The sequence below is a fragment of the Mesocricetus auratus genome, unplaced genomic scaffold, assembly GCF_017639785.1.
Source record: "Mesocricetus auratus isolate SY011 unplaced genomic scaffold, BCM_Maur_2.0 contig_6584_pilon_obj, whole genome shotgun sequence".
Lineage (NCBI taxonomy): Eukaryota > Metazoa > Chordata > Mammalia > Rodentia > Cricetidae > Mesocricetus > Mesocricetus auratus.
Genome location: NW_024433464.1, coordinates 21,629 through 93,717, shown reverse-complemented (window position 1 = coordinate 93,717; position 72,089 = coordinate 21,629). Strand labels below are relative to the sequence as shown.

At 41.1% G+C, this 72,089-nt stretch overlaps 1 protein-coding gene and 1 non-coding gene across 8 annotated transcripts; one reads left to right on the top strand and one right to left on the bottom strand.

Annotated features, from left to right (window-relative positions):
* Nucleotides 1–14,134: 14,134 nt before the first annotated feature.
* LOC121138481 lies at nt 14,135–14,239 on the top strand. The gene has a single exon (XR_005875463.1). It is a non-coding gene; the product is annotated as a U6 spliceosomal RNA (small nuclear RNA).
* Nucleotides 14,240–28,033: 13,794 nt separating this feature from the next.
* LOC121138480 (spindlin-2-like) lies at nt 28,034–58,228 on the bottom strand. 7 transcript variants are annotated; one of them, XM_040741161.1, is made up of 6 exons: nt 58,117–58,228; nt 57,457–57,488; nt 57,069–57,100; nt 44,851–44,981; nt 42,884–42,948; nt 28,034–28,838 (listed from the first exon to the last, which is right to left on the bottom strand). In XM_040741161.1, exons 4-6 carry the CDS (start codon nt 44,889–44,891, stop codon nt 28,087–28,089), a joined length of 858 nt encoding a protein of 285 aa, XP_040597095.1. In that variant the 5' UTR covers nt 44,892–44,981; nt 57,069–57,100; nt 57,457–57,488; nt 58,117–58,228; the 3' UTR covers nt 28,034–28,086. The 7 variants fall into 7 exon arrangements, with proteins under 7 accessions (XP_040597095.1, XP_040597096.1, XP_040597094.1 ...); XM_040741162.1 differs by lacking the exons at nt 57,457–57,488; nt 58,117–58,228 and adding an exon at nt 57,264–57,279; XM_040741160.1 differs by lacking the exons at nt 42,884–42,948; nt 44,851–44,981; nt 58,117–58,228 and adding an exon at nt 57,954–58,034.
* Between the last annotated feature and the right edge of the window lie 13,861 nt (nt 58,229–72,089).

Genomic DNA, 72,089 nt, shown 5'->3' with positions numbered 1-72,089 from the left:
GATGTGCTAATGCTTTTGGTTAAAGTCAAATAAATCCAAAGTTTGTTTTTGGGTTCGTAGTCTCTTCAACAACATCTGGTCCTGGCCAGATGAGTGATAGGAAGAGTTGGCTTAACTCTGAAGAGAGGGGACAATAGTGTGTAATGTTCTCATCTTTGGAGCATGTTAGAATGTTGTTTCCCCCTTGATCCAGAGCTATTCTACTCTTTTGACAAGATGTGATAAAGCTTGTTTGCCTTCTAGTGATACAAAGGAACATTCCCCAGCATTCTCGGGGAAATGAAAGGTTGACTCCAAAGCTGATCATGAGGCACGGGCCCATTCTCACAGCTTGCCATGCTTCCAATGTGCATGAAACTAAGAAAAATTTGGTTAAGGGTCCAATTTTGTCTGAGTAGATATCTCTGAAGAAGAAATCCCGAATAAGTTGCAAGAAATGGTATGGCACTGAGCTGAATCACTTTGCATTTATTCTCTCCATGCTGGCACATCATCAAGTGAGTAATCCCTTCCCTTTAACCTTTGAGACAAGGTGCAACAAAACAATGAAAATTTGAGCATGAGCCCCAGCAGAAACAGGAGATGTACCTCTGTGCTGTGCCCTGGAGCTGCCACAGGAGGTCATTTCAGAGACTTCTGGCCAGGTGAAGTTTGGATTTTTTTCCTTTTTTAAAATTCACTTTAGAAGTAAGGTTGTTTTACATGTCAATCCAAGTTCCCTCTCCCTCCCCTCCTCCCCTGACTGTCACAGACCCCCTATCCCATCCCCTTTCTGCTCCCCAGGGAGGGTGAGGCCTTCTATGGTAGATCTAGAAAATCAGTCATATCATTTGGGGCAGGGCCTAGACCCTCCCCCATGTGTCTAGGCTGAGAGAGTATCCCTCTATGTGGAGTGGGCTCCCAAAGTCCATTTGTGAACTAGGGATAAATACTGATCCACTACCAGAGGCCCCACAGATTGACCAGACCTCCAAACTGACATTCAACTTCAGCAGCTCTGGAAAAGTCCTATGTAGGTTTCCAATCTATCCGTCTGGGGTCCATGAGCTCCCCCTTGCTCAGGTCAGCTGTTTCTGTTGGTTTCTCCAGCCTGGTCTGGACAACTTGCTCATTAGTTCTCTTTCTGTGCAACTGGATTCCAGGAGTTCAGCTCATTGCTTAGCTGTGGGTGTCTGCTTCTACTTCCATCAGCTACTGGATGAAGGCTTTAGGATGATACACAAGGAGGTCATCAATCTCATTATCTGAGAACGGCATTTAAGGAAGCCTCTCAACTATTGATGAAATTGTTACTTGGTGTCAACCTTGTAGATCTCTGGACATTTCCCTAGTGCCATATTTGTATTTAAACCCTCTTTTACAGTGTCTAATTTGCTTTCTCTCCTGTTCTTCCTCTGACTGGATTTTCCTCCTCCTGCTCTCTCATGTCCTCCTCTCCCATCTTCTTCCCTTCTCTTTCTTCTAACTCACTCTCCCTTCCCACCATGCTCCCAATTAGCTCAGAAGATCTTGTTCTTTTCCCCTTCTCCTGGGGATCATCTATGTCTCTCTTAGGGTTCTCCTTGCTTCCTAGCATCTCGGGCAGTGTGGATTGTAGGATGGTAATCCTTTGCTCTATATCTAAAACCCATGTATGTGTGAGTACATACCATGTTTGTTCTTTTGTGACTGGGTTACCTCACTCAGCATGGTTTCTTCTAGTTCTGTACATTTGCCAGGGAATTTCAAGATTCCATTATTTTTCGCTTCTGAGTCCTCCATTGTATAAATGTACCACATTTTCTCCATCAATTCTTCAGTTGAGGGGCATCTAGGTTGCTTCCAGGTTCTGGTTATTACAAGCAATGTTGCTATGAACATGGTTGAACAGATGTCCTTGTTGTATGACTGTGCATCTTTGGGGTATATGCCTAAGAATTGAATTGCTAGATCTTGTGGTAGACTGATTGCCATTTTCCTAAGGAACCATGTTACTGATTTCCAAAATGGCAATACAAGTGGAGACTCCCACCAGGAGTGTTCCCCTTTCTCCACATGCTCTCCAGCATAAACTGTCTTAGGTGTTTTTGATTTTAGCCATTCTGACAGGAGTAAGATGGATGTTTTGATTTGCATTTTCCTGGTGGTTAAGAATACTGAGCACTTTCTTATGTGTCTGTCAGTCATTTTAGATTCCTCTATTGAGAATACACTATTTAGTTCTGTACCTCACTTTTTAATTGGATTATTTGGTGTTTTGGTGACTAGCTTCTTCAGTTCTTTGTACATTTTGGAAATCAGCCCTCTCTCAGATGTGGGGGTGGGGAATAACTTTTCCCATTCTGGGGACTGCCATTTTGTTTTGTTGACTGTGTCCTTTGCCTTATAGATGCTTCTGAGTGTCAGGAGGTTCCTTTTATTAATTGTCATTCTCAGTGTCTGTACTACAGGAAACGGTCTCCTGAACCAATTCTTTAGAGGATACCACATATTCTCTCTTCTAAGAGGTTCAGTGTGGCTGTATTTATGTTGAGGTCTTTGACCCATTTGGACTTAAGTTTTTTGCATGGCGAAAGATATAGGTGTATGTGCAGTTTTCTACATACCAGCATCCAGTTATGCAGGCAGCATTTGTTGAAGATGCTTTCTGTTTTCCATTGTATAATTTTGGCTTCTTTGTCAAAAAGCAGGTATTTGTAGGTGTGTGAGTGCATATCAGGGGTTTTAATTCCATTCCATTGGTCTACCTGTCTATTTTTATGCCCATATCAAGCTGTTTTCAGGACTATAGCTCTACAATAGAGCTCAAAGCAAGGTATGGTGATGCTGAAGGAGTTTATGAGCTGTAGGAGTTCCCTGTTAGAGCTTTTTGGGTCACTTATATAAACTATCCTATCACCTGCAAATAGTGAAAGTTTGACTTATACTTTTTCAATGTGTATTCCCTTGATCTCTGTTTATTGTCTTATTGCTCTAGCTAGAACTTCAAGTACAATATTGAAGAGATATGGAGAGAGTGGGCAGACTTGCCTTGTTCCTAATTTTAGAGGAATTGAATTGAGTTTCTCTCCATTTAGTTTGATGTTGGCTGTTGGTTTATTGTATATTACTCTTATTAGGTCCAGGTATGTTCTTGTTATCTCTGATATCTCCAGGACCTTTATCATGAAGGGGTGGTTGATTGTGTCAAAGGCTTTCTCAGCATCAAGTGAGATGATCATGTGGCTTTTCTTTTGCAGTTTGTTTATATAGTGGATTACATTGATAGATTTTCATATGGTAAACCTTCCCCGCATCCCTGGGATGAAGCCTACTTGTTCATGGTGGATGATTGTTTTGATGTGTTCTTGGATTCGATTTGTCAATATTTTATTTGTTTTTAAGGTCATTCTCATCTGTTTCATCTGTATTCAGATGTTCAGATCTTGCTGGTGTAGACCCCCTAGATTCTGATGGTGTCATATATGTCCTTCTGTTATTGAATGTGTTCTTATACTGTCATGTTCCAATGTCTTCTTTCATTGGTTAGGTGGGGTCTCTCCCTCTCCTGCTGAGTATGGGTTCAAGGTTCTATCCTCTCCTGTCATACAGATTATGCAGGAATAGTGGCAGATATTGGATGTTTTGTTCTACATACTGGTCTCTCTCTCTCTCTCTCTCTCTCTCTCTCTCTCTCTCTCTCTCTCACTCTCTCTGTTTGTCTCCCCCTCGTGGAATGTAAGAAAATAAAGAAAATGCACTTAGAGCACAGGACTCCTATGATTGCAGCCAGACCTAACTCAAAGTCTCCGTTCTGATATCAAGCTTCCATAGTTCCAGAAAATACACTGCAAGCTACCAAAGGAGTGAAGCAATTAATATTCCTTCTTAGTTGTGACAATTAGGAACCACAACTGTGGCCTGAACTGTAAGACAGACTTGAGGGTTCAATAGAGGCACTGACATGTTGATGGTAACCAACATCTGTGTAATGGGACCTAAGGCCACCTCAACAGAAGGCAAACTAAACTTGATGCTAGAAATCTACCTAACTCCCTGGGGCTGGTGAGGTCATGGATCTTAGGAGACAATCTACTATCACCACATTGCTAGACCAACGTGTTTCTGTAACTACAATCTAAATCTTATCCTTATACCCACAGATAAGAATAGCTATTATATCTGGTACTTAGAAAAACATTTCTGAAATCAATTACAATTCTCAGGAGATATTTTGATAGTAACACATTGATTTAAATCACTTTACCTTTTGAAAACGGTCTGTAATTTCCTTTTCTTTCCTTGTTTTCCTCTATGTGGAGTGGGCTCCCAAAGTCCATTTGAGGAATAAGGATACATACTGATCCACTACTAGAGGCCCCATAGATTGCCCAGACCTCCAAACTCACATCCTAGTTCAGAGGGGTAGAACAGTCCTATGCTGTTTTCCAAGCTATTAATCTGGGGTCCATGTGCTCCCCCTTGTTCAGGTCAGCTCTTTCTGTGGGGTTCTCTAAACTGGTCTTGACACCTTTGCTCATCACTCCTCCCTGTTTGCAACTGGATTCCAGATTTCAACTCAGTGTTTAGTTGTGAGTATCTGCTTCTGCTTCCATCAGCTAATGGATGAAGGCTCTAGGGTGGCATATAAAGTAGTCATCAATCTCAATATAGGGGAAGGACATTTTAGGTAGCCTCTCTAATATTGCTTAGATTGTTAGTGGGGGTCAACCTTGTGTTTCTCTGGACATTTACCTAGTGCCAGATTTCTCTATGAAGCTATAATGGCTCCCTCTATTATGGTATCCCTTTTCTTGCTCTCCTCTATCTTCCCCTGACTTGATCTTCCTGCTCTCTCATGTCCTCCTCTCCCCTCCTCTTCATTTTTAAGCTTTTTCTTTTCCTGAGTTTGGTAGTAGTGGTAGAGACCAGACCCTGGGCATTATGCTTGGTTGGTAAGCTCTGCAATCACCTATACGTCAAAAGCCATCTTTAAAATGGGAACTTCCTTTGCCTTGGGAAATAAGGAAAACATTTTAGGATTTTAAAGTTGTGGATCAGGGTATCTGAAAGCCTGAGTCCTTTCCTATATGCTAGTATTTTGACCATTAGATGTAGTCTCTTGAAGAAATGTTTCCAACAGCAGTCAGCTCTTCCTATCCCTGGCAGTCTTGAAATAGTATGTGTGACTGCAGCAGAGCCTGAACATCCTTTAAGTTGTGTGGGGAGTGAAGGAAGGCCTGAGTGAATGGGTATCTGACACAAGCATGGCTTATCTTGTATCCCAATGCCTTAGACCAATAGGGATTGGCAAAACCTTCCTCGGGTCAGGCCAGAGGGATGGCAAAACCTTCTTCAAAGATCTGACTTCAAGTTTTGACAATGTGAACATGGCTTAATAAATGTTTCCTCTTCTAAGATGACTGCAGCCTAAGATCCGTTACAGAGACCTCCTACAAAGATTGGCTAAACCTGCCTCCTTGTTCATCTGCATAATACAAACCCACCTCCTGGAAGCAGATGTATAAAAGAAATGAGTAGGCTTTCATGCTGCTGATGCACTTGCTCCTCTTCTTCAGAGGTAGAACAGGCAACCAATATCAGTAGGTGTCTGCGTGTCTGACCATTGGTATCATATCACGGCCCTGGGTAAGTCAGTCTCTGGGCCCTGCAGCATGTGCCAAATCTGAATTTTCCTGGAGTGTGACAGCTGCTTCATCCTGTGTGGCAGATCTACAGATTTACAGAACGTAATTACAAGGCCAGGTAGCTCACTTTTACTCAGAGCACACATATCTTCTTTGTGTTACCATAAATAATTCATGGGAAAGATGTCTTATGCTCAACAAGTTTACTCTATCTGGAAAGTCTGACTCTAGGAGCAGGGTACAGCATGGATGTGTTCTGGTGAAAGTTCTCTTACAATTCTCCTTGACTAGCTTAATGTATCACCACAGAACAGAATGGAGAGAGGACAGCAGGCTGTCCCCCTTGTGACCATTATAAGGTCACCAATCCTATTCATGAGCCTCTCTTATGATACCATGGAATCCTTATTACTTCTGAAGAGTACACTACTTATTAAATTTCTTTCTTTCTTTCCTTTGATATACATTTGTCAGTCTTTTTCATTTACACAGGATTTCACTATGAAGCCTCACTGTCCTAGAACTCACTCTACAGACCAGAATGCCTGCCTTGAATAAATAAACCCACTTATCTTTGCCTCAGAAGTGCTGGGATTAGAGATGAGCTACACCACACAACTTGGGACTGCGTTGTAAGTTGATGAATGAGGCACCAATTTTATATTTTGTATTTTGAGAACACACACAAATACTCTATAATACTCCTTTACATGAAACAAAAAGTTCTCAGCTGACAGCGCTCTGATTTCTGGGTAATGCATTGCTTCCATATCTCTGGTATACCAGTGTTTCAAGGTGCTTGCTGTTCTCAGGAGCCTGGGATTTAATGTTCAGTTCACCCTCCTTGCCTCTTCTCTGAGGCTGGGGACATAGGAAGGGTGGCATGGTGGCTAATGAGAGACAGACACCTGATTTAGGTCCAGAGTGCAAAGGAGCAGGGAAAGCAGAGAGGGAGCAGCATGAGACAAACCTCCTCAGTGACTGAATAGCGAGTGCTGGGGAATGGATGTCTCTTCAGATACTGTGGTGCAGAACATATACAACCCAAGCTCATTGTGGCCTCACTGGCTCCCCCCTTCTTACTGGAATAGGCTTCCTGCTGATCCCTGACACAGCAGAGGGTGTTCAGGAAATCATACATCCTATTGTTCAGAGGATGCTGGTGCTGGCCACTGCAGAGCTGTCTCCATGGCTACCGTGAGATGATTTCCTTTCAGAGGAAGAGTGACTCACACAAGAGTGGTAAATTCTGTAGTTGTAGATGATGTCGTGCTTCATACAGGAACTCTGGAAGATTTGCCTTTAGGATCTGGATATTGTGTTCTAACTAACAATATGTCAATGACAGACATGCACAGACCAGTCAAATATACAGTATACTGTAAGCAGTGCTGTATCCACATGAGTGGATGACCCCAGGAGGATCAGGGATTGTGGTTATAATCTATGACTTTGGCACATTAAGAACCCAGTGTTGGGGATATATCAGAGACCTGCCTTTAGTGAAACATCCTTGGCCAGGACTTGAGCAGTCAGGGATGACTTTACAGTAGAGGAAAAACATACTCTAGATTCTGGCCATGCTTTTCCAGTGGGACTTCCAGGACATAATGGAGCGTTTCTGGAAGTGGGTCCCTGGTGATGGTCACTGCAAAAATACAAAACACAGACAGAAAGGACAAAACACCAATAGATGAAGCAAGCTGAGTTGTTTTGGCCCTAGACTCAAACTGTGGTAGTGTCTGTGAATGGACATGAGAAGGGAGAGTTGGTGTGTGTAATATGAAAAAATAAAAGAACCAGAGACAGATATTGGGGTACAAGATACAAGCAAAAGATCATAAAAGCAAATTGTCAGCTCTGGCTCTTACTGAGACTGATATGGCTGAATCATGAGCTCTCCCAAACCTCAGATTGAAGCCACTCTTCAGTGTGGCTGCAGAATCCTGAGCCTTCAATATCCTCCTGTCCTCAGTGTGGCTATAGAATGAATGAGTGATACTGCCTCCTGAAGACCCTGCTCCTGTCTTTTATGCCCTACTATTGCTGGAATTAATTGTGTGTGATCCCAGAAGCTGAGGTCATCTTTGTGTGAATTATTCCTCTTTAGACATGGATCAATCTTGTGTAGACTTGTGTGGTCTTGAACTAACATAGATTCTTCTAACTCTTAATCAAGAATCCTAGGATTAAAGATGTGTACCTCCAAGTCCTGGCATCTGACTGCTGATATTAAAAGTGTCAATTCCCACTATATGACCTCTGTAGCTTGAGTCTCATGTTGTTTTCTGAATCCTCAGGCAAGCTTTTATAAATCATAAATAATGTATCACCACAAGTGTGTGCAAAGACTTTTCCTGGGAGACATAATACCCTGAAAACAACTCAAGTACAAGTGGATCAAAGATGTCAACATCAAACAAGATACACTGAACATGATAGAAGAGAAAGTGGGGAATAGCCATTGACACAGGAGACAACATCCTGAAAATAGCTCCAGTAATGCAGGTGATAAGATCATCAAATAATAAATGGAATTGAAAATCATCTGGAAGACAAAGGACACCTCCAGGGGGACAAAATGGCCATGGATAGAATGATAAAATATTTTCATCAACTCCACATCCACCAATGTGTAATATCAAAAATATATAATGAATAAAAGAAACTAGACATTAACAAACCAAATGATCTAATTTAAAAATGTTGCAGAAGATCTGAACAGAGAATTCCTAACAGAAGAATCTTAAATGGCTGAAAACACTTAAATGGTCAACATTCTTAGCCATCTGAGAAAGGCAAATCAAAACGACTCTGAGATTCCATCTTATACTTCTCAGAAGGTTAAGGTCAATAACACATATGACAGCTCTTGTTTCTGTGTATGTGGAACAAGGGGAACACACCTCGACTGATGGTGAGACTACAAACTTACACAGCCACTATGGAAATCAGTATGGCTGTTTCTCAGAAACTTAGGAGTTGATCTACCTCAATATCTAGCTATACAACTAAGGGTACTACACATTACCACTAGGCACTTGCTCGACTATGTATATAGGGGTTTTATTCACTGGAGTCAGAAACTGAAAACAACCTACATGTTATGAAAATTGTGGTACATTTACACAATGGATTATTACTCAGCAGCTATACAACAAATGACATCATGAAATTTGCAGACAAATGGATGGAAGTAGGAAAAAATATCCGGGGTGAGGTATCTGAAACCCACAAAAACACACAAGGTATGTACTCACTTCATAAGAGGATTTAGCTGTAAAGTAAAGGATAGTGATCCTACAATCAAAGGAGAGCTCAAGGGGGGAGCATGGATCTCCCCGGGAAGGGGCAATAGAATAGAATTTGCAGGTGAAATGGGGTCAGAAGAAAATGAGAGCAGGAGGTATCAGATGAGGAGGGAGGAACAGAAGGAAAAAGTATAGGGAGAGATTACTTGAAATGGGGAGCATTTGATGGGCAATATGGAAATCTGTGCAGTGGAATCTACCTGCAACCGATGAGGGGGACTCTAAAGAGGAGTTCTAGTAATGTAGGATACAGATGCCTGAAGTGGCCACTTACTTAATGAGGCAAGGCTTCTATTGGGGGGACTGGATTACCAATCCAGCCACAAACCTTCAACCCAGTCTGAATTGCCTGTAAGATTTGTTGGAGTAAAGATGGCACAGAACATGTGAGAGTAGCCAACCTATGACTGGTCCAAAATGAGACCCTCACAATGAGAGAGAGGAGAGAGAGAGAGAGAGAGAGAGAGAGAGAGAGAGAGAGAGAGAGAGAGAGAGAGAGAGAGAGAGAGAGAGAGAGAGAGAGAGAACAATTCTACTTCCTAGGAACCTAGGAACATAGGTCTGGGAACTACAACCTGGTGACACTTAGGATAGAACCAAACATGACTGGCAAAAATAAACTGAAATGGAATAAAACTCAATTGATTCCTAATGAAGTTTTGCTATACTCATATATCATTAACTAGCACAATTGTCATCAGAGAGGCTTCACTCAGCAACATATGGGAGCAGACACAGATACCTACAGTCAGATACTAAGCAGAGCCAATGGCATAGACCATGTCTTCAACAAGCTCATGTAAGAAAACTTTCTGAAATTAAGAAAAGATACACCCTACAAACACAATGAGAACACTGATCATCAAATAGTCATGACCAGAAATGAAAATCCCCACAGTACATCATAGTTAAAGCACTAAGTACTCACAGCAAAGAAAATATATTGAAAAGTGTAAGAGAAAAACTGGATATCTTGGAAAGATATCAGCCTTCAACACTGCTCTCAACGCTAGACAGGACCTCCAGACAGAAACTTTACAAAGAAACAAAAGAACTAATAGAAGTTATGACACAACTGGGTTTAACTGACATTTATACAACCTTCTCTAAAATTGACCACATAATAGGAAACATAGAAAATCTCCACAAATACAAAAAATTGGAATACCCCCTGTATCGTATCAGACCACCATGTGTTAAAATTAGAATTCACGAATAACACAATTCACAGAAACCCTACAAACTCATGGAAATTGAACAAGGCACAATTGCACCATACCTGGGTAAAGGAAGAAATAGAAAAAGAAATTAAAGACTTCCTGGAATTCAATGAGAATGAAGACACAACATACCCAAACTTATGAGACAGTCTGAAAGCACTGCTGAGAGGAAAATTCATAGCACTAATTGCCCACATGAAGAACATGGGGAACAGTCACACTAGCGAATTTATAGCACAGCTGAATGCTCTAGAACAAAAAGAAGCAAACTTACCCAGGAGGAGCAGATGCCAGGAAATAATCAAATTGAGTGCTGAAATCAATCAAGTAGAAACCAGGAAAACATTGAGAAGAATCAATGAAACAAAGAGTTGGTTCTTTGAGAAAATAAACAAAATAGACAAACCTCTGTCCAAACTAACCAAAAGACAGAGAGAGAGCATGCTAATTAACAAAATCAGAAATGAAAAGGGGGACATAACAACGGACACTGAAGAATCATCAGGGCATAATTTTAAAATCTGTACTCCACAAAATTTGAAAATTAAAAGGAAATGGACAATTTCCTGGATAGATATCACTTGCCAAAACTAAATCAAGAACAGATAAACAATCTAAACAGACCTATAACCCTTAATGAAATAGAAGCAATCATTAAAAGACACCCAACCAAAAAAAGCACAGGCCTAGATGGCTTCAATACAGAATTCTACTATAAATTCAAAGAAGTGCTAATTCCAATACTCCTCAAAGTATTTCACAAAATAGAAGCAGGAGGCTCACTGCCAAACTCTTCTTATGAGGCTATAATTACCTTGATACCCAAGCCACACAAAGACACAACAAAGAAAGATTTCCCTCATGAACATCGATGCAAAAATATTCAATAAAATACTAGCAAACCAGATTCAAGAAGACATCAGAAAAATCATCCACCATGATCAAGTAGGCTTCATCCCAGGAAGGCAGGGATGGTTCAACATTAGAAAATCTATCAATGTACCTCACCATATAAAACAAACTGTGAAAGAAAAACCATAGGATCATCTCACTAGATGATGAAAAACCTTTGACAAAATACAGCACCCCTTCATGATAAAGGCCCCAGAGATATCAGGGATAACAGGAACATACCTGAATATAATAAAAGCAATATAGAGTAAACCAACCCCTAACATCAAACTAAATGGAGAGAAACTCAACACAATTCCTCTAAAATCAGGAACAAGACAAGGCGGTCCACTCTCTCGATATCTCTTCAATATTGTACTTGAAGTTCTAGCTACAGCAATAAGACAACAAAAGGAGATCAAGGGGATACAAATAGGAAAAGAAGAAGTCAAGCTTTCACTATTTGCAGATGATATGATAGTTTACATAAGTGACCCGAAAAACTGCGCAAGGGAACTCCTAGAACTGACAAACACCTTCAGCAAAGTGGCAGGATACAAGGTTAACTCAAAAAAAAACAGTGGCCCTATTATATACAGATGATGAGGTGGCTGAGAAAGAAATCAGAGAAACATCACCCTTTACAATAGCTATAAACAGCATCAAATATCTGGGGATAATGTTAACCAAGGAGGTGAAAGACATGTATATCAACAACTTTGATTGTTTAAAGAAAGAAATCAAAGAGGATACCAGGAAATGGAAAGATCTCCAATTCTCTTGGATTGGTAGGATCAACATAATAAAAATGGCAATCTTGCAAAAAGCAGTCTACAGATTCAATACAATCCCTATCAAAATTTCAGAACAATTCTTCACAGACTTTATACAACTTTATATGGAAAAACAAAAGGCCCAGGAGAGCCAAAACAACCCTATACAGTAAAGTAAATTCAGGAGGCATCACCATACCTGACTTCAAGCTCTGTTATAGAGCTATAGTCCTGACAACTGCTTGGTATTGGCACAAAAACAGACAGGTAGACCAATGGAACCATATTGAAAACCCTAATTTTAACCCACACATCTATGAACACTTGATTTTGACAAAGAATCTAACATTATACAATGTGACTGATGGAAGCAGAGGCAAACCCCCACAGTTAAACACTGAATTGAACCCATGGAACCCAGTGACAGAATGAGAGGAGCGATGAGCAAAGAATGGGCTAGCAAAACCAGCAGAGACAGCAGATCTGAACAGGGGAAAGCTCTGGAAGCCCAGACTGACAGCTGAGATGCCAGCTTGGGACTGATCCAGACCCCATGAGTGTGAGAGTCAGTGAATAGACCTGGACAACCTATCGTGTGCTCAGCAGTGGTTCACTGATTACCCCTGGCATACTTACAGACTTCGTGTGTCCATAACACAAAGGGGGATGCTCTCTCAGCCTTGACTCTTAGGGGAGTGCCTGAACCCTGCCCTGAATGAAATGACAGTCTCTATGTGAAAGGAAGTGGCAATAGGGTGGGAGGCTGGGAGGGATGGTGGAAGGGGGTGAGGGAGGAGGGGAGAGGCAACTGGGTTTGACATGTTAAGCAAGCTATTTAAAATGAAAATAATAAAACAAAAAACAAAAAAGAGAAGACAAAGTTGGAAGGGACTGGGGATAGGGATTGATATGGGTGGAGATGGGGAGGAGTGGAGGGTGAATGTGATCAAAATCTACTGTGTGTCTGGATAAAATTCTCAGAGAATTTTTAAGTAATTCTAAGAATATTATATTTGTAGTCATTTTGGACGGCTCTGATGGGACAGGTATTCAGGAGTCACAGAATACTATGTTTTGGAGCCAAGGACTACCACAGGCCCCAGTAAGCATAGCATCTTACATCCCTGCCTCAGGGAAAGGCTTCCCCAGTATATGGGCCCTTCTCCAGCAGGAGAGGGTCATCCAGCTGGGGATGTTTTTGCCCGGTATAGCAGGTTTGCTCCCACAGAAGGTTTCCCGGGGGATGAAACTGCTACAGTTCAGCTCTGCTCCAGGGAGAGTGGAGAGATGAGTGTAACAACTCCACTCTGCCAATGGAAGGTTTCCCCAACAAAAGTGTTATAGCCCTGCTCGCTCTGCTCTGCTCTGCCCAGCGTCGTCTCTGCTCTGCTGCAAAAGACAGTCTTCACCCAAAGCTCATCTAAGGGGCTTATAGGAAGGGAAGAATCCAGGAGAGTGACTGCCCTCTGCCAGAGTGGCAGAGGACACCTGAGTAGCAGGAACAGCCACAAGCTAAACAGACACAGGGTTTATATAGGGCTACCAGGGTGGGGACTGTTTAGATTTCAATGCTGAGCTCAGATTAGCTATAGTTCCTGCTCAAGGACTGGTTAGTTTTCTGCACAGTGTTAGGTTCAGATTTGGCTCTGGTTTTAGTGCCAGGGTGTATTTCTTTCACTTGCTCTGATTCCAGGAACAAAGTGTGTTTCCTTGCCACTGCCTTCAGGGTCATGGTACATTTCTTTGGTTCTGGTTGCAGGGCCAAAGTGTGTTTCTTTGGCTCTGCTCAGGGTGTGTTTCTTTGGCCAGAGCCTTTTCCCTACAATATTAAAAAGAATAATGCAAGGTTCAAGTTCAGTGCAAATCCCCATCTCAATGCCCCCTCCCAATAAAAAACCACCAATATAAAGAGTACAGGAAGAACATTCATCTCTGACTTACACACACACACACACACACACACACACACACACACACACACACACACATGCACACGGATATGTACCCACAATCTCTCCCACTTTATTTCCTATTTCAATGACAAAATAACTCTGAATTACAAAGGTGCCTTCAGGGATTTCACTGATGGACAAATCCTTCCAGTGCCTCAGGAAAGGAGCTGTTGAATTTGATGTGAAATTGACACTGTGAGGTCTAGGAGAAGTCTAGACAATAGTGGCAATAACTGAAGGTCGTGTGCTTCCTGTGCACACAGTCTGCACAAAGCACCTTGTGCTTTCATTGTATTTATTCTTCATTGAACTATGTCAGATAGGGGCATTCTTTTCCCCATTTCTGAAAGCTGGAAAGGGTAGGGAGCTTGCTCCGCCCAGACACAAGAGGCAGTGCATATACTAAAAATTGTAACAATACAGAAAAGATTAGCATGGCCCCTGCGCGAGGATGACACGCAAATTCGTGAAGCGTTTTTAAATTTGAACAATCATTTTGGAGTCTTTGTGGCCAGAGGACAGTTTGTTGAATTTGATGACCCAAATAAGTATAAGGGATTCTCTTTTGGATCTTTATAGGAGCCAAAATAAATCCGCGGGCCTCCAGAAGCTCCTGTAGCTCTGCAAAGGCTATGTAACATTGTCTTTCTTCGGCCGCGGCCAAAAGACTATCATCCATGTAGTGGATAATGTAAAGATCAGGGAACTTAGGTCTGAGTGGATCTAAACAGGCAGCTACATAAATCTGGCATATAGTTGGACTATTAGCCATCCTTTGGGGGAGCACCACCCATTGGAAGCGAAGGGCAGGCTCCCTAAATTTAATGATAGAGCATTTTATAGGAGATATATATATATCTCACAGAAACAGGAAAAAAACAAGGAAATTGTAGCAGGAAGTAGAACACAGAAACTGAACAAAGTGAATTTCAAAGTGAAAATGGTAATAGCATATATAAAAGTAACTTTCTTTATGAACCCAAATGAGCTGTACAATAAATATTCACTAAGCGAAAATAAGGTTTTAGAGGTAAAAGATACTCATGGGGAACTCTGGTTCCTCAAGGTCCAGCCTGCCTGAAACACCCACTTTCCCGTCCACTTGTGGACTTGTGGTGCCACAGTTGGACTGTCCTTATAACGAGCAAGTAAACAATGATGAAATCAGAGAGAAAGAGAGGCAGAATGCTTCACATGATTCGGTAAGCCACAGTTCTGAAAAGGCAAGGTCTCTGAGGAATGGACTGATTTTGGTGTCCTGATTGCTACCCACTACCAGTGTGATGTTGGGGCCTGGGCTGCTGCCTAAAGCTATGTCTGGGTCTGTGACAGACAAGTTTATGTTGCACAGCATGGTCCATATTGCCACCAAGGCCAGGACCTCTAACCATGGTGGTTGTCATGGGCCACGCTGTCACCAGGGCCATGTGTATCTGTTGGGCGTGTGCTGCCACCTGGGGGATATGATGCCATTGGGCCTGGGTTGCTGCCAGGAGCCAACATCCAGGGTCCGTGTTGATGTTCAAGGTTTCAGTAATCACTGCAAACCTTGTGGACGCTTGGTTCTGGTCAAACACCTGATTCCATGTCGCTCTCCAAGGACCATGCAGGAAACTTAAATCCAAATGGAGAGGCTTTCTAGCACAGCAGTAGAAAAAGAAACTAAGACACAAGGTGGTAGAGAAGTGGACTCTTGCTGTGAGGAACCTAAGTGATTCTTTGGCCTCCCTCTATAACGATTCTGGGCTGAAACATGCAAGACTTTGGTACTTTGGACTAGGAAAGCTGTCCAATGCTGGAAGGAGAGTTTCATGGGCAATTTAAGAAATCTGAGAGACAATAGAGGCCAACTCATGAGGTTTCACAAGGAAAGATATCATGATATTTTGGCCGAGAATCTGCCTTCATTCTCTCCATATTCTTAGAGCCTGAAGGAAGCTAAATTTAAAGATAATAACCAGTTAATTATGCAGAGCACAATTCAAGACAGGGAAGCATAGGCTGGATAGAGGGCTCAGTGGTTCACAAAACTGATGCCCTTCCAGAGCATCTGCAATCAGTTTCCAGCACCCACATACTTGCTCACAACATCTACAACTTCAGTCCCAGGAGATCCAGTGCCCTTTTCTGGCCTCCATGGGCACCAGGCACACAAGTATTGTACAGGCATACATGCAGGTGAAACACCATGCACAGAAATTAATAAGTTTTAAAAACAGATAGTATTCAGGCTAGTGCTGAGAAAGCAATGGTGACTCTCTTTTTTTCTTCCTTTTTTTAAATTTAAGTGAGAAACAAGCTTGCTTCCCACCCCCACACCAAGCCCTCCAGTACACAATCCAATCTCCATTCTGATCCCCAGGAATGGTGAGGCCCGTCCATGTAGGATCTCCAGAGTCTATCATTTCATCCAGGGAAGGGCCTACACCCTCCCCCGAGATTCCAGGCTGACAGGGCATTCCTCCTTGTGGGATGGGCAGCCAAAGTGCAATTGTAACTCTTAAAGAGATCAGAACTACAGGGAAAGCTGTGCTTCACTGAGACCATGGGAAATGACTTCTGAGGGCAAATCACAATTCCTTGCAGACTCCATCTTGTGATGATCCCAGTACATTAAAAGAGAGAAAGTCCAGGGAGAACACCTTCCTTTTGGTTCAAAACCAACTGACTAAGAAAGAGTTTTCCCTTAACCTATAGAACTTCTGTCTTATTTTGTATGTTCATAATTAAGAAATCTCAGAGTTTTCCATATGTGGAACTGTTTGGGATGCCCACTCCACAACATTACAACTCCTCCTCCTTGTCCTCCTCCTCCTCCTCCTCCTCCTCCTCCTCCTCCTCCTCCTCCTTCCATGGTTCAGGGAACACTGCAGAAGAGGGTGGCTGAAAGACTCTAAGATCTATAAGTCAGGGTGGACTGTCACAAAACAATGTCTTTGAGAGACGACAGGCAGCAGAAGTCAATTATCAACAGCTAAAATTGCATCCACAACACCTAAGTCCCCCATATGATCTAGCCTAGTCTCTATTCCAGCATACTTGATGGAGCAGTTCACAAGGCTCCAATTCTGGTTGATTAGCAGCAGAGAGTTGAGAACTGTCTGGGGAGAGAAAGTTGGTTTTCTTCAGAGATAACGTCCACGGTAGGTTACCCATAGTACAGTGGACAACTTTACACCCATGTGCATATGGACAACAAATTGGACTCAGTCGATTATATATAAAAACAAATGAAGTTGGTAGGGATGTTAGAAGATAGACTCAGAAGTGAAGGGAGGCGATGCATATAAAAACAAAGATGTCCATGAATGAAAGAAGAATAATTCAGATAATTCAAAGGAATGAACAAAAATGTTGGAACTGTTTATGGCACTTTTCAAGTTGGACTAAGTACTTTTTATGCCATAAGATCGTTGTGATCCTATTAGGACAAAGGGATGGAAGGTTATGGATTTAGAGTGATGTCTTTGTGAGTCATGTTGGTAGGGGGTAGAGTTGTGATAGATAGAGTGGTCTCCTTGACAATGGGGGAACCTGAGTACTTCATAGTGCTCATCTCTTTCTACTGGAGATGTTATGTCACAAGATGCTCCAAACTCCTGCAATGATGGACAACACTCTTCAAGGATGAGATGAGATAAACTCTCTCCCTCACTCCCACCCCAAGTTGCTTTCTTGTGGGTATTTATAACAGTAACAGGAAAAGAAACTAAGGCTAAGAAAGTAAATAGGATACTGTGAAATAACTGGTCTCTCGATAGTCAGACAACTGGAATCATGAAGATTGGTTTTCCATTTCCTTGCTTATGCATTTCAAACATTGCATTCTTTGATATTTGGAGTTACATAAGCACATAAGTATGTATATGTAAAGATGTATTCTTTTATGTAAATACATTGCATATATAAGTCATTTGATTATATAACATATGATGTGATATTTAATTATATGAAAATATATATGTGCACATATATTTAAAGATAATCAGCAGCAAAAGTTTTCAAGTCATGTAAAAATGATCTGAAAAATAATTCTAAAATACCAATAAAATATATGTTATATGATATGGAAAACCTGTCACTATTTGTTTATTTGAAAGCATACATTATCAGTAACTAATCTCAGTTGTCTTTTTTTGACCAAGGATTTTCATCTTGCAAGCTTATAGATAAGATATAAGAGTATCAGCCATAGAGAGATTTTTTTTAATTTTGTCTCCACCTTAGGGTCAAATCTATCTGATGAGTTTATTTAGATGTTTGTCTTGCAAATACAGTCACTTATTTCCATTTAAAGTCACTTATTTCCATTCAAAATTGACTGTTGATGGTAATAGAAAATCAAAACACCAGCTTCCTTTGATTTGTTTTGACAAATACTCAGTTGCACATTAAAGTGTTCTTCACAAATGCACAGAAACGAAGGGAAGATGGACAGCATTGGTTTGCGGTGTTACCTGATTCTTAAGATTTGTTTTCATTTTGCCCCTGCACTTCTCTGCTTAGTTTTTGCCTAAATGACCTGTTTCTTGTTGATAGGGAGCAATTGAAGTCTCCCAATATCAGAATGTGAGGGTCACTATGTGATTTAAGCTGTCATAGTTTTTCTTTTGCACACTTGGATCCCTTGGTTTAGGCTATAGATTTGTTTTAACTTTCTTTATATTTATACATTGTGTCCTTCACCTTGCACATCTCACTCCCATTCAACTCCCTGTCCCTCTGAATTCATCCTTTGCCATAGCAGTCCCACAAAACAAAATAAAATTTAGAGAACAAAGAAAAACCGAAGTTAAGAAAGGAAGGGAGGAAGGAAGGAACGAACGAACGAAGGAAGGAAGGAAAACCTTGTGATGGAAAGTATAATTTGACACACTGAGTCATACAGTTTAGAGTTTAGTCTACACATCATTACTTGCAAGTGTTAATTGGAAAGAGTCATTGGTCTTGTGTGAGACCTCTGGTTTCTGCTACACTACTGGTACTGAACACTCACTGGAACTCCTTTTGGATATCCTGTTGTTGCCCTGTGTTGTGGAGATCTGGCAACTTTGAGTCTGCAGGGACAGTGGCACCTTCATGGGCTCCAGCAGATCATAGATAAGGTATATGTTGAGGTGATCCAATTCTTAAGCCTAGTTCTAGACCTGGGTATTTTCTGGGTTGGTGAGCCTGCCAGATCTCCTCTTCCCCCACCTCCTCTCTCCTCACTACCAGGATATGAACTCTGGCATTGCCCCAGCATTTCCCAGGCTGATTCACCCCTTGGAGCAATGAGCAAGATGTGGGACAGATTCTCCTGCCTTCATGCCCTCAGTGTCATCTTACCTACACCTACACCAGCAGGGCCAGCTCTACTGTGTTGTGGGGCATAGAGTTTAAGAATTGAAATGTCATCTTGCTGAGATTTTCCTTTAAGGAGTTTGTAGTATCCTTCCCGATCTCTTCTTATTAGTTTTGGTTTGAGGTATACATCGTTTGATATCTAAAAGGCTACACCAGCATGCTTCTTAGGTTCATTTCCTTTGAAAATATTTTCTAACTCATTACCCTGAGGTCCTGCTTATCCTTGATGTTTGAGGTGCATTTCTTAGAAGCAGCAGACTGACGGATCCTGGTTTTGCATCCATTCTCTTGGTCTGTGTCTTTTTCTTAAGGAATTGAGATCATTAATGTTGAGAAATATCTATGACCAATAACTCTTGATTGCTGCTATTTGTTATTATTCTTGTGGTTGTGTTGGTGGTGACGTGTGTGTGTGTGTGTGTGTGTGTGTGTGTGTGTGTGTGTGTAGGTGGGTGCACATGCATGTCTGAGTGTGTGTGTATGTGTGTGTGCCTGAGGTTGTCCGTGTGTGCATACTCACGTATGTGTTTCCCTTCTTTTGAGAGATTATTTACTCTCTATGCTTTTTTTGGTTGTAGTTAATTGCTTTAGGTTGGAGTTTTCCTTCTAGCAGCTTATGTAGAATGGAATTTGCACATAACTTTGCTTAAATTTTGTTTTATAATAGGATGTCCTTTTTATACATTTATGTTGATTGAAAGTTTTGCTGACTACAGTGATTTGTACTGGCACCCATGGTCCCTTAGAGTCTGTAGCACATCTGCTTAGATCCTTCTGGCATTTAGAGTTCCATTGAGAAGCCACCTGTAAGTTTACTAGGTCTGAGTTCATATGCCTTCTTTGGTCTTTTTTCTTGAAACTTTTAATAGTTTCTTTTTGTTCTTTATATATAGTGTTTTGATTAGTATGTGATGCTGCAATGATAAACGGCACAATTACTGAAAGTAAAAATAAGTATTTATTGTAGAAACTACTCACAAGAGACAAACATGTAACCCAGATGAGCCGAGTAGTTTTCCCCAACCGAACTGGAAGCCTGAAAGCCGGAAAAAGAGAGCTAGACTTACGCTGTTCAGTCTTTTATACCTTCCTCCTTAACGCCCCTAGCCATGCCCAAAAGTGGGCCTGGCTAGTGACATAGTTCACCGCCTACATCTTTATAAGTCTTTAGTCATGCCTAAAGTGGGTGTGGTTAGTGGTGAGGTAAACTGCCCTTTTATTACCTCATCTGTATGTGCCTCTAATAAGTCAAACGGTTAATGGAGAAACACCTTTTCCTCCTACAATTCCCCTTTTAGTCTAAAAAGGATATTGAAACTTAAACAACTAACTTGTGTCAATGAACAAAATGTATCATGCATCTATCCCATCTAAATCTAAATTTATCTGAGAGAAACACCCAAGTCTGAACACTTCTTTCCAATCCCAACTCTAAAATTATTGAAAAATAACACTAACAGGTGTAAACTATCCTATAATATCAATAGTAGGGAGAGAGGGTATGGAATTCTCAAAACTACTTCCTGCTGAGATAGGACGATGACAATCTCATGGGGACCTGTGAGAAGAAAACTGTTAGTGTAACGAAATCTTCAGTGGATCAGACAGTCTCTGTATGGCAGGAGATGCTTGATTGAAGTTCCTGACTTGAGTTCTAGTGTTGATTGAAGCTCTCGTCTGAAGCTCTGGCCAGATTGTAGAAGGTGTGTTGTTTCAGTTCCTTGTTCTGGAGTTGGGTCGAGTGATGTAGTTTCAATCCAGTTTGAGGATAGTGCTTGTCAAGTGGAGTCGATGATGTGGGGCAGTTCAGATGCATCCAGTCGAATCAGGTGGAATCAAAGAAGTGGATCCTCATTCTCTTTCTGAAGCAGTTGAAGATTGCTGCCCAAAAATCCTGTATTCTCTGGAAAACTCAAACATTAATGTTAACAAAGAAATATTTTAAATTTTATATGTATGCATACTGAAAGAGGTGACAATAGGGAACATGGTAAACATGAAGGAAATTAGACTTTTCAGAAAAAGAAAACCACAGATAACAGTCCCTAATTTTATTTTCTTCTGTCTTATATCAATGGCTCTTTGATATAATACTTAAATTCTGAATTTTATTTAAATAATATGCTTGAATTTAGAGTAGGAGAGCCAATCCAACTCCAAAGCCAGCTTCAGTTAAATGAATGGGGACTGAGGTATGTGAAGAAATAAAGATAAAAGGGTACTATGAAAAAACAATATAGAGAGATTTAGACTTTGATACCACACAGTGAGTTACTGTTTGTTTGATGGTCCTCAGGGTAGCTATTCATTCTTCTTCAGGAATCTATATGTCCAGTATTCTTTGCTGAGTTTACCTGTGAAGACAAAAAACACTTCTCTTTCCTTTTATGAGGTTATTTTACCCATGGTAGAATATGATTTTGTAGATGAGCTGTTATCTTCTTCCTCCTGAGATGTCTTCTGTTCTGATCGAATCTTAATTAATTTTGATGGAACCCAAAGTTTTTCTTCTCCTGTGGAAACAAAAGCAAAACCTCTTCCCCAATGTAACACATTTCCTGGTTTCCAGACTGAGGTCATAACATCCTTCAAATACACGGGTTGGTTCAGTTCAGAAGTTTTCTCTGAAGTCCAGTGTCTTTCTGCTGCAGTTTGTCCTTTTTCATCAGCATTAAGAAAATTCAACGTCAGTAAAGCATAATGTAACCTGTGTTTGGGGGTCTTTGTTCCCCATGGCTGTTTATGAATCATCTCTTTTAAGGTTCGGTTAGATCTTTTAATCACTGCTTGTCCTGTGGGATTGTAAGGTATACCAGTTAAATGTTTTATGTTATAATATTTGAAAAATTGTTCTAATTTACTGGAGACATAAGCTGGAGCATTGTCAGTTTTTATTATTTTAGGTACACCCATATGAACCATCACCTCTAAGAGGTGTGTAATAACAGAATCTGCATTTTCAGAGCTGAGTAGCCCATTGGAAGCCTGAGAACATATCTATGATATGGTGTACATATTTCAAACTGCCAAATTGTGGGAAGTGAAATACATCCATTTGCAAAAGTTCATTTCTGTGAATACCTTTAGGATTACAACCTGCTGGTAATGGAGTTTGATTGTAGAATGAGCAAGTGGGGCAATTTCTTACTATTTCTTTGGCGTGTTGCCAGGTGATAGAAAAATCCTTCTTTAAACCTTTGCTGTTAGCATGGTGTTTCTTATGAAATTCTGAAGCTTCCAACACATTACCTACTAATAAATGATCAATTTCATCATTGCCTTGTGCCAGAGGACCTGGAAGACCTGTATGGGATCTGATATGTGTTATATATATAGGATGATTCCTGTTTCTGATAGTTTCCTGTAATTATAACCTAGAAGGTGGCAGGTGCTACAGACTTTGTGGGGAATCTACTTGGAATGGAATGCCTAAGGAGGGCCAGATTCCCTTTGCCTGAACACTGAATGGAGCCACTTGTGGCTTCAGGCAGCTGTGACAGAGCATGGACTGCCAAGTTCTCTCTAGACCATGGGGACATGAGGTACAATCAACAGATGCCCCCTCCCCCAAGGAAGGCAAGGACTCTTCCAGCAAGAGGAAGGACGTTGACACGATTGATATTCCTGGCTTCACCAATGATCCATTTTCCCAAAGGAAGTACTTGCCCCTTGCCCAGAGCTAGCCTGCAACTCTCGCTAGTTTGCTTAGGCTTCTCTGAAACCAGACCAGTCTGATATGCAGGTAAAAACTTGACTTTTGGTTCCATCGTCCCAGCAGTCCCTGTGGAAAGGCCCTTCAGTGGCCCTGCAACGCTTGTACATCATTTGCTAGGTAACCACTGGACAGAGAGAAGAATGTGGATGCCTCAAAAAGACATGCTTCCTGGAATTGCTCCTCCCACAGTTACCTCCTTTAAGTGTCTCTACCTCCTAGGCATGGATGCTCCTGGCCTCTCTAGTCCCAGAGCCTGTCTCTCCTCAGGGTCCTACTTGCCAAGCAGACCTTGAGTCCCCTTACTGTGTACCTCTTTTACACTGCTCTGTGTATTCTTCTAGCAAGTCCTTCTGCTTTCTGGAGCCAGAAGGTGCCAGAAAGTTCACTCTGTTTGTCAGCTCCTCCCTTCCCAACCCATGTTTCTTCTTCCTTCACTCTGTCCCTCCCCTCATTCTGGCCTCTGTCTCATTGTGGATCCCTTCCACCTCTCCCTAGGCAGTCCCCTCCTCCTGTGCCCTCCTCCACAGCCCATCTCTAGTTCCTTCTCCTCCTCCCCCCAAGACCAGACCAGCTAAGTCCCATTCCATGTTTAGATGGCTGGTTATGATAAGAGCTCACTTCTCTCACAGGCTGAATTGACAGCTGTTCCATCTTTCCCTGCCTCACCCACCGAACACTCCTGTTCGCACCTGCTGTGCGGCCTGCATCCGAGAATGTAGCGAGGTGGTCGGGATAGATGACACAGAGACCGGTCGGTTGCTTTAAGAAAACTTTATGCTTCCCAAGTCAGCTTAGGAGGAGACCCCAGTCCGCTTAGGAGAGCTCTCAGGAGAAGTCTCAGGAGAAGTCTCTCTAAGAAAAAGGAGCTTCCCTTTTTAAGGACTTCTGCCATTCATCTACATACCATTCTTTCCTCCTGGCTGGTGGTCTAATCTCCGGCCCCAGAATCGGGGAGACACCACAGGGAAACAGGAAGAGGCATCTAGCCGTAGGGGGTGTGAAAGGCATGGTATTTCAGTGAGCAAGCCCTTATCTGAGCCCTATCAAGCTTAAAGCACTGAATTGTTTTCAGTAAACATTACATAGATGCCTGCTCCCAGGCCGAAGGGGAAGTGGGTTTCTGCTCAAGGTCTGGTGTCCCCACAATTCACCCCTTTTTATTTTTAAATGAGGCACTCCTGTCTTAGGTCAAGTAGGGTCACCCTCCCTGGCCCGTCTTTGGGGGACCTTGAACCCCTGTTAGGTGGGAGTGGGTCTTCCCCACAGGTTGCCCGTCTTTGAAGTAGCCCCACCCTTAAAATCATTTGTAATAAGGCTTTATGGCTATCGGGATTGCCATGGGCTAAGGCACTTTGAACTCAGCATGAAGCCAGAATGCCTACTGCCACTGTTACCATTCCTAGGACCCCCACTGACATAGCGCCTCTCTGTCACCTGCCCATCCCCCGATCTGGGCCTTAGCATTCTACCACCAGCCTTTCTTTGCTACAAGGGTGATTTATAGTTACAATTTGAAGGTCAAAACAGTGATAAAGTTTACAATCATTTTAAGATCTACTTAGGAAAGCATTAGAGAGTGCACTTGCACAGATACATTAGGTACAATCATTGATGTTACACATGTAGCATTATAAAAAATATGAACAAGAGGCTTGTTGCACTATTTACAGAGTACCAATTTGTTCCTGTGGTGATGTAGTCTGTCGATTTAATGTCAGTAGTATCAGCCGAACATGCAACCCGAGTCAAAGTCTTTTTGTCGCACCAGGACAAACCACATTTCTCCAGAAAAACACACTGTGATTCCAGAAACAGGAACTACCGAGTCTGATATTTCAAGTGACCATGTCCTGTTCAAATACTGAAAAAAGGCTTTTGCCACTCATCACAGTCCATACCAATGTCTAAATGTTTTAAATGGGTCCTTTTTCCCCCAAAGGGAAAAGCTGGCAAAATGAATTCTGTTGTTTTAAGGTGTATCAAAGGCTAGCTGCTAATCTTCCAGTTTTGTTGGCTTTGGGATGAAAACTCACGGGTCCAGGAGGTTGATGTAGCAAGCCTGATGAGAAACTGGAAATCTCGAACTGACTGTTTTATTTCTTTCTCGGGCTGTAGATTTGATGACATCAAGGGTCAGGAACACTGATTTAGGAGATCTCGAACTGGCTTGAGCAGGCTCCCACGGTCTCAGGTCCAGTTTTCTCTGCTCCATGCATCTCACCAGATGTTGTGACCGCTACTGAAGCTTTATTCTTTTCCTGTAAGAAAACACAAACATGCCCTCGACCCCAAATTAGGGTCTTCTCTACTGTCTAGTGTATGGATGTTTCCATTTGGCCTGAGTAATAGTTATTTAACTTTCATTATGTCAGAATCTGTCTGAAGCAGATTCCTCACTGGCATTTATATTTTATAAATATTTAAATGAGGAGTGGATTATTTAATGAATCATGTGGAGACTGGGGACATTACTCCCTTTTATTTTTAAATTTTGTTTGAACTGTTGAAGTTGGACCATAACAGTAGAAGGATTTGTCTACCCTCCTTAGTCAACTATCTAGGTGAATTGGGATCACTATTTAAAGTATTAGTAGATGTCCTTTAAAAGGGACATAACCATTAAGTACCTTTGAGAATCATTTAAGGATTGTAAACTATACTATGTCCCAAATAGTCCTTTTTTTTCTAACCTGTAGCTCTCACTAGCTGACAAGGCCTCATTTGCATCTGAGCTGACAAGGCCTAATTTGCATCTACACAGACACCTTTGGGGGTGGGGGCCTGCCAAAGCGGCAGGACAGTTCCCTGAAAAAACCTCTCTCTCTCTCTCTCTCTCTCTCTCTCTCTCTCTCTCTCTCTCTCTCTCTGACTGGCTCTGAGGGCTTAACTTGAATTTTTTTGTTAAAATATTAACCGACTGACTGGATGTTTCTTTTGGCTATATCTAAATCGATTTAGGTAGTTTTTAACTGTTTGAAGGGATTTAAGTATCCCTTTAATCATATCCAAGGCAATTAGAACAGTTGCTTTTGTCAACATTCACGCATTTACATTTCACACTTCATACATACTGACGTGGCCACGTCCATACACACAGACCATGCATACATATCTCTCCTTGCCTAGGTTATGATTAGTTTGTTGAACTGAAACTTCTTTAACAGAACAACTCCAGTCAATCTTTGAATTAAAACAAAAGGTTGAAAAAGTCCTGTATGTCCCTCGTCATTTCTTCATTAGAGAAGTTTTGAGCTACACTCAGGGGCTACAGCCATACCCACTCCTTGTAATTCTGTAGATGCAAAGTGGAAAGGCCAGGCTTTTGCCAAAAGTTTTTAGAGATGACTCACAAAATTGACCTTAAATTTGTATCAATAACCTACCCCATATAAATGTAACCAAACATTTTTATTTTATATACCTTTGTCTTTTTCTTTACTGAATACTAACATCTCATTTATTAACTTTACCAATTTTTTTAATTTACCCATCTTTAATCTATCCTCCCATTGAGGATGATCCTCCAATCCACCCTCCAACTGAGGGCAACTTCTTATCTTAGGTTCCCTTTTTTCCTGACCTTTGTTAGGTGAGGGCCTAGACATTTAATCCAATCCACCCTTTAACTGAGGGTGATCTCTTAGGTTCCCTTTTTTTTTGACCTTTGTCAGGCAAGGGCCTAAACATTTAATCCAATCCACCCTTCAACTGAGGGTGATCTCTTAGGTTCCCTTTCTTTCCTGACCTTTGTCAGGCAAGGTCCTAAACATTTAATCTGGTACCCCTAGCTTGGTACCCCCTTTTTAATACATACTTATAGCCTTACTTGTTGGCTATCCTTTTAGATCTCTGAGTTTTCCTTTACTTTCCTGACCTTAGTGGATCAGGTGAAAGACTGGCCTTATTTATTAACTTCACCAATTTTTTAAATTTATCTATCTTTAATCCATCCTCCCATTGAGGATGATTTTCCAATCCACCCTCCAACTGAGGGCAACTTCTTAGGTTTCGCTTTTCTTTTTTGACCTTTGTTAGGCAAAGGCCTAGACATTTAATTTGGTACCCCTAGCTTGGTACCCCTTTTTAATACATCCTTACTTATAGCCTTACTTGTTGGCCAGTCTTTTAAATCTCTCAGTTTTTCTTTACTTTCCTGACCTCAGTGGATCAGGTGAAAGACTGGAGATTTTTTATTTTATTTCTTATTTTACCCTCCTTTTTTTTTTAAACTGAGTTTCTCTCTATCCTTTTGGAGGCTGTCCTGGAACTCGCTCTATATACAAGGATGGCCTCCATCCTACCTACCTTTGTCTCTCGAGTGTTGGGATTAAAGGCATATGCCACCAACACCCGACTCTAAAGATCATAGTGAACATCCTTCCAATCTGGGACATTTAAGTCTCCCCCAGTAATGAACCATGGACTCCCACGTTCAATCCATTTTAAAAAGCCTTCCAAGGTTTTAGACTTTACTGTAGTCCCATGTCCTTTAAGTAACTTTTTAACTTGATACTGTAATTCGAGCTTCCCAGAACTATTCCCCAAGGTTTCTTTTCTTTTTTTCCCCAATCTTTCCCTGGCCAGAAAAAGAGACGAACCCGCTCACTTACCTCGCTTTCATGATCTCGGTGGGACCTCCAATTGTCGCACCTGCTGTGCGGCCTGCATCCGAGAATGTAGCGAGGTGGTCGGGATAGATGACACAGAGACCGGTCGGTTGCTTTAAGAAAACTTTATGCTTCCCAAGTCAGCTTAGGAGGAGACCCCAGTCCGCTTAGGAGAGCTCTCAGGAGAAGTGTCTCTAAGAAAAAGGAGCTTCCCTTTTTAAGGACTTCTGCCATTCATCTACATACCATTCTTTCCTCCTGGCTGGTGGTCTAATCTCCGGCCCCAGAATCGGGGAGACACCACAGGGAAACAGGAAGAGGCATCTAGCCGTAAGGGGTGTGAAAGGCATGGTATTTCAGTGAGCAAGCCCTATCTGAGCCCTAAAGCACTGAATTGTTTTCAGTAAACATTACATAGATGTCTGCTCCCAGGCCGAAGGGGAAGTGGGTTTCTGCTCAAGGTCTGGTGTCCCCACACACTCCCAGCATTTTCCACAAGGGAAACTGCTCACAGACAGCACCCCATACCCACAGAAATGTGTATTTGACAGGACATCCAACCGTTAAGCCCACGGTGAGCTGCCAGCACACTCAGAAGCAGCAGTCTCTGTGTATCTAGGAAGTACAACTTTATTTCACAGTGGAGTCATTGCTTTGCCAATCAATCAGATTTTCTCCACCAAATCATAAACATAGATATGGAAATCATTTTCAAATTTTATAAAATATACAGAGGGTCTTGAATCAACTTTGTGGATTATCATGCCAATTTTGGTGGTTCCATCTTTCTGGCCATACACCACATATTTGCCTCTAATTTCAAGATCTAAGTTAAGTGGAGGTACTTCTACATGTGGCACAATGCGGAGGTCACCTTCTTTAAAATCATCGCCAAGTTGGTACATGTATAAGATTGGGTCTTTTTCATAAGTAATATAAAACCAGGATTTCATGACCGACACCTGATCTAGAACCAGCCCTCTCCATAATTTGGAAATCCCTTGTTCTCCCTCAAACCTGTGATCCACTGATTTGCCAATGATGGTATCAGCAAGGATGGGATCGGAGACTTGGGATGTGTCTACATTTTCGGGGTGAACTTCAAGGGACAATATCCTCTCATCTTTATAAAGTTCCAATCCATACACGCAATCGACATTATCATATTTGACCAGATATAGGGAGGGGTTTATAGCTATCTGATCTACAACGACTCCCTTCCAGTAGGTGACGCGCCAGTCTTCTTTCCACTGGTGGGAAATTCTGCAGCCCACGATGCTATGTTGGGCAGCGTTTGTTGCGATGGGTTCTGCAACCTCGTTGGTGTTAGAGTCATGGTGTCCTTCAGTACGCATGTTGGGTTGCCCTTCGATCCCTTGGTTCCAGGAATTCAGGTTGCTGGGTCCTGGGTCCATGGCTGAGGAGGGGAAAAAGGAGGAGACCATTAGCTAAGGGGCCAAATGGCCAACTTCTCCTAGTGGGAAGCCTAAGCACCTGTGTTGGTCCCTAACTGCCCCCAAGAAGCCTGAGGACAAACCTGGCTATACACATGCTGTTGTTCTCTGCTGCTCTAGCTTCCCTGGGCCCCAGCTGGGTGGCAGATAACCAGCAGGATTAGGAATTCAGCTTCACCAGAACTGGCCACTCTTAGGCTCAGCTGCCTGAGCCCATGGCCCCAGGCATTAACCTCTTTGGAGGAGGAGAAATGTGGCAAAGAGCCTCTCCTCTCTTCACCTTGCCTTTTCACCTCAGTGCCCTGAGCATCCCCACCTGGGGACCCTGGCTGCTTTCAGGTACTCACATCCTGGCTCCTCTGTGCTATTTTCCGAATCTACGCCTGGCCCCTATAGCTGCCCAGGTCCTCCTCCCTGTGTGCTCCATGTGCCCAGTGCTACTCTGTTTGTCCCTTAGGCCGGTCCCTTCCCACACAGCTCCTGCCTGGTGCCCACCTAGGACCTGGTCTCGCAGGGCATCCTGTAGTGGGGTTCCGGGACTCTGCACGCGGGGATCAGACAACCGCCTCCCTTAAAAGTCCAAGGCGAGAGTGCCCATACTAGGCAGGGCTCGCCAGAGCCCAGAGAAAGGAACCACCAGCCTGCCCGCTTGTCTGCCCACCAAGACTGTCCTGAATGATATCAGGGCAGGCTATGGGATCACTGGTGGTGTCCTGCCGCTGGTGGGCTGGTGGGTCCTTCTGCTGTCCTCTGGTGGAGGCAGCTGCACTGGCACCTGGGAGTTAACCAACTGTGCACCTCTCTTATTCTGAGTGTTTATTTGAGTCTTTTCTCATTTGTGCTTGATTTTGCAGGGCTCTTTTTTTGCTGCTGTTGTTGGTGGTTGTTTTTTGTTTGCTTTTGTTTTGGTCTGGAGCACCTCTTGCATTTCTCTTCTTTCCCTGTGTTCATTACTGTGAGCCCTGTTTCATTCTCTTCTCTGGGCTTTCTCATACTGTTGCTTCAGGTACTTTTGTTTCTGAAATTCTTTAATTGCTTTGTCATATAGTAAGGTCCTAAGGTCCAAAGTGTATACTACTTCTCCTCCCTAAAAGGCAGGACCACTGACTTGTTCCAAAATTGCTTCTAAGGTTAGCTCAAACTGAAATATAATAGAATTTCTGGTGGTTAGATAAAAGTCAGCATTCCTCAGGAACCAGTGAAACTGGTTTGTTAGCCCAAAGGAGTCATTTCCATTGTCTCTGCCTGAGGGTCAAATGACTAGCTACTGACATATTCTTCTGATTGCATATCAAAGCCCTTGCTGGCCCTCAGGCAGCTTTTGTACCTTTTCACACATATTTGTTAAACACCTTAAAGTCCAGGTCTAGATCCTGGCCCTTCTCACTTGCTCCCCTCTCCTAAACTCCCAGGCTGCTTCAGATCATGGGCTTCCCTACCCACAGCTACTCATTATCTTTTGTAACCCACATAACTTTTCCATGCCCTGCATTAGACCTTGGCAATGTGCAGTCTTTTTTATTTTCTCATTATTCTGGATTCTTCCAGATGCCCCTGGATGTTCTTTTTCTCTTACCTACAATAAAAACCTTCCATCCTTACCCTGGAACAGCCACCTCAGTAGTCTCTTTACTGTGCCCCTTGCTTACACTGTCCATTTCACACATAAACACAAAGTTCACAAAGTTTGGTCATAGATACGTTTCTGGAATAGATAATTTTGTGTATACACTCTGTGCATATTTATAAATAGACATTAATTAATGTACACTAATAATGATTTTCCCTATGATGATGAGGATATCCAGAGTCACATAATCCCAACTTGTAGCTCGGTTCAGTTACATTAGGCACAGGCATAGTTCTTTGTATAGCATATTGACAAACACACCTGTTAACATGTTTCAAATTGCCTTTCTTTTTCTAGACAGGGTTTCTCTGTGTAAACTGGGCTGTTCTGAAACTCACTTCTGTAGACAAGACTGGCCTTAACTCATAGAGATCTGCCTGCTTCTGCCTCCCCAGTGGTGGGATTAAAGTCATTTGCCACTACCACCCAGCTGCTCTGTGTTTCTTTAAAACAGTGCGTATGTATACATTATATCTGAAAACCTGCTTTTGAAAAAAAACCTACCTAGTTTTACCTGTAAATTATTGTCATTGTGATTTCAATTTATAAATAAATTGGGTTAGTTCATCATACACTGCTATGGTGATTCATTTTCCTGTCCTTTCTGTTTATGTATATTTTGTGGTAGACAACCTTTGATTCTGGAAATAATATTAGATGCTGTATAAGGGTGCTTTCTATTACATTTCAGTAAAACAAAATAAGATTTTTTTCAATTAACGGATTTTTTCGTTTGAAGTGTTTGACAAATGCAGCATGTTATTAATCTAGGTACACATTGTTAAGGTCTGAATTATTGCCCTATCAAGTCTTATTTTAATTTCAGCACAAAGCCCCTAAGAATGTGACATTTTTGGGGGATGGGGTCTTTATACAGGTAATTAAGGCAAATTCAATCAAATATATCTGTTATAACCCTATATAATTGGAGTTCTTATAAGAAATTAGAATACAGGGATACTCAGATTAGGTCATCCGAAGACATTAGTGGAGACCAACGCTTAGAATCTAAGAGAAATGCCCTGAAAAAAAAGACAAACCTTTTATTCAGTCTTAGGAAGTTCACAATTTTGAGAAAATAAGTTATTTTTTGTTTAAGCCACTAAGTCTATGCTACTTTGTTAAAGCAGTCCTGGCATGCAAATACACTGTTATGCCACCAAAAGCCAAATTTTCCTCAGTCTTCTACTTTGTGTTGTCACTTTCACCCTAGAAAAACTTAGAGCTGTCTAACAGTTTAGCTGATAAATGCTTTCACATTCACAGACAATGGGAAAAAGAGTCATTTCATTGTAAAATCTTTTTTTGTTTGTTTTTTGAGACAGGATTTCTCTGTACTGTTTTGAAGGCTGTCCTGGAACTCTTTCTGTAGACCAGGCTGGCCTCAAACTCAGAGAGATAAGCCTGTCTCTGCCTCCCAAGTGCTGGGATTAAAGGCGTGTGCCACCAATGCCTGGCTCATTGTAAAACCTTAATAAATTTTTTTTCAAAATTATTTTGTATCATCATAGGTCATTTGCCTCCCATTGTAATGTAGCCCCTCGCAATGCTGTGTCCAGTTATTTTAGATCCATTTTATATGCTGATTTAAGAACTAAACACGTTTACCTCATAATGTAGTTCCATTTAGTTTATCACAATAAAAGCCTACTCTTAATTTGGAGGCAATCAACCCAAACTAATTGTCTGGGTGTTAAACAACAAAAAAGGATTGATATGGGGGCTATTGAGTTCACTGACGATATTCAGAGCATCTTTGAGTTATTATTTTGAAATATAATTGAAACTTTTCCTATTATTATTGCAAAATTTGTTTCTCTCATGCCATTCCAAACAATTTACTTATTTAAAACTTTTTAATGCCTCATTTTCAAGCTACTGTTGTTCTTATAAGATTTGTGGTGATGTATCCTTCACTTCTGAAGGTCTTCAGAGAATTGGATCAGCTCCATTTATGACTATTCTTACACATTCACAATTTTGTATTTATGACTATTCTTACACATTCACAATTTTGAGTTGTCAAACCTCCTAAAGGTAACTACTAAGGAGAGACTAAGTGTTCAGGACGTCAAAGGTCATATTGGGTTTACAAGTTAGGACAGATCTCCTCTGCTGAAAAATCTTTGAAACTTTTAGTACAAACATATTCTTGAATAACTGACGAGTACTAGCCTACATACCATTTTACCAACGACATAAAGCCTTTGATTTTATTTTATAAAGTATTTCTTCTAACACCATCACAGCTAGAGGACTATTCGTTTCCCAATGGTGGCCTCTTAGACACTGACTGTTGGAACTTTCAGCATTAGGCTAACCCCACCCCCAAGAGGATGGGCAGATCATGCACAGTAGCATAGGCATGTCATCATCATCACTATGTCACTCAGTGCACATGCTCAAGCTTCCCCTTTTAAGCTCATACCCCACACCCTCCCATCTCTGCTCCTGGTTGGTCAACACCTAACCCTTCTTCTACCAATAAAATCCACATGGGTTTGTTGATTGGAGGTTCGTGTTTCATTACTGGTCTTTTCAGCAAAAGAACAACACCGACCACAAAAGGACCCATTTCCCAATATTTTTCACTTATTCTACTTTTTACGTTCACAAAACCATATAGGTTTTAAGGTCAATCAATTTATCCTCATGTTCAGTTTTCTTGCCCTTCTTTATCTCTTTCTCAAACTAACTGACATCATCTTGCCATCACTGTTCTTTGGCTCCCACTGTCCACAATTAAATGCTTATTGTGATTCTTTGAAACAGTTGTTGTACCTCTGCAAGGCCAGAATTCTCAGAATTCTACAGCAGTTCCTCTATGTTCCATTTACTAAATTGGCCATACATCTGTTGATAGATTTTAGTTGCATTCTACAGACTAAGCATATATGATGGTATTGTGTGGATATGTAATATAAACTTAATCTGGAACCCAGCACAGGAATTCTAGTATAAACATAATCTGGAACAAAAAAATCTATGTTTTTTGAGTACTGGTCTGTCTACCCTTTCCATTCTAAAGCACAGTTATCAGGAGACACATTTAAAGTGATTTTAAGAATGGGGCAAAGGGAATGTTACTGAAAGTATCCCTGACATTGTCCCATTACATCATACCAAACCTGTCACATTAATTAGTTTGTTGTACTGGAAAACAAAGACCCATGATCACCATGCTTGGTTCCTGGTGATTTGCCTCAAGAATGATTTGTATTGTGATCATTGGCCTGGAAGCAGCCAGCTCAGAAACCCAATGACAGAAAGCATAGCCAACTGATAATGTGTTTGTGGAGGTTCTCACTGTGTGTGTACAACTCCTTGCAAGTACTGTTGCTAGTAAGTACTTCATCTTAAAAGGCTCAAGAATCATCTGAATCCCTTTCTTCCCCCTTTAATGAGTAAGCCTCATTTTTCCTTTCCTATCTCTGAGCCAGACTGAACTACAATATGTCCATTGAACTTCTCAGGGATTAAATGGTTGTTTGTTCGTGTGTGTGAGTGTGCAGTATGTTTAATCTATGCTGAATGAAATAAAAGGTAACAATGAAGGAAGGCAGAGGGTAAAATATGGATCATACAATGTATTTGTAAGCCGTGGTATCGCATAGTTCCTTGCTAACCACACAGGAATCTATGTTCTCCAAGACACATCTGTTTGCTTTTTTATTCTAAGATACTTGGACTATCTGCACCTATCTCCTCCTGGTTATGCTATGGTCATCACATCAAACTCCACAATTTCTCCAAGTCACCACTTTGTCCATAATACATTAGATACTTTTCTCATAGCTGTATCAAAATAACTGACAAGAAGCAATTTAAGGAGATTATTTTGACTGACAGTTCTAGAGAATACATACATTCTATCACAGCAGGGAAGACATGGCAAGAGAAATGGAAGAAACAGCTGGGTAGTGGTGCATACATGTTTAATCTCAGCACTCAGGAGACAGAGGCAGGAAGATCTCTGTGAGTTTGTGGCCAGACTGGTTTACAAAGTGAGTTCCAGGACAGCCGGCACTACAGAGAGAAACCCTGTCTCAAAAAACAAAAACAAACAAAGAAATGGGAGAAGCAGGCAGCTAGTTGATCACATTGCATCTGGATTTTTGGAAGCAGCAGGAAATGACCCTGATAGTTCACTTTCTCTTTTTCATTTAGTCAGGCAGTTAGAACAGTTTTCTCAACTCCATTAACCAAATCAATTAAATCCACACAGACATGCCCAGAGATTTATCCTCTCAATGCCTCTAGATCCTGTCAAATTAGAAATCAATATGGATCATTACAAGTCCACCCCTTGCCAACTTGACAACTATAGCTTAAAAATACTATCTGTTTTGAGTGTTTTTCCTTCATGTGTGCCTGTGTACCATGCACATGCAGTGTCTTTGTAGGACAGAAAAGGACATCAGATTTCCTAGAACTGGAGTTACAGATGGTTGTAAACTGCCATTTGGATGCTAGGAATTGAACCCAGGTCCTTTAGAAGAGAAGTTAGTGCTTTCAACCAGTGAGCCAACTTTCAAGCACTCTAAACATTACTTTTTAGGAATATCCCTCTACCCTTTGTTCCTCTAAGTTCATGGCTGTCTTATAATAAAAAATGCATTCATTCAGTCCCACTTCAAAAGTTCTCATACTCTTCAGCAGTTCCAATATTACTTTAAAATTCAAAGTCTGTGTTTTATTGAGACTCAAGGCAATTTCTTATCTACAACCTTCTATTAAAAAGAAATTGGCATCATTATTCAGGGTACACAGTCAGTGACCCAGTTTCAGGTTGACTACATTGAACCAATTTCTTGTTGGAATGGCCTATACTTCATCCTTTGTAGAATAGGTACTTCTGGTTATAGATTTGCCTTCACTGTGTGTCATGCTTCTTCCAAAAGTATGATCTGTGGGAGTTATAGAATGCCTTATCCATCAGCACAGTATTCCACATAGTATTGCTTTGGATCAAGGCATTGACTTCACAGTCAGAGAAGTGGATAAGTGTGATAGTGGGCCCATGTTCATGGAAACCACTTATCTTACCATATTCCTCACCACCCCTAAGCAACTGGTTAGAATAGTGAAATGGTCTTTTGAAGACTTAGTTACAGTGCCAATTATTCTCTTGAGACCTGGGCATACAACTGAATCAGAGTACAATGCATGGTGCAGATTCTCCCATAGCCAAGATTCATGGGTCCAGGAAGCAAAGGATAGAAATGGGAATGTTTCCACTTACTATCATACATAGCAAATCTGTAGGAAACTTTTGCTAACTATTCTTGGGACCTTAAGTTCCACTGGTCTGATTCCAAATGTGAATTGCTTCTTCCATGAGACACAACATTCCATTGAATGGGAAGCTTAGACTTCCTCCTGGCCACTTTGGGCTTCTAATACCCTTTAGCCAACAGGCTAAGAAAGGAATAACAGTGTTCGGAGGGGTGATTGATCCAGATTAGCAAGTGGGAAATTAGACTCTTTCTCCACAAAGGAGATAAGAAAGATGATGTTTGGAGTGCAGGAGATAGTTTAGGGCATCTATTGGTGTTATCTTGTCCTGTGATTAAAGTTGATGGGAAACAACAACAGCCGAGTCCTGGCAGGATAATTAAGGATCATGCCTAATTTCAAAATGAAAAGAGTATCCGTGTCATAATTCCACCTAACATGATGTAACTATCATATATCCCAGACCCTTCAGGTATGAAGGTATGGGTCACTTTTCCAGGAAAAGAGCCAAGACCTGCTGAGGTTCTTGCTGAGTGTAGGGGAAATACAGAAGGCGTAGTAGAGGAAGATAGTTTTAAAATCAGTTAAGGCCATGTGACAAACTACAGAAAAAACAATTGCAATTATTAAGATTTTACAATGAGCCAGGCGTTGGTGGCACACACCTTTAATCCCAGCACTCGGGAGGCAGAGGCAGGTGGATCTCTGTGACTTCGAGGCCAGCCTGGTCTACAGAGCGAGTTCCAGGACAGCCTCCAAGACAATACAGAGAAACCCTGTTTCGAACCCCCACAAAAAGAATTGCAATTGTCATGTTTGTCTTATTTTGTCAAGACCACATTAAGCAAATATTTGTGCTCCATTTCTTTATCATGTAGTATAACATACACTGAGCTAATATCAGTGGTTACTATCATATTTAAGTTAAAAATCATTAAAATGCTAAGCGTTTCTAAAGGGGGAATTGCCACTATTTAAAATTTAATGCATTTGTGGTTGTACATGTGATAGATATATCATGTGAGGTGATATTATGGACTGGACTCTGTTTTAATTTGGAAATTAAGCATAGGGAGATGTGGTTATGTGTCAGGTTGACAAGGGATGTAAGTGAGATGACAAATTTTGGTTGTTAAGGGATTCTTCTAAAATTCAAGCATCTGGCCAGGCCTGTGAGGGCTTTTCTTGATTGGATCTTTTCCATATGAAGATCCACCTTAAATCTGGGCAATACCTTCTAGTGGTAGCCCACATAAAAGAACACGGAAAAAGGACGCTTTTTCCCCCTGCTATCTTCATTCAAACTAAAATGTTCATTTATCCTGCTGGTTAAAGCATCCATTCATTGGTATTAGAAAGTACTCCTTCTGGATTCCAATGAAAAGTGTAACAGGGCCCCAGACCTCAACATAACACACTACATGGTGGAAATACTATCCAGGCTATAAAACTAAGCATGTAGATAGTACCAACTGCCAAAAATGAAACAAAGACCTAATCCATCAAATTCCATAGTTCTGGGAAAGTTTCTAAATGCTTTCCAGCTTCTGTAGTTCGGCTTCTGCTAACTGTTCTTGTTAACTGAAGTGTGTCAACCCAGGATGTAGTTTTTGTGCACAATGCTAGACTGGGATCCTGAACACTCAGTGTAGTCGAGGGCAATGAATAAAAACTTTCTACTCTTTTAAAGCTATGTCTGAGAAGGCTTCTCTTGTGAATACCTCATAATATCTCTGGAAGTCCCAACAAGATACCAGAGATCAGAGTATGAGACATCAGGGGTCTCAGAACTCTTTGAAGTAAGGAAGAGTACAATGGTCAGGGAACTTCTAAGAGGCTCATAACCTGAGATGTTCCAGGTCCCCAGGACTACCTTTGCTTATTCACCACCTAACGCTTCAGAAGGATCTGATACCTCCACCCTAAAAGGAAACAAATTAGAAAGTCATGTGGTTTGTCACTTCCAGAGGAGAGTGTGGTTAAGGCACCTTCCGTTTGGACACATAGGAGAGAGGTGGGACATGGCTGCGAATTCAGTGTCATGGATCCATGTGAGATGTCAGTGGATCCCTCTCTCTGTTCAGGTATATGAATGAATGATATGAATGGTGGCCACTCCTCTCCTCCTTTCCTCTCTCTCTCTCTCTCTCTCTCTCTCTCTCTCTCTCTCTCTCTCTCTCTCTCTCTCTCTCTCTCTCTCTGTGTGTGTGTGTGTGTGTGTACGTGTGTATGTTTCTGTACACTCTGTTTCCCTATATTGACCAATGACTTACTTTGGTGTGACACCTTCCACGTACTCAACATCTGTACACCTTCCTTTTTAGGACCCCAAATCCTTTCGGCTCTGCCTGGTCATCCAGAGAACCCTGCCCCAATCTCCACTTATCTCAATCCTGGAGCAGGAGTGCTTGCTTGTTTTGTTGCTTGACTCCTGCTCACAGTCAGGTTTGGTCCCTATGGGGAAGTGGGAGGGGCCACGCCTCTCATCCAGGACCCTCAGCCATCTAAGTGGAATGTAGACAGGGAGAGGGAGACAGTTTCCCCAGATGAACATTCCCTCAGCCCTGTGCCTGCTCTAATTAGCCCCTGGGAATAGGAAAATTGCCCCTGTGTTGAACTCGAAGGTAAAGAGAAAGTTTCACTCCTTTTTCTTTCATGATTTATGTGTCTTTATAAACCAGCGATCCATAAACTCCACTATTCTAAAAAAAGGCTAAAAAGAAATAAAACAAAAACTCCCAAAACCCCAAAACACACAACAACAACAAAAAACCCTGGGCAGGAAAAGGAGATCACTGCTAGGCAATGCAGCCTGGACAGAATGAACAAAGTTTCACTTCTGTGGAATACTGATAAAGGAAACTTTAAACAACTTTTGCTAGGTCCTTTTAAAGGATTAAAGATAACTGCTAAAAAGATTAGAATAAAGTTATAAAAGTTAAAAAATAAAAGATTAATAAGTAGGACCCAGTTGCTGGTGACTACCCCAACTATCATCATAGAGCCTTAATCTAAAAATTGGTGAAACCAGAGGCAGAGATCCATAACAAAGAACTAGACCAAGTTCTTGGAATCCAGTCAAAGAGAGGGAGGAGGGTATATATGAGCAAGGGAGGTCAAGATCATGATGGAGAAATCTACAGAGAGAGCAGGACCAAACTCGTGGAAACTCATGAACTCTAGACAGACAGCTGTGGTGACTCCAGGGAACTGAACTAGGCCCTACATATGTGGGAGACAGTTGTGAAGCCTGGACTATCTGAGGGGCCCCTGGTTGTAAGACCATGATACAAACCTGGTACATGACTTAGTTTGTTGGAGCCCATTCCCTATTGTGGGATTCCAGGCTTGGCCTTAATACATGTGAGAGGGGCTTGGCCCTGCCTGAACCTATTGTGTCAGACTTTCTTGACTCCTCATGGGAGCCCTTACACCTGAGGAAGAATGGACTGGGGATGGGCTGCAGGAAGGCAAATGGGGAGTCTGGAGGAGGGGTGGGAGGAAGAACTGTGGTTGGAATATAAAATGAAATATAAGAGTATAAATAAATTTTAAAATTAACAACAGAGAACTGATTGGAACAAGATCATTTGCATAAATTGAAAAGCCATTGTCACCTTCTCTGAGGATGAGACACAATCAGACTTACAGATGCTACCCAAAAATGTTGGTGTCTCACCCTCTGTCAGAAGGAACTGACTCCCAGGACTGACACTTTCAGCTACCCACGTCAAGATCAATCAATACCCAGTGACGCTGGACACAAATGGGGGATTTGCCGTCCATATTGCCTGTCCTAAAGAGACAAACACCCTAGTCCCCTGCCAGTCACCCTGGAATACTGTTCTCCTGCCTGTGAAGACACCTGGGACCTCTGATTCACATAAGACTGATTCTTCCAGAGAAACAGGCGTACACTTTCTTGGACCTGAAAGATGTATTCTTCTGCTTCCCATTGGCAGAGATGAGCCAACCCATCATTTCTTTTAAATAGACAGACCCAGAAGGAGGTTACAGTGGGCAACATATCTGTACCAGGCTGTCCTGGGATTTAAAGGTATTAGATGCTGACTTCCTGCCCTTCCATGAGAGGTTTTCTGGGAAAATAGATTATAAAAGGGCCACTGAGAGACTGCTGCAAGAGTTACAGACATTGGGCTACAAAATGTCTGTTACAAAAGCCCACATTTGTAGAAGGCTAACCTACTTGGCTATGTGCTGAAGAGAGGAGACTATCTCAGAGAGTAGGATTGCTGCCATCCTTCAGACCCCAACTACAAAGTCTAAGAGACATGTTGAAGAGTTCCTAGGTACAGCTGGCTATTGCTGCCCCTGGATACCAGAGTTTGTGGAAATAGCAAAACCTTTATACATCAGCACAAAGAGAGCACTGAGGCCCTAACCTGGACTGAGACTAAACAACAGACATTTGAGGCTTGAAAAACAGCTCTGACTTTGACTCCAAATGTCTCAAAACATTTTCATCTGTTTGTACACAAAACAAAAGACATTACAAAAGGGTTTTTAACCCAAAGTTTGGGTCCATGGAAATGCTCTGTGATATACTTGTCCAGATGATTGGACTCTGTAGCTACAGGATGGCCCACCTGTCTAAAGGATGTGACAACTACTGCTAGGCAAATGAAAAAGGAAGCAAGCAAACAAAGAAACAGAAACAAGTTAGGTCTGGGTCAAGACTGTATATTTATAGCAACCCCTGACATGGTTGAGGCCCTCATCCTAGGAGCACCAGAGCACTGGCTGTCTAATGACTGAGTGACCCAGTGCAAGGCCACACTCCTGGCCCACCCTCAAGTCTGGCTTTAGAAACCCACTTCCTCTGCCATCAATTTGGTTAACCTGATTCCTGATGATGCAGGCACTCATGTGTGATTGTCTGGAGATGAAAGATGAAACCAGGTATGTGGGAGCTGCAGCAGTTACTTTAACTGAAATGACTTTGACCAGGTACTTCAGCCCAGTGAGCAGAACTGATTGATCTGACCCAGGCTCTCAAAGGGGAAAAAGTAAATTCCACCACTATATACACCAATTATCAGTTGGTATGCTTTTGCTTTCAGGAATGTACAAGGTATGATCTATGGAGAAAGAGGGCTTCTCATTGCTGGGAAAGAATATATTTAAAAATCTTAACCTTCTAGAGGTTATTTGATTTCCTCTACAAATTGCTGTCCTCTGCAGTTGGGCTTCTGACCTGGCTGCCCAATGACATGCATAAGACCAGTGGGGCCGATTGATATTCTGGTGACATACCATGACCCTGTGCTGCCTGAGACGCTGTGGTGAAGAAGAATGGAGAGATCAAACCCTCAGGATGATGGAGGACATGAGAGGGAGAGATCATTCTCCCAGAAACAACTGCCAGGACTCTGGGAACTGACTTTCACCAGGCTCAAACCAAGGTATAACAGTATGTTAGTATGGACAGCCTAGTAAGGGATGTCTCAGCCAGATGCCAGTTTGTGCTCCAATGAATCCAAAACAAAGAGCCTGTACCCAGGAAGGGATCAGAATGAGAGACCAACACCCCAGCAATGTCTGGGAAACTGACTTCACTAAGCTCTGGTCTGTTGGAGGAAGAAGATAAAAATACTTGCTAGTTTTATAGATACACTTTCCAGGTAGGTAAAATTGTTTCCCATCCAGAGTGGAATTTCTCAAATAGTAAGCTTATCCATGGTCCTCTGATTTGGCTCCTCCCTAGCAATTTGTTCCAACAGTGACCTAGCTTTCATAGCCAAAACCTCTCAATTACTAGCTAAAATTTTGGACATAGAATAAGAACTTCAGTATACATATAGACTTCAGACTTCTGGACAAGTAAAACGAATAAACAAGGCATTAAAAAGTCTAAAAATTCTCATTAGAGTCCAGAGAAGGACAGTTAGGGTTCCTTCCTTTGCTGTGCTTCAGCCTGCTGTATCCCATACAGGGAGAGATTTACCCACTATGAGACTATGTTTGGAAGACCTCCCTCACGGCTTCCCAGGCTCAGAAACCAGCAGATGGCTGAACTCTCTAATCATTCCTTTCTCAAGTCACTGTACATCCTCCAGTTCTCCACACAGGATATTCATTAGACTATCTGAGAGACCCAGCTGATCTGTGTGTCCACCACAAGTTTCCCCTTGTTCAAGTACAGTGATATCATGTGGGTCAAGTGATTAGCCAAGGGGTGCTGGAACCAACCTGTAAAGGGCCCTGTGAGGTGATTCTCTCCACTACTATGGCAGTGAAGGTAGCTGGCGTCACACCGTGGAGCCACCACATCCAGATCAAGAAAGCAGAAGCCATAGATGCTGATGTCAAATGGACTGTCTCTGGACTATGTCCCATTGAAATGAAGGTTTCATGGGGTCCAGGGTCCTTGCACTCACTGCCCTACTATCTCCTCCTGAATCTTGTGTTTTACACCATGGGTATGAATACAGATTCAGCGTCTAACCCCCACTGCTCTCTGGCCATTACTGGAAACTGAGGAAGACAGACACAGGGAAAGCATTAGCTAGTGTGACTACAGACCAGCAATTTATATTCCATCTTGACCTTTACTTGCTGAGGTCCACACTAAGTGTCTGGCTGTGTTAGAGAAAAGGAAAGATGGGAATTTGTCTTCTAAGTTAGAAATACAGAGTTTACAATTCTATGCATGACGTACAGCAGGGCCTCTCTAGTTTCCAGAAACAAGGGAGTTTCCATTGTAAAAACTTGGGTAGTATAACTGAGGCTTCCAGAATATTTCCTTTAAAATGATTGTGGCCTTTGGGAAACAGGAAAAACCTGGGGAATCAGACTCCATACCACAGGAAGGAACCTTGGGGATAGAGTTAGAAATCAGCCAGGATTACTGGTTATGCTTAGACACCTGGGCCCCTGTACTACATAAGGATAGGAACTAAACCAGACTGTTAGCCCATCGACTGACAACTCACTGTGATGGGGACATCCCAGATTAATGTTTGGGGACCTATAAGGTACTGAAACTTGTCTAATATACCAAACATTTAACCTAGGTACTTTCCCTTATTCTGATGCCTGCTATTCTATTCTGACTTACCACTTAATTCATCTGGATAACAACAATATTACCGAGCCCCTGAGACTACTTGGTTGTACACTTACCGATGTTTTGACTAAATTTGCCTCTTCTGATGTTTTGCGGGCTAAGCAGATGGGTGGATCTAGACCTAGAGGTATTAAAACAACAGTTAAGAGTTCTTTGCAGGAATGATTATACAAAATTGGAGGAGAGCCTTAGACTTACTTCTCATGAGATAAAGGAAACTATGTCAGGCTTTGGGAGAGACATATTGTTTCTCTGCTAATTTATCAGGAATAATAAAGAAGTCTTGTCAAAGTTAGGTAAAAAAAATCTCAAAAAATGAGAGAAAAAGAAATAAATCAGATAATTGGTACCAATCTCTGTACTTTTGGTCCTCCTGGATATCAGTCCTGACTGGGCCTTTAATTCTTATTCTGATTAGCAGCTAGCTCCTGCATCTTAAACTATTTGGCCAATTATGTATGAGTTCAGTGAAATTAATGTTCCTTAGGACCAACTACACCTCTTTAGAGCAGGATGAGTCCACTTTTGACTCCTTCACTAAGAGCAGTGGGGAAGGTAACAGGGTCCCAATCCTTAGAAGGCTCCGAGACCTTAACAGAACTGACTCTATGATGGAAGTACCATTTAGGCCATGAAACTCAGCACATAGACAGTACCATCTGCCAAAATGAAAACAAAGACCTACTCCATCTGGGAAAGTCTCTGAAAGTGCTAACCTTACTTTTGGGCTTCTGTAGTTCTGCTTCTAACTGTTCTTGTTAACTGAAGTATGTCAGCCCAGAGCATGGTTTTTGTGCTTAAAATCTCACCTTGTCCTACTTAGGGCCACCTGGGAGTGCTCTGCTCTGAATTGCCCTGTATTTATTGATTCAGTTTGATTTGGCTTATTACATCAACAACATATTGCCTTAAAATAATGCTTTAATTGATATCTCTTTGTTCCTAAGGAGGATATTTATAAAATTGCTCTAACAAATTAAAAAGAGGCCACTGATAACATTCTTTGTTCACAAATATAAAAGCCTAATACTCTATTGAATTTGTTATTTTAACAAAAATATATTCTCCTTCAATTAATAGCATTGTCTCCACAAAAGTTCTTTTTGGAAATCTCTTCATAATTAGAAACTCATATTCTGTTTGGACATCATGAACTGGTATAATAAGGATAAGACAATATCACCAGTCGAAAAGAGAATCATTGGAGATAAACTTCTAAAAGTAGAAAGTATTTGTTGTGAAAGGTCTTAAATGCCGTTCTAGAGAGAAAAGAATAAGCTTTGCAAATGAACTTCTTTCCTGTGTATACTATTTGGTAAGAATATTTACGATTTTGCCCATTTCTATGTTTTTTACGTGTAACAATGGAAAACTCACAAGAAATTCAGTTCTTCGAAGATACAAGGTTGTAGAAGTCTCTAAATTCTGTTTGTTTCATGTGTTCTTATTAAATTAAATCAATTTCTTCTATATTGAAATGAATCCTATCTACCCTGTTGTACCTAGTGTGATATTCATATGAGTCTCTGTTCCCCTAGTTGCCCTTTGTGGGTTCTGATTCATATGAGATTATCATATTAACCTTACTTTCTTTAGTAGTGTAAATGGTTAACATGTCCCAGGTTTGATCTGTCTCTGTCTCTGTCTCTGTCTCTCTCTCTGCAATGCTGCAAATAAAACCTAGTGCTGCATGAATACTAGGCAAATGTTCTAACACTGAGCTATATTCCCAACCCTCTTGTGTTTTACATAAGGTAGGGCCTCATCCTGTAGCCCAGGCTAGCCCAGAACTCACTTTTCAGCCCAAGCTGGCTTCAAACTCCAGGCATTCCTTATGTGTCAGTCTCTTAAACATTGGAATTACAGGTATTTAATTCCTGTTTAATTCCAATATCACACCTAGATATGCAAATATTGATATGAATATGAATAGCACTAGGAAAGCTAGCCAAGATGAAGGAAGCTTCTAGCTAAGTTCTAGTATGATTTATTTATGTCTTGCAAACAGAATGCATTTATTTACCTTTTCTTGATATAAGAGGTCTTATTATCTTGAACTTGCATAGTAGCCTAGGCTACGTGGACAGTAATGCTCCACTGATCTGATTATTACCGTATCATCAATTTTGTGATTACAAATATATAGCAAAGATCCTAAATTAAAAAAAAACAAAACATGGGTTTTAGTGATCAAACATGACTTTTTGTGCTTGTAAAGCAAACACTTTACCAATGGAGCGATCCCTTTCCATAATTTGTATACAAAATTTAATGCACGCTCTCACAATTAATTCATTGACTGACTTTCTCACTATTTCTTATTGAAAATAGTGACAGAATCATTCCATATAAAGATCATTTTTATTATATATATACATACATATATACATATATATATATCATATTGGCTTCTGGAAATCTTTATTATTTCTCCAGTTCATATATGTTCATCACTTACTTCACGTTATTCAGAAAAGAATAAATCATTTCTTGAAAATACCTTAGAGTCCTATGTTGCCCCTAAAGACTCTCATGCTGAGGGCCATAGGCTATAGTTTTTCACTCTGAGTATTATCATGGTCCACAACAAGCCATAGCCTCATCACTAGCAGATAATCCATACTACAACTAAAGGTCCATAGACCTAGCAGGAAAATAATTTTCTGAAAAGAGAAATAATAAAGATGATTTGCCTAAGGAAGTAGGATCCTTAGGAATATTTTTTAGGATATTTTTTAAAGCTGATGCACAACTGAACAAATTACTGGCAGAAAGTCATCACCAAATGAGTTTCAGTGTGATTACACAAGGAAATGGTCTATCTTCCCAGGTTCTATTCATTTCCTCAGCAGGACTGTTTCAGTGAGTACAAGTAAAAAAGTGATTTATTCCCCTTCGGAGAGGCAGAAAAAAACCATTTGCTTTTGTGGAGTAATGTTGGAAGGGTTTAGCAGGTATCTTATTTTCTTTCCTGTTCCAGTGATACAATATTCTGATAAAAGAAACTTGAGGTTTGGAAAGTGCTCACAGTTCAATGAGAGCTTTAAACATCTGCAAACACTGTGTCCGCAATCAGAAAATGGAGAGGGATAAATACAAGCTCCTGCTTGTATAGTCCAGGATTGCCTGTCTAGAGAGTGGTAACACCCAGAATGGGCTGGTCTTTCTATCTGAACACGATCAAACACACCCACAGATATGCCTAGAAACCTAACTGCTAGGTGTTTCTGGAGTCTTTCAAGTTGACAATTGACACGAATCATCACAGCAAGCATAGTAATTTCCATCCATTTCAGAGGATAAGCAGATAGGACTCCAACTCCTCTCCTGGGATACTATTAATGAGGCTGATATGGGAGAATTTTTTTTGTCTTATGACTGAAAGAAACAGGGAAGTATCATGATTCCCTGCTAGATTTGTGCAGAAGGCTGATGGAGAAAGCAGATCTTTTACATTCCTTGCCACCAATAAGGAATCAAGAAGAGGTGAACTTAATCAGTTTTTCTTTCCTCCCTCAACATAATGTCAGCAGGGTCCAGCTGAGAACTAGTTGCTCTCTACTCTAGTGATTTCATACAATTCAGTTTTCTGCCTCACAACTCTATGACATATAAAAACTAGAACAGTTAAATGTTGTTCAACACTAGCAATTTCAGGAAACACCTAAACAGGATTAGTATCTATAAAGTGAGGAGATTAAATAGAATTCAAATTATCATACCATAATACACAAAATACTCAGGATAGAAATGAAAATTAATTACAACTTGAATAACCAAAGATACAGATATTGAAAAATAAGATTACACATATTAGAATTATTTGATATTTTCCACAGTAATCATAAAAATGTTTCAATAATGAATTGCAAGCACTATTGAAAGAAAGGAAAGACTATAAAACCTCAAACAATATATAAAATAAGGAAAATGATTAAAGGGAACTTTAAAATGGGAGAAAATAACAAAAGATTATCAGATAGACAAATAAAGGATTGAAGTGAAATCAGTATCAATATAAATCACTCAATATGAAAATAGAGGGCATACATACTTAAAACAAAAATAAACCAAGAAACCTTATGGACCATAAGAATAATAACAATGAACGCTCTGTCTTTTTCAACTCAAATTCCCAAAGTAGAGACATGTGGGAATCTAAGGAAATAAAAAATGACTAAAAATAGCATCAATATGTGGTGGGCATAATTACAAATTCAAAGTGATAGTACACCATAAACTGTAAAAATCAAATGTGCTTTATATTAGAATACATGACAATCAATCCTCTGCAGTCTTCAGCAAATGAAAAATCACTGAGATAAGTGAAATTTATGGCATATTGAACAATGAAAGAAGGCAAATTTAAATGACATCATATTTTTCATCTGAAACCACGAAGTTCAGTGGGAACAAACCCATTCTTACAAGCACAAAAAGTAATTCTCAATCATGAAATTTATATCTGATGAAAGTACATGTTCGGCGTGAAGACACAAGACAGTCTTTAAAGGAAAAAATAACACACACACAAAGAGAGAGAATTTACTGATAAAACACCTCCCTTAAACCTGGCAAAAGAAACTTATTCCAGGCTGGAGAGATGGCTCAGAGGTTAAGAGCACTGGCTGCTCTTCCAGGGTTCTGAATTCAATTCCCAACAATGACATGGTGGCACATAAACATCTATATAATAGAATCTGATGCCCTCTTGTGACATGCAGATTTACATGCAGAGCACTCATACATAAAATATAAATAAATTATTTAATTAAGAAAGAAACTTATCAAAAAAGAAAAGTCATACAATGGAATAAATCTTAAAACTGCTAAGAAGAAAGTATATTAGAATGAGTAAAAATGTAAGTATAACAGATTAAGCTTTTCATCATAAATTGCGTAAACCGTTGTAGATGAAGTACAAATTATAACATCTCATGTAGTGCTCTGCTAAACCCACATGGCAGCCCAGAACTGTTATTCCAGTTCCCAGGGACCTGACACCTTTACACCAAAGCAAATAAAATAAAGTTAAATAAATAATGTAAAAAGAGTTACATAGTAATAAAATTAATATCATAATTTAAAGATAAATTTAATTAAGTAATATACACTGCAAAAAGAGAGAAAAATGAAATATATGGAACAAACATATAAAGTTTAAAATGCCTATGTAATTTTGAGTATAAAATTTATAACTTTTGCCTGGAGGTGGTGGTGCATGCCTCTAATCCCAGCACTCGGGAGGCAGAGGCAGACAGATCCCTTTGAGTTTGAGGACAGCCTCATCTACAGAGAGTTCCAGGAGAGACTCCAAAGCTACACAGATAAAACCTGTTTTGAACTCCAGCCATGAAAAGCCATCATGGAAAATATTATTAATGATTAAGAGACAAAATGTAAGTATTCTTGGGGTAGGAGGAGCTAAGATACAAATTAAAGACATACACAATCTGTTCACTTACGTTATAGCACAAAACTTCCCAAAGTAAGGCATAGATACAGACATGTACTTCCAGAAAGCATTTAAGATACCATACAAACATGGTAAGTAAACAACTTCTTCACATCACATTATACTTGAAATGTTATGTCTATATAATAAAGACATTATGCTTACAAATGTAACATAACATCCACTTACAAGAACAAACTCAGGATAACATTAAATATCTCAGTGGTGATCCCCAAAGACAGAAAACTTGTTTGTTTCTAACCAAGAGAATGCACTGCCAACAAAGGTTACTATACTCAGCAAATCTATCTTTAAAAATGAAAGTGAAATCAATTAAGATAAGCTTTTGAGATCATCACAAACCAAAGTAGTTCATGAACATTAAACCAGCACTGCAGAACATAAGTAAAGCTATCTTACCAGATAGTTTACCTGCTTTCACAGCAAAGAATTAAAACAAGACACAGAAACTGCAAAGTATAAAACAGGATTTACTGAAAGAAGAAATGCACTGTTACTAACAGTGGGCATTGCAAAGCAGAAGCAGCCCCAAGGTGAAGTTATATAATTGGTATGAAAATGAAGATTGTAATGCTGAACAAATAAGGCAGTTTAGATAAACATCATGTGTTCTGTCATATGTAGAACCAAGATTTGAAAAGACAGAAATATAGATCAACAATTAACAAATGGGACCTCCTGAAACTAAAAAGCTTCTGTAAGGCAAAGGACACAGTCAACAAGACAAAAAGGCAGTCCACAGAATGGGAAAAGATATTCACTAACCCCACATCTGACAGAGGGCTAACCTCCAAAATTTACAAAGAACTCAAGAAGCAAGTCTCCAAAACACCAAAGGATCCAATTAAAAAGTGGGCTACAGAACTAAATAGAGAATTCTCAATAGAGGAGTCTAAAATTGCTGAGAGACAAATGAGAAAGTGCTCAACATCATTAGCCATCTGGGAAATGCAAATCAAAACAACTCTGAGATACCATCTGACTCTTGGCAGAATGTCTAAAATCAAAAACAATGAAGAAAATTTATGCTGGAGAGGATGTGGAGAGAGGGGAACACTCCTCCACTGCTGGTGGGATTGCCAACTCGTACAGCCACTTTGGAAAGCAGTATGGAGATTCCTCAGGAAAATGGGACTCAATCTACCAGAAGACCCAGCAATTCCACTCTTAGGCATATATTCAAAAGAGGCAAATTCATACAAGAAGGACATCTGCTCCACTATGTTCATAGCAGCATTATGTGCAATAGCCAGAACCTGGAACCAACGTAGATGCCCCTCAACTGAAGAGTGGATAGAGAAAATGTGGTACATTTACACAATGGAGTATTACTCAGCAGAAAAAACCAATGGAATCTTGAAATTCGCAGGTAAATGGATAGCACTGGAAAAAACCATCCTGAGTGAGGTAACCCACTCACAAAAAGACAAACATGGTATGTACTCACTCATATATGGATTTTAGACATGGATCAGGATAGTGCCAGTCTGCACTTCCACTGACAGTGATTCTGGGAAACAGGAAAGAACCTAAAAGATATGCATAGTACCCAAGAGAAGAGGAATGAGGCAAGATCCTTGAACAGATGGGGAACAAGGCATGGGGTGGGGGCGGAGTGTGAGCTGGGAAGAAGAGAGGGGGAGAAGAGGAAGAGAGAGTAGGTCATGGCGGAACAGGAAGGTTGAGTGGGAGGGGTAGAATGGGATAAGAGGGAATAATAGGTTAGAAGACAGATCAGGCACCAGTGTTACGTCTAGTGATCTAAAGGGATGACACCAATTGGCAAGCTAAGCAATTGTGGAGAGACCACCTCGAATGCCCATTTCTGATAATGAACTTGATGTCTGTAACCATCTGGGAGCCTTCATCTAGTGACTGATGGAAGCAGAGGCAAACACCAACAGTTAAACACTGAACGGAACCCAAAGATCACAGTGACAGAGAGAGAGGAGCGATGAGCAAATTGGCAAAGAATGGGCTGGCAAAACCAGCAGAGACAGCTGATCTGAACACGGGAGAGCTCTTGGACCTCAGACCGACAGCTGGGAGGCCAGCATGGGACTGATCCGAACACCCCGAATGTGATTGTCATTGAGGAGGCCTGGGCATCCTATGGGGCCCTGAGGAGTGGATCAGTGTTTATCCCTAGAATACAAACAGACATCTTGTGTCCATAGCATAAAGAAGGATGCTCTCTCAGCCTGGACTCTTAGGGGAGTTCCTGGACCCTACCCCGAATGAAACGACAGATTCTAGATATCCCCTATGTGGAAGGAATTGGCAATAGGGTGGGAGGATGGGGGGTGGGGGTGGGATGAGGTGAGGGATAGGGAACTGGGATTGACATGTAAAACAAGCTATTTAAAATAAAAAAATATATACACAAAAAATTAATAACGCATACAATTGAAATTCAGAGGCTCATTAGGGTCTATTTTGTTGAATTACATGTAAATATACTGTAAAATCTACAAATTGATACATATGCTATAAAATTGAATCAAAAGCATAACTCATTAATCAGTAACAAGTACTGATATTGAAGCTATAGTAAGAAATTTTCCAACAAAGATAAAAACAAGACTGGATGGATTCCCTGCTGCCCTGTAAACAAGGAATAATACCAATGTTCCTAAAAAAGAATCTATAAAATAGGAAGAGAAGCAATCACAGCAAAAGTCATTCTATGAAGCCAATATGTCTGTGTTACTAACGCTTAGGAAAAAAATAAAAAAATGCAAATAAAAAGTAACTTGTTCCGGTACCTGTTAGGAACATAAATGCATTTTTACTCAACAAAATACTTTTAAATAAATACTAAAGGTACATTAAAAACATTATTCACCATGATCAAATTGGTTTCAGTTGAAGAATGTATAAGTGGTTCAATGTAAGTATTTCAGTAAACATAATGCAGCTCACAAATAGAATCAGATGTAAAAAAATGCATGATCATATCAGTAAGCATATGAAAATCCTTTCATTAAATTAAATATCCCTTCAAAATAAAAGTCACAAATAAATTACATATAGCAGGATTGTATCTCCACATAACATAGGAATTATATAACAAATCCATAAGCCAGCATACATACTGAATTGGGTAAAACTGAAATGTTGAAATTCACACAGAAGCAAAAAGACTCACATAAATAAAACAATGTAATGGAACTAAAGAGAGGACCCAGAAATTAATACACTTTTCGCAAACTTATTCTCAATAAATGTAGCAAAAAATCCTTTGGAGGAAGAACATTCTTTTTAACACAGTGTGCTGGGAACTCATGTTATCTGCATGTACAGGAGAAAAATCAAGGCTCCTGTGCCTCCTCTTGTACAAATTCTGTTCCAAGTTAATTTGATTTTAAATTTAACATTCAAAACCTTAAAAGTGCATAAAATATGAGGGAAATATACCAAGAAAGATGCATATGCAATGATTTCCTGGATAGAACATCAATTGCTCAGGATAAAAAACAAGAGTTGACAAGTAAGATTATAACAGTAAAAATCTATGCAAAGATAAGGAATCAAAAGAGTTAAAACATGTGATGATTAATGCTAATTGTCAAATTCACAGAATCCAGAACCACATGTGAGATGTGCCTCTGGCCATGCCTGTGAAGATTCTATTTTCTTAAAGTATATTTTCTTAAAATACAGTATTTTCAAAATAATTTATTCATTGAGACTGGCATGCTTGCATACAATGTATTTCAACCATACTTACATCCCACTCCTCTCCTCTCCTCTAACTCTTCCTAGATCTTCCTCTACACTTTCTATTTTATGTCCTCATCTTTTTAAATAATGCGCTGAGTCCTGTTTGTGCTGCCCATATACATGTGTATGGGGCTACCCACTAGAGCATTATCAGCCTCACAAGGACCATATCCCTTATGAAAGCTAACTTGTCTTCCATTAGCATCCACCAACTGTCAGTAACTCCTCAGCTAGTGGTGTAGACTCTTGTACCCCTACTTCATCTATGCTGCAATGCTACCCAAACTGATGCTGTGCAGGTCTAGTGCGCACAATCATACCTACTGAGAATTCATGAGTGCTGTGATTTAGTCATGTCCAGAAGGGATTGGTTCAGCCCAGCCTTTCCTAACCTCTGGCTCTTAACAGTCTTCCTGTGCTCTTTCTCAAAGTTTTCTGAACCTTGGGAGGAATGCATGTGATACTGATGTCCCAATTCAAGCACTCTGCAGACACTCGTTTTCTGCACAGGTGAAACAGAGGAATATCTTCATTCTTACTTTATTGTGTTGGAAAGACCCACCCAGTGTTGATGAGAACATTTCTTGGTCAGCAGTATGCTAGACTGCATAAAATCCAGAAAATGAGTTGAACACTACTATGCATTCTTGGTTACAGATGCTAAGGGGAACAGCTCCTTCAAGCTTCTGCCTCTCTAACTTTCCCAGCATGAACTGTGAGATAGAATCAATCCTTTCTCTTTAAGTTTCTTTGCCAGAGTATTTTTGTCACAGCAACAAAAAAGAAACAAAAACAAGGGGCAATCTCCAGAATGGGAGTATATATTTGTATCTGTTCATTTGGCAAGGTCAGTACACATAATATACATAAACCTAAAAATTCGTGCTACAATGATACATTTGTAATTTCAGTTTTGCTGATTTAACTTAAAATGTTATTCTTAATAAGATTTTTCTGAGTCTGGAGAGATGCTTCAGTGTTAAGAGTGCATACTATGATTCTAGAGGAGAAAAGTTCAGATCCTAATACCCACATGGAACAGCTCACAATTTCCTGTCACTGAAGTTCCAGAAGATCCCAAAAATCCTTTAGGCATGCATGCACATGACCTACACTCACACACACACACAGACACACACACACAGAAAGCAAAACTTTTTAAGAACAAATCAGATTTTTCTACTGCAAATAGCAAACTGGACTTAATATTATTGTAAGAGGACACAAAGTTGGGTAGGTAAGGAAGAGAGGATGGATCTGAAAGAAATTAGAAGAGGGGTAAATATGATTAAAATATATTGTATGAAATTCTTAAAGAATTAATGAAATACTTTCATACTGATAATAAGAAGTTTAAGGCCTTCGTTTTTTGTTTTTTTGGGTTTTTTTTTTGGTTTTTCGAGACAGGGTTTCCCTGTGGCTTTGGAGGCTGTCCTGGAACTCGCTTGGTAGACCAGGCTGGTCTCGAACTCACAGTGATCCGCCTGCCTCTAAGTTTAAATGGAGGCTAGATGATGAAAGAAGGAAGAATGGAAATAATAGAAGAAAGATGATAGGTGATATGAAAGATTGATTGATAGAAGACAGAGGATGGATGGACAGATACATAGATAGATAGATAGATAGATAGGTAGGTAGATAGATAGATAGATAGATAGATAGACAGATAATGCAGTAGGAAATTCATTATAATGCCACTTTTATTCCTAAAATCCAGGATCTATATTATAAGTTTATGGAATGACCATTAAGTGTAAGTGTAAAGATCAAGTGATTCTTTTCATTTTGTAAGTCTTTTATTAAATTAGCGAAACAAAACCTATTTCTATGTTTATTGCACATTAGTCTTTAATTCTGAGTAACATGAGAACTTATTTATCATACAACTTGGGAGAAATTTGAAATTCTCCACTGAGTGGGTAAAACTACAAAATACTAATTTAAGTGGTTCTAAGTTATGGTAAATACAACAATAAATATCTCGCTGTTTTGCTCTAATTTTCCAAGATGGATTTCAGTACAAAAGCTTTTTCTCCATAACAGTTTATTTCAAGAAAGTAAGGCTACTTATAAAAACCATATTACTGAGGAACCAGGGAGACCAGGGGAGCAGCAGTTCTGGTGGCAGGATCAGGTACAACAGGCCCTGCTTCTGAGCCTGTGTTCCAGTGCCTGGGGATCGCCTGGGAACTGCACAGAGCTTCCAATCCTGGTGGAAGCCAAACACCCCAGACTCCAGGACTTCTCTCCCACCAACGAGACCAGGAAAACAGAGGAGACAGGGAGACCTGGGCAGCAGCTGTTCTGGCCACGGGATCAGGTACAAAGGATCCAGCAAAGGGTCCAGGGAACCAGGTGGGAGGCTAAGCACCCCAGATTCCTGTTCTTCTCCTCCACCCATGGGACCAGAACGAGGACAAGGAGTAGAAGAACTACCAGATTATTGGACTTGCTAGCACCCACCAAAAGGGAACACTGGTCCCCTAACCACCAGACCAGTAAGGGGCTCTTTTGGCACCGACTAGAAGAAGAGATGGGAAAGAGACAATACAAAAACACACTCAGCAACAGAAAAACAAATATGACACCGCCAGATTCTAGAGACTCCACACCAGCAAGTCTCCAACATTCCAATGAAAATGAAGCAGAAGAGAATGACCTTAAAACCACTTTCATGAAAATGATAGAGTCCCTAAAAGAGGATATAGGAAAATCTCTCAAAGAAATGGAAGAAGAAACGAAGCAAAAATGCAAGAAATGGAAGAAAAAGCAAACCAAAAAATGCAAGAAATGGAAGAAAGAACAAACCGAAAAATTCATAAAAGGCAACAAATGGATGAAAAGATAAACCAAAAATTGCAAGAAACAATACAAACACTGCAAGAGTTGAAAACTGATAGAGACAATAAAAAACACAATCTGAAGAAAGGCAGGAAATAGAAAAGCTGGGCAAACAGTCAGGTACTACCGATACAAGCATTACCAACAGAATAGAAGAGATGGAAGAGAGAATCTCAAATGTTGAAGATACACTAGGAGAAATAGATTCATCAACCAAAGAAAACCTTAAGTCCAACAAATCCTTAACACAAAACATCCAGGAAATATGGGACACCATGAAATGACCAAACCTAAGAATAATAGGAATAGTAGAAGGAGAAGAAAACCACCTCAAATGGGCAGAAAACATATTCAACAAAATCATAGAAGAAAACTTTCACAACCTTAAGAAAGACATGCCAATGAAGGTACAGGAAGCTTACAGAACCCCAAATAGAGTGGACCACAAAAAAATTCCCTTCGTCACATAATAATCAAGACCCCAAATATACAGAATAAAGAAAGAATATTAAGAGCAGCTAAGGAAAAAGGCCAAGTAACATATAAAGGCAAACTTATCAGAATTACACCTGACTTCTCCATGGAAACTCTGAAAGCCAGAAGGTCCTGGAGAGATATTCTACCAACACTAAGAGACCATGGATGCCAGCCCAGACTACTATACCCAGCAAAGCTCTCAATCACTATAGATGGAGAAAACAAGATTCCATGACAGAACTAGATTCAACCAATACGTATCCACTAACCCAGCACTACAGAAAGTTTTGGAAGGAAAACTCCAACCCAAGTTAACTCCAAGTTAACTACTACCAGGAAAACATCAATCTCTAGGATTCTACCAGTACCAGACTTACCTGCAACCACCAATGGGTCTCCTTGGTACTGTCTCTATCCCCATAAAATGGACACAGAATCCCCATGTTATTTTCAATGTTCTATCATAGGTCCTACAGCCCCAGCTCCATTAAATTCTTTCAGCCCAATCAAGCTCTAGGCCTCAACCATGAAATGCCCTACCTTTTTTTATTATTATTATTTTTTTATTTTCCATTTTAAATTTAGATAAGAAACAAGGTTGCTTCACAAGTCAGTTCGAGGTCCCTCTCCCTTTCCCTCCCCTCCTCCCGTGTCCTCCCCCCATCCCCCCCCGTTATCCCCTCATTCCCCCAGGGAGGGTGAGGCCCTCCATGGGGGTGTCCATAGTCTGTCATTTCATATAGGGCAGGGCCTAGACCCTTCCCCAAGAGTTCAGGGTGAGAGTGCACCTCACACTGTTCTATGGGAGTCCATAACCCTAACCCTAACCCTGAAATGCCCTACCTTTAACCATACTCAGGCACTCCTAAAGAATGATCCTCTATACCACTATTTATCCACCTCCACACTGTCCTCTAGGCTTGAGCCCAGTGAGTTTCCTTGACTTCAGAATCCATGACATTCTTAGAACACTCTAGACTTTATGATACATCCACTGTCCCTATCAGGTGTGATCTGATCCCTTCACTATGACCCCAGCAGCATTTGGTGTTCAGACTACACAGAACTTCATTCATAGTCTAACACTTGTTATCATCCAGTGACCAGGACAAGCCTAAATACCCTCAACTGGGATACTTCCAAGCTCTAAGATATAACCAGGACACCCTACCTGTGATCACCCACAGAACCCTTCTGGTATGCATCCATCAACTCACTCGAAATATACTTGTCTAGGGTCTACGATGGGTCCCATATCCCATGCTCCAACCTTGAGAATACCATACCCAAGGTCAAGGATTTCACCAACACCTGTCTTCCCTGTATACCGCACAGGTGGCCTTCATCCACTACCTCATTAGGTATCAATATTTCCCATGTCCTCCTGAAAAGCAAGGAAAATGTGTGCCTTTGGTGTTCCCACCAAACCATTCTGTAACCCAATAGATGTAGCCTTTGTCCCAAGTCCTTCTCATAGTCCTACTATGTCCACCCCCAGTGGCAAAGGAGCCAAGGCCTAGGTTTCCACCAAACCAGTCATAAGTTCCTTCTGTTTCCCTTAACCATGTCCCTCCTTACCTATTTGTGATTACTATTCTTAATTATCAACTAACTACATCTGATATTACCTAAAAATCCAAGTCACTGAGCAAACCTGTTAACTGGATCATTTGAGGTAGGAAGTCCCACCTTAAATCCAGATCATTTTATGTGGGAAGACTTACCTATGGTGTGGGGTAGAATTGGGCGTGGCTGCCTAGGTAAAAGACATGGAAGAAAGAAATTATTGCTCTTTTCTTGCTTGCCCATGATCTTGATTCAGTGGCATTTGGGCCTACACAGGGATTTTTAGTTAACTGGATCATCTGAGGTAGGAAGTCCCACCTTAAATCCAGATCAATTTAGGTGGGAAGACTTACCTATGGTGTGGGGTAGAATTGGGTGTCGCTGCCTAGGTAAAAGACATGGAAGAAAGAAATTATTGTTCTTTTCCTGCTTGCCCATGCTCTAAAGTCCCTGGCATAGAGCCTACAAAGGGATTTTAGTTAACCGGATCATTTGAGGTAGGAAGTCCCACCTTAAATGCAGATCACTTTAGGTGGGAAGACTTACCTATGTTGTGGGGCAGAGTTGGGCTTGTTTGCCTAGGTAAAAGACAAGGAAGAAAGAAATTATTGCTCTTTTCCTGCTTGCCCTTGCTCTTGCTTCACTGGAATTAGAGCCTACGTCTTTGGGATTTAGATGCCTACTGAAGACCAGCTGAAACAATCAGACCTGTAGAATGAACACCTCCTGTATTCCTGGAACTTCAATTGTAGACAGCCGTTGTTGGACTAGTCGGATTACAGCCTGTAAGCTACTCTAATATATCCCACAAATACATGCAGGCTTCATTTTGTATGTCCTAACTTAAACATTCAAGGTTTATTCCTGCAACCATATCTAGTCTTGATGCCATAGCCAGTGCCATCTACTAATATGACTCTAACTGTCTGTGCAACAGAGACCCGCAGACTTCAGCCATGTTCATATAATTTACTCATTAGTATTCTGACCAACACTGTCTACACTCAGGCCAATCTCTAGGAATCTACCACTACCAGACTTACCTGCAACCACCAATGGGTCTCCTTGGTACTGTCTCTATCCCCATAAAATGGACACAGAATCCCCATGTCATTTTCAAAGTTCTATCATGGGTCCCACAGCCCCAGCTCTATCAAATTCTGTCAACCCAATCAAGCTCTAGGCCTCAAACATGAAATGCCCTACCTGTAACCATACTCAGGCACTCCTAAAGTATGATCCTCTGTACCACTATTTATCCACCTCCACACTGTCCTCTAGGCTTGAGCCCAGTGAGTTTCCTTGACTTCAGAATCCAGGACATTCTTAGAACATTCTAGCCTTTGTGATGCATCCACTGTCATAGCCTAGTCTGACCACACCCTGACTTCTCAGCAGTTAAGCTCTTTAATTTGTCCACACCTACTTAGCTGCAATCACAGACAGACATATTTTGTCCCTTTTCCCTCAGTTTACTTTTCCCCCTGGTCTTAGCACATCCTCTATTATGTAGCCTGGTCCCTTCTCTGTAATTTCCATGAACACATTTACTACCCAGACATCCCAAGTCTTCCTCATCTGACCAGATCTTGCAGACACAAACAAACAGTTGTGTGAAACAGGGAAATCAATTCAAGATAGGAAACTAGCTAATGGTCTCTCAATCTGGATTCCCTCCTCACATAATAAACTCTAAATCTAGACACAGGGAGAAAAACACAGAGAGAGGGAACAACCAAATTAGGAACATCAAAATAGAAAAAAGGAGAAAAATAGAGCAGTGATCGAAGAAATTCATAGGAGCTTCAGGACATATGTTGAAAAAGTCTATCGCCCTAAACATGAGAATCTCAAATAAATGGATCAAAATAGGAACCAAATTGAGAAATGTGTCAGTGGTAGTGGCTTGAAAGAGAGTGTCCTTCCTAGGCTCCCGTATTTGAATGTTTGTTTCATAGTTGGTGGCCCATTTGCGAAGTTTTTGGAGATAAGGATTTGCTGGAGGAAGTATTTTACTGAGGGCAGGTTTTAACAGCTAAATTACTACTGCCAATTTTTTTCCTACCTGCTTCACTGTGCTTGTGGTCCAAGATAATAGCTCTCAGCTTCCGTCTCTTACTCTGTTACCTGTTGCCTACTGTCATTCCTCCCAGACATGATGGACTTTTATCATCAGGGACCACAAACCCAAATGAACTTTTACTTCTGTAACTTGTATTGGTACTGGTGTTTTATCACCAGTGTTCAAGGAATCCCACAGAAAAGAAACTGAAAAATGTAAGAGCCATAGGGACTCACATGAACTCATAGAAACTGAAGCAGCATGCACAGGGCCTTTTCTAGTCTGTACCAGGTCCTCTGCATTTAAAGTATGTTTTCCAAAGTAGTAATTTTATGTAATACCTGAGTGTGCAAACTTATGATTCTCTGACTCTGTGACTTCTCTTTGGATCTTTTCCTTCTATTTGTTTTGTCTAACTTTGAGGTGGTAGATTTTGTTTCATAAAACAATTTTTCCATATTTTATTTAATTAATTAGCTAGCTAGTTAGTAGCTAGTTAGTTAGTTAGTTAATTAGTCAGTTAGGAGGAAAGTAGAGGAGGCTGGGCACACAGGGAAGTAGCTGTCCCTCTGGCATCATCAGGTAAACAGGCCAGCTTCCCGGCCTGTGTTCCAGAGCCTGCAGATCGCCTGGGAACTGCACAGAGCTCCCAATCCCGGCGGGAGCATCAGGTAAACAGGCCAGCTTCCCGGCCTGTGTTCCAGAGCCTGCAGATCGCCTGGGAACTGCACAGAGCTCCCAATCCCGGCGGGAGCCAAGCACCCCAGACTCCAGATCTTCTCTCCCACCAACGATTCCAGGAAAGGAGAGGAGGCTGGGCGCACAGGGAAGTAGCTGTCCCTCTGGCATCATCAGGCAAACAGGCCAGCTTCCCGGCCTGAGTTCCAGAGCCTGCAGATCGCCTGGGAACTGCACAGAGCTCCCAATCCCGGCGGGAGCATCAGGTAAACAGGCCAGCTTCCCGGCCTGTGTTCCAGAGCCTGCAGATCGCCTGGGAACTGCACAGAGCTCCCAATCCCGGCGGGAGCCAAGCACCCCAGACTCCAGATCTTCTCTCCCACCAACGATTCCAGGAAAGGAGAGGAGGCTGGGCACACAGGGAAGTAGCTGTCCCTCTGGCATCATCAGGTAAACAGGCCAGCTTCCCGGCCTGTGTTCCAGAGCCTGCAGATCGCCTGGGAACTGCACAGAGCTCCCAATCCCGGCGGGAGCATCAGGTAAACAGGCCAGCTTCCCGGCCTGTGTTCCAGAGCCTGCAGATCGCCTGGGAACTGCACAGAGCTCCCAATCCCGGCGGGAGCCAAGCACCCCAGACTCCAGATCTTCTCTCCCACCAAAGAGACCAGGAAACTACAGGAACCAGGGAGACCAGGGGAGTAGCTGTTCCGGATCAGGTACAACAGGACCCAGCATAGGGTCCAGGGGACCAGGTAGGAGGCTAAGCGCCCCAGATTCCTGTTCTTCTTCTCTACCCACGGACCAGCATTTGGACAAGGCATAGAAGAACCACCAGATTACTGGACTTACTAGCACCCACCAAAAGGGAACTCTGGTCCCCAGACCAGGAAGGGGCTCTTTCTGCACCCACTAAAGGAAGAGATGGGAAAGAGACAATACAAAAACACAGTCAGCAACAGAAAAACAAATATGACACCGCCAGATTCTAGAGACTCCACACCAGCAAGACCCCAATATTCCAACGCGAAGGAAGCAGAAGAGAACGATCTTAAAAGCACTTTCATGAAAATGATAGAGGCCCTAAAAGAGGATATTGGAAAATCCCTCAAAGAAATGGAAGAAAAAACAAACCAAAAAATGCAAGAAATGGAAGAAAAAACAAACCAAAAAATGCAAGAATTGGAAGAAAAAACAAACCAAAAACGGCACGAAATGGAAGAAGAAATGAAGCAAAAAATGCAAGAAATGGAAGAAAAAGCAAAGCAAAAAATGCAAGAATTAGAAGAAGAAACATACCAAATAAGGCAGGAAATGGAAGAAGAAACAAAGCAAAAAATGCAAGAAATGGTAGAAAAAACAAAGCAAAAAATGAAAAAAATGGAGGAAGAAACAAACCAAAAAAGGCAGGAAATGGAAGAAGAAACAAAGCACAAAATCCAAGAAATGGAACAAAAAGCAAACCAAAAAATGCAAGAAATGGAAGAAAGAACAAACCAAAAAATTCATAAAAGGCAACAAACGGACGAACAGATAAACAGAAAATTGCAAGAAGCAATGCAAACGCTGCAAGGGTTGAAAACTGAAATAGAGACACTAAAAAAAACACAATCTGAAGAAAGGCAGAAAATAGAAAAGCTGGACAAACAGTCAGGCACTACCAATACAAGCATTACCAACAGAATAGAAGAGATGGAAGAGAGAATCTCAAGTGTTGAAGATACATTAGGAGAAATGGATTTATCAACCAAAGAAAACCTTAAATCCAACAAATCCTTAACACAAAACATCCAGGAATTATGGGACACCATGAAAAGACCAAACCTAAGAATAATAGGTATAGAAGAAGGAGAAGAAATCCACCTCAAAGGGGCAGAAGGCATATTCAACAAAATCATAGAAGAAAACTTTCCCAACCTTAAGAAAGACATGCCAATGAAGGTACAAGAAGCCTACAGAACACCAAATAGAGTGGACCACAAAAAAAATCCCTCGCCACATAATAATCAAGACCCCAAACATACAGAATAAAGAAAGAATATTAAGAGCAGCTAAGGAAAAAGGTCAAGTAACATATAAAGGCAGACCTATCAGAATTACACCTGATTTCTCCATGGAAACTCTGAAAGCCAGAAGGTCCTGGATAGATATTCTACCTACACTAAGAGACCATGGATGCCAGCCCAGACTACTATACCCGGCAAAGCTCTCAATCACTATAGACGGAGAAAACAAGATATTCCATGACAAAACTAGATTCAACCAATATGTGTCCACTAACCCAGCCCTACAGAAAATTTTGGAAGGAAAACTCCAACCCAAGGAAGCTAACTACAACCAGAAAAACATAAGCATTAGAGAATCCCTCTCTACCAACAGCCAAAAGAACAAAGGGGCGAAATTCCACCCATAATTCCACCAACAACAACCATCACAAAGCGAAGAAGGATGAGTAGTCAATGGTCATTAATATCCCTCAATATTAACGGCCTTAACTCACCCATAAAAAGACACAGACTAGCAGAATGGATTCGAAGACAGAACCCTTCCTTCTGCTGCATACAAGAAACACACCTCACCCTCAAAGACAGACATTACTTGAGAGTTAAAGGTTGGGAAAAAATTTTTCAATCAAATGGACCCAAGAAACAAGCAGGGGTAGCAATCCTAATATCTAACAAACTAGACTTTAAAATAAAATCAATCAAAAGAGATGAAGGAGGTCATTACATACTCATCACAGGTGAAACCCACCAAGACGAAGTGTCTATCCTGAACATCTATGCCCCCAATACAAAGGCATCTACATTCGTTAAAGAAACATTATTAGAACTTAAATCTCATCTAAAGCCCCACACAGTTATAGTGGGAGATTTCAACACACCACTCTCACCACTAGACAAGAATACCAGACAGGAACTCAACAAAGAAGCAAAGGGTCTAATAGAAGTAATGACCCAACTGGGATTAACAGATATCTATAGAACATTTCATCCACATAAAAAAGAATATACCTTCTTCTCACCACCACATGGAACCTTCTCAAAAATCGACCACATACTTGGCAACATATCAAACCTCAGCAGCTACAAAAAAATTGGAATAACTCCATGCATCTTATCAGACCACCATGCCTTAAAATTAGAATTCAACAACAACACAAATTGCAGAAAACCTACAAACTCATGGAAATTGAATAATGCTCAACTGCACCATCCCTGGGTCAAAGAGGAAATAAAAAAAGAAATTAAAGACTTCCTCGAATTCAATGAGAATGAAGACACAACATACCCAAACCTATGGGACACTTTGAAAGCAGTGCTACGGGGAAGTTCATAGCACTAAGTGCTCACATGAAGAAACAGGAAAACAGTTATACCAGAGAATTAACATCACAGCTAAAAGCTCTAGAACACAAAGAAGCAAACTCCCCCAGGAGGAGTAGACGCCAGGAAATAATCAAATTGAGGGCTGAAATCAACAAAGTAGAAACCAGGAAAACAATACAAAGAATCAATGCAACGAAGAGTTGGTTCTTTGAGAAAATCAACAAGATAGACAAACCTTTGTCCAAACTTACCAAACAGCAGAGAGTGAACACGCAAATTAACAAAATCAGAAATGAAAAGGGGGACATAACAACAGACTCTGAGGAAATCCAGAGAATCATTAGGTCATACTTTGAAAACCTGTACTCCACAAAATTCGAAAATTTAAAGGAAATGGATGACTTCCTGGACAGCTATCATTTGCCAAAACTAAATCAAGAACAGATAAGCAATTTAAATAGACCTATAACCCCTATGGAAATAGAAGCTGTCATCAAAAGTCTCCCAACCAAAAAAAGTCCAGGTCCAGATGGCCTCAGTGCGGAATTCTACCACAAATTCAAAGAACAGCTTATACCAATTCTTCTCAAAGTGTTCCACACAATAGAAGCAGAAGGGTCTTTGCCAAACTCTTTCTATGAGGCTTCAATAACCTTGATCCCCAAGCCACACAAAGATACAACCAAGAAAGAGAACTTCAGACCAATATCCCTCATGAACATTGATGCAAAAATACTCAATAAAATACTGGCAAATCGGATCCAAGAACACATCAAAACAATCATTCACCACGATCAAGTAGGTTTCATCCCAGGGATGCAGGGATGGTTCAACATACGAAAATCCATCAACGTAATCCACCATATAAACAAGCTGAAAAACAAAAATCACATGATCATCTCACTAGATGCTGAAAAAGCCTTTGACAAAATCCAACACCCCTTCATGATAAAGGTCTTGGAGAGATCTGGGATAACAGGGACATACTTAAACATAATAAAAGCCATATACAGTAAACCAACAGCCAACATCAAACTAAATGGACAGAAACTCAACGCAATTCCTCTAAAATCAGGAACAAAACAAGGCTGTCCACTCTCTCCATACCTTTTCAACATGGTACTTGAAGTTCTAGCTATAGCCATACGACAACAAAGGGGGATCAAGGGGATACAAATTGGGAAGGAAGAAGTCAAACTTTCACTGTTTGCAGACGATATGATAGTTTACATCAATGACCCAAAGAACTCTACCAGGGAACTCTTACAGCTGATTAACACCTTCAGCAAAGTGGCAGGTTACAAGATCAACTCAAGAAAGTCAGTAGCCCTACTATATACAGATGATAAAAGGGCTGAAAGAGAAATCAGAGAAACATCACCCTTTACAATTGCCACAAACAATATAAAATACCTTGGGGTAACGCTAACCAAACAAGTGAAAGACCTGTATCGTAAGAACTTTGAATCTTTAAAGAAAGAAATTAAAGAAGCCCTCAGAAAATGGAAAGATCTCCCATGCTCTTGGATAGGTAGGATCAATATAGTAAAAATGGCAATCCTGCCAAAAGCAATCTACAGATTCAATGCTATCCCCATTAAAATCCCAGCACAATTCTTCACAGACCTTGAAAGAACAATAATCAATTTTGTATGGAAAAACAAAAGACCCAGGATAGCCAAAACAACCCTGTTCAACAAGGCAACGTCCGGAGGCATCACTATCCCTGACCTCAAGCTCTATTATAGAGCTATAGTCCTGAAAACAGTTTGGTATTGGCACAAAAATAGACAGGCAGACCAATGGAATCGAATTGAAAATCCGGGTATTAACCCACACACGTACGAACATCTGATCTTTGACAAAGAAGCTAAAAATATACAATGGAATAAAGAAAGCATCTTCAACAAATGGTGCTGGCATAATTGGAGACTGGCATGTAGAAAAATGCGGATCGATCCATGTTTATCGCCATGCACAAAACTTAAGTCCAAATGGATCAAAGACCTCAACATAAATCCAGCCACACTGAACCTCTTAGAAGAGAAAGTGGGTGGTACCCTTGAAAGAATTGGTACAGGAGACAGCTTCCTGAACATAACACCAGTAGCACAGACAGTGAGATCAACAATTAATAAATGGGACCTACTGAAACTGAGAAGCTTCTGTAAGGCAAAGGACACAGTCAGCAAGACAAAAAGGCAGCCCACAGAATGGGAAAAAATATTCACTAATCCCACATCTGACAGAGGGTTGATCTCCAAAATTTACAAAGAACTCAAGAAGCAAGTCTCCAAAACAGCAAAGGACCCAATTAAGAAGTGGGCTGCAGAACTAAATAGAGAGTTTTCAATAGAGGAGTCTAAAATGGCTGAGAGGCACTTGAGAAAGTGCTCAACATCCTTAGCCATCCGGGAAATGCAAATCAAAGCAACTCTGAGATACCATCTCACTCCTGTCAGAATGGCTAAAATCAAAAACACCAATGACAATTTATGCTGGAGAGGATGTGGTGAAAGGGGGACACTCCTCCATTGCTGGTGGGAGTGCCAACTGGTTCAGCCACTTTGGAAAGCAGTATGGAGATTCCTCAGAAAAATGGGAATAAACCTACCACAAGACCCAGCAACTGCACTCTTAGGCATATATCCAAAAGATGCCCATTCATATAACAAAGATGTCTGTTCCACTATGTTCATAGCAGCTTTATTTGTAATAGCCAGAACTTGGAAGCAACCTAGATGTCCCTCACCCGAAGAATGGATAGAGAAAATGTGGTACATCTACACAATGGAGTACTATTCAGCAGAAAAAATAATGGAATCATGAGATTCGCAGGCAAATGGATGACACTAGAAGAAACCATCCTGAGTGAGGTAACCCAGTCACAAAAAGAGAAACATGGCATGTACTCTCTCATATATGGATTTTAGACATAGATCTGGGGAGTGCCAGCCTACAATCCTATTGCCAGAGAGTCTGGGAAACAGAAACTTCATTTACTGGCTGGTTAAGTACTGAGCTGAACTCAAGAAAGCCAGTATCAGAGAGGGAGGACTGATGATCAAAGGGATTAAGACTGGGCTGGTTGAACCCCCAGAAACAGCTGACCTGACAAAGGTTAACTCTTGAATCCCAGGCATCAGCCTGGGAATCCAGCATGGGACTGATCAAGACCCCCGAATCTGGGTGTCAGTGAGGAGGCCTAGGTAATCTATTGAGCCTTGGACAGCAGATCAGTACCCATCCCAAGTATACACACGGACTTTGGACTCCCATTGAACAATGTGAGGTGCACTCTCACCCTGAACTCTTGGGGAAGGGTCTAGGCCCTGCCCTATAGGAAATGACAGACTATGGACACCCCCATGGAGGGCCTCACCCTCCCTGGGGGAATGAGGGGATAACGGGGGGGATGGGGGGAGGGCACGGGAGGAGGGGAGGGAAAGGGAGAGGGACCTCGTACTGACTTGTGAAGCAACCTTGTTTCTTATCTAAATTTAAAATGGAAAATAAAAAAAATTAATAAAAAAAAGAGAAAAAAAATAAATAAACTGGGTTTTAAAATGAAAAAAAAATTAGTCAGTTAGATAGTGAGAAATAGAGCCACAAGTGTAAAGGTTAACAACTGAACTGACATTGCTACCTCCTGAGCTAAGGAAAGCTATTTTTCTTCAATGGAATGACACTGGGTATGTCAGTCACTCACAGGGCAGGGCTCACAATCAGGATTAGCTGGTAACAAAAAATAGATCCGGCATTTCTGTGTGTGTTTTTATTTCACTATTTTTGTTGCTGTTCCTGCTGTTCCATCTTTTTGGGATGCTGTATTTTTTTCCTCTAGGTTTGGGGGATTTTAGTTGTATTGTTTTTTGTTGATTTGCAAAGAAAGACCAAATGTTGGGGTGGTCAGAGAGGAAGAAAGGACCTGGATGAATTTGAGGAAAAGAAAAAGATCAAAGTACATTTAATATAATATGTCTTAAATAATGAAAAATGATGAAAAAATAAAAAGAAGCCCACAACCAAAGTTGCACTAAATAGAGAAAACAAAATTGTAGGATTTCATTAAAATCAGGGAGTGTGGAAAAATGTGGAAAGATGCCCATTCTCTACATTCCTGTTCATACAGGACTTGAGATTACCCTTCCTGGGATCATCACCAGTATGAAAGAATTCAGGTTTGGGTTCAAGGACAACACTAAGGCACACTGACCTTTGATGATCAAAGATTAAAATTCTTAATGCCATAGACAGACAGATGGCATCATGAAGAAGGTTCTGGGACAAGATATTGCTCATGAAGTGGAGAGGGGTCCCTCCTTATAGACTTCAGAAGAAGGAGGAATGTTTCTTGATCTGTGACTGATGAGCAGTCTATCATGCACACTTGTACCTAGGCTGTCTATTTTTCTTGGATGACAGGAGAAAGGAAAGTGAACTTACATTTTAGGTAATCAACAGATGACTTTTAGGATGGAAGAAGAGGGTAGGGAAGAGGGTGTACATTTAGCTACTGTTTTTCCATCACAGAAAACATGCTATTCATAGCCCCAACCAGCTTGTAGCCTATTAGTCTAGATTCTCTATACAGCTTCAGATGGGAGTAGACACAGCATAATTGATCTGGGCTCTAAGATCATGATAACTTCTTTAGAATCTTTGACAATTGCAATGTCTCAATCAACTTTTCCTTTATTACTGTTGTTATACTTTTAATGATGCAATGAATCTGATTAGTGTTTTCCAAAAATGCCCATTGTTGAGCCATCTTGTGTACGGCCAACCCAATAGTGGATCAAAGCCCTAAAAAAACCTGATTCTCCTTTCCCTAACAGTCATCTACTGCCAATAAGTCCTCAGTTAATGATGTCCTGACCAATTCTTTGTGAGGGGTGATTGACAGGTTTCATCTTAGCACACCACAATGATTTCATCAATGACATAGTCATGCCATGTTCCCTAACCTCTGGCTCTGATAATCTTTCTGGCCACTCTTTTGTGATTTTTTCCATAGCCTTAACTAGATGAAGAGTGATGTAATGATGCCCTGAACGGCTAAACTCTCCAGAGACATGGCATTTTGACCATTGTGAGTCTCCATGTTAACTGCAGGTCACTACAGGAAAAGCTTCCTTGATGCAGACTGTGAGCTACACTAACATAGACATATCAACATCCATATTTAGAAGGCACCTTGTCATTATGCTTATTTAACAAAATAATTGTAGCAAGTCTCCTGTTGGGCCTATGGTTTAAATAGCCATGGGCTCTTGGTTAGGTTTACTATATTAGCCATGTAGGTAACAAGAAAGGGGCCAGTTACCTCCATGAAAATCATGCCACTATTTTACCTGTCAGCAAATCTTTGCTAGGCCCATCATTGTTTAACTTGCAGGGTTTGCAGCTGGGTATGGCTATGATTGACTTTTCTTGCCCAGCTACTGGCAAAGCACCCTTTGACACTATCAAACCAAACAGCAGGGAGTAAACTTATGGTCAGTTACCATTTTGACTTTTTCATGTACGGTGATCAAAGCTGTGATGTTCTCCTCAATAGGCTCTTACTATCAAGTTCAGGCTGCATGCAGCCATCCAGAGCCACTTCTGGAGCACATGGACCAACTCATTCTGTCCCCAAACTTCCTATTTAACCCTATAATGTCCCTCATACATCTAACAACACCCAGCCCTGCATAGAATGACCACCCCTTCGTATTTCAGAACCAAATTTTAGACTAAGAACACGTTCTGCCCTATCTGAAACCATTCATAGGTCCTTTCTGGGATGTGACCATCACCCCAGTAGGACCTCAGACTTCTGTCCTGTCCTAGGGGTCAATCTCAGTTGATTCTACCAACATCCACATGCATTCTTTTTCTTCAAAACCCCAGATCTAACCTGGATCCCAAAAGCAGCACCCTGGCCTAGCCTCGTCACCAAAGCATGCACAATAGCCAACATCTAGGCCTCTTCAAGGTATCGCTTCCTTTTCATTAGCCTAGTCTGAACACTAAGGCCTATTCTTCAGACAAGCTCTAGGCTTCAGCCAGGAAAAAACCCTAACTGAAGCCTCCCATAGGGCCCTTCTGAGCAGACTCTACCACCCACTTTGTACCCAGAGATCTCATGTCATCCTCCAGGGTATATCCTGGTAAGTTCCCTTCCCCTACCCTTCATGTCTGTTTGAAAGCCACCAGATCTAAGCATGGTTTCCACACCCAGAATCATGGTCTACTCTGGACAGCCATGTCTGTACAGCAGACAACTCCTAGGCTTCCTCAGGGACCCATATCTTTCATACTAGCATAGTCTAACCAACCTGCCTTTGTCAGAGACAAGCTCTAAGCTTACCCAAAACCTGCGTTCTCTGGATTTGCCTACAGGTCCCTTATATGATGAATCTGCCACCACAATAGGCAACCAGACTTCACCTGTAATCATCTAGGGTAAGGTTTGACCTTGACCTCTTCAAACATACCTTTTCTGAAACATACCAGTTCTGGACCTTATCCCAATGCTGTTTCCCCTGCCAAGTTGACCACACCACATTGTGTTGCAGACAAGCTCTGGGATTTGAGTAGCAAATGAATTACCTGCAGCTAAGCATAGGAAACTTATGAACAATCTCTGATTTTCTTCTTGGCATGCAATGTTTCTACAACCTCTATGGAGTTCTAACCTGATCCTTTCTCTGTGACAACCCACCCTCTCCTGCCAAATCAACTTCTTCAATACACAGACTCTTAATGTCCCCTTCCAAGGTCCTTCAAGAGTCCCAGTGAGCACTCTTGTTTTCCATTCCAAACCTTGCACACCACTGACCAGGTGTGGCCTTGGCTCACAACCAGTGAGTCCCATGGCCTGGTCTGGTCAGGCTCTCCTGCACAGCAGGCAACATCTCTACTGTATTAAGTTCCTATATCCATTGCTCTGGCTTTAACTGACCACAATAGCTTTGCTGCAGAGAAACTCTCGGGTTTAGCTAGGGCCTATCCTAACTGCAACCACACACAGTTCCATTTGAGGCACAATGCTGCTTTTTACCTAGACTCTCCATGTCATCGTGTGTTGCCTAGAGAGGTAAGTATCGCAGACCTTGGCATCCGAGACCATTAATATCTTTCATTCAAACTGTAATATCTAGTTGAGATCATAAAACTGTTTCACTGGCCTAGTTTGCCCCTAACACCCTGCTGGCACATTGTCAGGGTAGAAAATATTTGCATGAGACTACTATGACCACCTGAGATTTCACTGTTCCCAATATGCATACTTTGGGTAGGATCAACCCTACCTGCATCTAGTCACAGGAACATTCTTGGCTGCCTCCACCATGCTGCTTAGTACTCTGACTTCCTATGTCAGTCTCCAGCATCTAGCCCAACACATTCTGTGTGGCCATCAATGCTCAGTACACAGATTTCTCACATTTGCCTCCAAAGTCCTATCCCATATTCTGTGCCTGTCCTAATCTCACAAACCCTGAATACTCTTTTAAACAATCTCTGTGCTTCATAAAGCACCAGCCCTAAATGGAAACATTAATAGGTTCCTTCTTTCCAGAACTCACAACCCCTTTATGTACCCAGACTACCCAAGTCCTCCTTCAGTGTCTAGGCTCTGAGTACCCTTGGCATCCCCTTCAAAACCTTTTTCCTGTGATCATTGCCATGGCATTGTCTATCCAGTCCTCCCTGCACAGCAGCTGATCTCTAGGCTTCCTAAGTGTTTCACTGTCTTGGCCTACTCTGATTAACTCAGTTGTCACTACAGCCAAGTTCTCCATTCTATCCAGGACTTACTTACCTGTAATAACCCACTAGAACTTACCATGCTGCTTCCACCATGCTCCCGAATAACCATGTTCCCCATCTCCTTCTGCAAGGTCTATCCTGATCCCTATTATGTGTCCTCCAATAACTACCTTGTTATCCATATGCTCTGATCTTCTGGCATTGCCTAGTCTGTATCTGACATCCCGGCCCCCAAGTAGTCTGACACTTACTATCTACCTTGCTGCAGCAAAGCTCTAATCTTCTGGCAGGACTCACCCTACATGTAACCACCCAGTTTTTTCTGTACTTTTTCCCACCATACCCCTCAGAACCTTGACTTACAATGTCCTCTGCTCCCTTCTGTGTGATCCCACCAGTACTTGGTATTTTGACTCCACAGTATTTCATTCACAGTCTAGACCTGGTTGATATCTAGTGTTCAGGATTAGCCTTAATAACACCACCTGTGCTACAGCCAAGGTCTGGTCTACATCCTGGACACTCTAGATGGATTGACCCACAGACACCTTCTGGAATGCATCCATCATATCACTCCCTGTATAATCATATAGGGACTAGTATGGGTCCCACACCCCATGCTCCTAACTTGATGTTATCACAGAGAAGGTCATGGATTTCATCTACACCTTTCTTACCTGCAACAATGCACAGGTTCCCTTCCTCCACTACCTCAGTGGTTTACACGATTTCCCATGTCTTCCTGAAGAGCCAGGACAATGAGTTTCCTTGATATTCCCATCAAAACTTTCGTTAACCCAATAGATGTAGCCCTTGTCCCAAGTCTTCTCATAGTCCTACTATATCCTCCCATAATGGCAAAGGAGCCAAGGTCTAGGTTTCCACCAAACCAGTTATAAGTTCCTTCTATTCCCTGCAATCATGTCACTCATTACCTATTTGTGATTACAATTCTTGATTGTCAACTAACTAGATCTGAAATTACCTAAAAATCCAAGTCAATGAGCATACTTGTGAGGGATTTTAGTTAATTGGATCATTTGAGGTAGGAAGACCCACCTTAAATCAAGATATCTTGAGGTGGGAAGACTTACCGTTGATGGGGGCTAGAGATTCACGTGGCTGCCTAGGTAAAGAACAAGGAAGAAAGAAATTATTGCTCTTTTCCTGCTTACCCATGCTCTTGATTCACTGGCATTACTTTCTACTTCTTTTGGGATTTAGACTAATACTCAAGACCAGCTGAAACAAGCAGACTTGAAAGTGAACAAATACTGCATTTCTGGACTTTCCATTGTAGACAGCCCTTGTTGGACTAGCCAAACCACAGCCTATAAGCCACTCTGACAAATCCT

Bases quoted from the DNA above. Each gene is read 5' to 3' on its own strand.
- LOC121138480 (XM_040741159.1), bottom strand. From the start codon at position 58,019: ATGGGGATTCTGTGTCCATTTTATGGGGATAGAGACAGTACCAAGGAG. The intron at 57,489-57,953 runs GTAAGTCTGGTA...TCTTTTACCTAG, and splicing joins AGACCCATTGGTGGTTGCAG to GCAAACAAGCCCAACTCTGC. The intron at 42,949-57,456 runs GTAAGTCTTCCC...TAATACCTCTAG, and splicing joins AACTCTGCCCCACAACATAG to GTCTAGATCCACCCATCTGC.